Source organism: Triticum aestivum, chromosome 5B (assembly GCF_018294505.1).
Source record: "Triticum aestivum cultivar Chinese Spring chromosome 5B, IWGSC CS RefSeq v2.1, whole genome shotgun sequence".
Lineage (NCBI taxonomy): Eukaryota > Viridiplantae > Streptophyta > Magnoliopsida > Poales > Poaceae > Triticum > Triticum aestivum.
This window is the reverse complement of record NC_057807.1, coordinates 481,713,455-481,784,242: the sequence shown is the minus strand read 5'-3', so window position 1 is coordinate 481,784,242 and position 70,788 is coordinate 481,713,455. Positions and strand designations below refer to the sequence as shown.

The 70,788-nt window shown below is 45.0% G+C and overlaps 4 protein-coding genes and 1 long non-coding RNA gene across 8 annotated transcripts; 3 read left to right on the top strand and 2 right to left on the bottom strand.

Annotated features, from left to right (window-relative positions):
- The first annotated feature begins 26,677 nt into the window (after positions 1-26,677).
- On the top strand, positions 26,678-35,042 carry LOC123112643 (beta-glucosidase 31). Its single transcript, XM_044533688.1, has 13 exons — positions 26,678-26,955; positions 32,217-32,280; positions 32,378-32,436; positions 32,530-32,605; positions 32,720-32,791; positions 32,902-32,989; positions 33,095-33,353; positions 33,458-33,573; positions 33,661-33,881; positions 33,983-34,005; positions 34,121-34,235; positions 34,337-34,439; positions 34,543-35,042. The coding sequence occupies exons 1-13, from the start codon at positions 26,824-26,826 to the stop codon at positions 34,757-34,759; spliced, it is 1,545 nt and encodes a 514-aa protein (XP_044389623.1). The 5' UTR covers positions 26,678-26,823; the 3' UTR covers positions 34,760-35,042.
- Positions 35,043-35,828: 786 nt separating this feature from the next.
- Positions 35,829-41,783, top strand: LOC123112640 (beta-glucosidase 31). Its single transcript, XM_044533686.1, has 13 exons — positions 35,829-36,232; positions 39,136-39,199; positions 39,285-39,343; positions 39,429-39,504; positions 39,612-39,683; positions 39,793-39,880; positions 39,988-40,243; positions 40,340-40,455; positions 40,541-40,764; positions 40,874-40,899; positions 41,014-41,128; positions 41,230-41,332; positions 41,429-41,783. Exons 1-13 carry the CDS (start codon positions 36,089-36,091, stop codon positions 41,643-41,645), a joined length of 1,560 nt encoding a protein of 519 aa, XP_044389621.1. The 5' UTR covers positions 35,829-36,088; the 3' UTR covers positions 41,646-41,783.
- Positions 38,569-39,838, bottom strand: LOC123112642 (uncharacterized). Its single transcript, XR_006455620.1, has 3 exons — positions 39,587-39,838; positions 39,413-39,501; positions 38,569-39,317 (listed from the first exon to the last, which is right to left on the bottom strand). It is a non-coding gene; the product is annotated as an uncharacterized lncRNA (long non-coding RNA).
- Positions 41,784-44,213: 2,430 nt separating the features above from the next.
- On the top strand, positions 44,214-49,690 carry LOC123112639 (beta-glucosidase 31). Its single transcript, XM_044533685.1, has 13 exons — positions 44,214-44,868; positions 46,925-46,988; positions 47,081-47,139; positions 47,225-47,300; positions 47,408-47,479; positions 47,589-47,676; positions 47,783-48,038; positions 48,134-48,249; positions 48,335-48,558; positions 48,661-48,686; positions 48,800-48,914; positions 49,031-49,133; positions 49,227-49,690. The coding sequence occupies exons 1-13, from the start codon at positions 44,713-44,715 to the stop codon at positions 49,441-49,443; spliced, it is 1,572 nt and encodes a 523-aa protein (XP_044389620.1). The 5' UTR covers positions 44,214-44,712; the 3' UTR covers positions 49,444-49,690.
- Positions 46,315-53,708, bottom strand: LOC123112641 (uncharacterized). Of its 4 annotated transcripts, XR_006455617.1 has the most exons (7): positions 52,367-53,708; positions 48,163-51,728; positions 47,760-48,017; positions 47,387-47,692; positions 47,209-47,297; positions 46,897-47,113; positions 46,315-46,542 (listed from the first exon to the last, which is right to left on the bottom strand). XR_006455617.1 is itself a non-coding variant. In XM_044533687.1 (2 exons), exons 1-2 carry the CDS (start codon positions 53,631-53,633, stop codon positions 51,688-51,690), a joined length of 1,308 nt encoding a protein of 435 aa, XP_044389622.1. In that variant the 5' UTR covers positions 53,634-53,708; the 3' UTR covers positions 47,753-51,687. The 4 variants fall into 4 exon arrangements, 1 of the variants encoding a protein (XP_044389622.1); XR_006455619.1 differs by lacking the exons at positions 46,315-46,542; positions 46,897-47,113; positions 47,209-47,297; positions 47,387-47,692 and having other exon boundaries at positions 47,753-48,017; positions 48,163-48,218; positions 49,696-51,728; XR_006455618.1 differs by lacking the exons at positions 46,315-46,542; positions 46,897-47,113; positions 47,209-47,297; positions 47,387-47,692 and having other exon boundaries at positions 47,753-48,017; positions 48,163-50,265; positions 50,368-51,728.
- Between the last annotated feature and the right edge of the window lie 17,080 nt (positions 53,709-70,788).

Below are 70,788 nucleotides of genomic sequence, written 5' to 3'. Positions count from 1 at the left end.
TTATATTTGGTAGACCCTTCTTGAGTACTGTTAATGCTAAGATAAATTGCGAAAAGATTGTTGTTACTATTGGCTTGGATGATATGGTTCATGAGTTTAATTTCTCTAAATTTAGTAAACAAAATCGTGAGGAAGAATCGCCTAGTAAGGATGAAATTATTGGTCTTGCTTCTATTGCTGTACCTCCTAGTGACCCTTTAGAACAATATTTGCTACATCATGAAAATGATATGTTCATGAATGAAAGAAGGGAAATAGATGAAGTATTCTTTAAACAGGAACCAATTCTGCAACACAATTTTCCTATTGAAATTCTAGGGGATCCTCCTCCACCCAAGGGTGATCCCGTGTTTGAGCTTAAACCGTTGCCTGATAATCTTAAATATGCTTATCTTGATGAAAAGAAAATATATCCTGTTATTATTAGTGCTAACCTTTCAGAGCATGAAGAAGAAAGATTATTGAAAACCTTGAAGAAGCACCGTGCCGCTATTGGATATACTCTTGATGATCTTAAGGGCATTAGTCCCATGCTATGTCAACATAAAATAAATTTGGAAGCGGATGCCAAACCAGTTCGTGATCCTCAACGAGTCTGAATCCTAAAATGAAAGAAGTGGTAAGAAAAGAAATACTTAAGCTTATGGGGGTAGGTATAATTTATCCCGTTGCTGATAGTCAGTGGGTAAGTCCTCTCCATTGTGTCCCTAAGAAGGGAGGTATTACTGTTGTCCCTAATGATAAAGATGAATTGATCCCGCAAAGAATTATCACAGGCTATAGGATGGTAATCGATTTCCGAAAATTAAATAAAGCTACTAAGAAAGATCATTACCCCTTACCTTTTATTGATAAAATGCTAGAAAGATTATGCAAACATACACATTATTGCTTTCTAGATGGTTATTCTGGTTTCTCTCAAATACCTGTGTCAGCTAAAGATCAATCAAAGACTACTTTTACATTTCCTTTTGGTACTTTTGCTTATAGATGTATGCCTTTTGGTTTATGTAATGCACCTTCTACCTTTCAAAGATGCATGATGGCTATATTCTCTGACTTTTGTGAAAAAAATTGTGAGGTTTTCATGGACGATTTTTCCGTCTATGGCTCGTCTTTCGATGATTGCTTGAGCAATCTTGATCGAGTTTTGCAGAGATGTGAAGAAACTAATCTTGTCTTGAATTGGGAAAAGTGCCACTTTATGGTTAATGAAGGTATTATCTTGGGGCACAAAGTTTCTGAAAGAGGTATTGAAGTTGATAAAGCCAAGGTTGATGCTATTGAAAAGATGCCATGTCCCAAGGTCATCAAAGGTATAAGAAGTTTCCTTGGTCACGCTGGATTTTATAGGAGGTTCATTAAGGACTTCTCAAAAATTTCTCGGCCTCTGACTAATTTATTACAAAAAGATGTACCATTTGTCTTTGATGATGATTGTGTAGAAGCATTTGAAATACTTAAGAAAGCATTAGTCTCTGCACATGTTGTTCAGCCACCTGATTGGAATTTACCCTTTGAAATTATGTGTGATGCTAGTGATTATGCTGTAGGTGCTGTTCTAGGGCAAAGAGTTGATAAGAAATTAAATGTTATTCATTATGCTAGTAAGACTCTAGACAATGCTCAAAGAAATTATGCTACTATCAAAAAGGAACTTTTAGCAGTTGTATTTGCTTGTGATAAATTCAGACCTTATATTGTAGACTCTAAAGTAACTATTCACACTGACCATGCTGTTATTAAATATCTTATGGAAAAGAAAGATGCAAAACCTAGACTTATTATATGGGTTCTCTTGCTGCAAGAATTTGATTTGCATATTGTTGATAGAAAAGGAGCTGAGAACCCCGTTGCAGATAACTTATCTAGGTTAGAGAATGTTCTTGATGACCCACTACCTATTGATGATAGCTTCCCTGATGAGTAATTAAATGTCATAAGCACTTCCCGTAGCACTCCATGGTATGCTGACTATGCTAATTATATTGTCGCCAAATTTATACCACCTAGCTTCACATACCAACAAAAGAAAAAAATCTATGATTTGCAACATTACTTTTGGGATGACCCACATCTTTATAAGGAAGGAGTAGATGGTGTTATTAGACGTTGTGTACCTGAGCATGAACAGGAACAGATCCTACGCAAGTGTCACTCCGAAGCTTATGGAGGACACCATGCTGGAGATAGAACTGCACATAAGGTATTGCAATCCGAGTTTTATTGGCCTACTCTCTTCAAGGATGCTCGTAAGTTTGTTTTGTCTTGCGATGAATGTCAAAGAATTGGTAATATTAGTAGACGTCAAGAAATGCCTATGAATTATTCACTTGTTATTGAACCATTTGATGTTTGGGGCTTTGATTATATGGGACCTTTTCCTGCCTCTAATGGATATACACATATTTTAGTTGCTGTTGATTAGGTTACTAAGTGGGTAGAAGCTATTCCAACTAGTAGTGTTGATCATAACACTTCTATTAAAATGCTTAAGGAAGTTATTTTTCCGAGGTTCGGAGTACCTAGATATTTAATGACTGATGGAGGTTCACACTTTATTCATGGTGCTTTCCGTAAAATGCTTGCTAAATATGACGTTAATCATAGGATTGCATCTCCGTATCACCCGCAGTCTAGCGGTCAAGTAGAATTGAGAAATAGAGAGCTCAAATTGATTTTGCAAAAGACTGTTAATAGGTCTAGAAAGAATTGGTCCAAGAAACTTGATGATGCATTATGGGCCTATAGAACTGCATATAAAAATCCTATGGGTATGTCTCCATACAAAATGGTCTATGGAAAAGCATGTCACTTACCTCTCGAACTAGAACATAAGGCATATTGGGCCATTAAAGAGCTCCACTATGATTTCAAACTTGCCGGCGAGAAGAGGTTATTTGATATTAGCTCACTTGATGATGGAGAACCCAATCTTATGAAAATGCCAAGTTGTTTAAAGAAAAAGTTAAAAGATGGCATGACAAAAGAATACAAAAGCGCGAGTTTAATGTAGGTGATTATGTATTGCTATACAACTCTCGTTTAAGATTTTTTGCAGGAAAACTTCTCTCCAAATGGGAAGGTCCCTACGTTATCGAGGAGGTCTATCATTCCGGTGCCATAAAAATCAACAACTTTGAAGGCACAAACCCGAAGGTGGTAAATGGTCAAAGAATCAAACACTATATCTCAGGTAATCCCATAAATGTTGAAACAAATATTATTGAAACCGTAATCTCGGAGGAATACATAAGCGACACTTTCCAGACCTTTTCAGACCCCGAAAAAAATAGGTATGTGGTACGGTAAGTAAACCGACTCCAAAACAATATTTAAGGTAATATTTCTCTGTTTCGGAATATTTAGAAAAATAGAAAAATAAGTGGCAGTCCGGGAAGGACACGAGGCCTCCACGAGGGTGGAGGGCGCGCCCTACCCCCCTAGGCGCGCCCCCCTACCTCGTGAGCTCCTTGTGTGCCCTCCGGACTCTGTTTTCTTGTACGATACGTATTTTGGTCGGTAAAAATTCATTATATATTCTCCCGAAGGTTTTGACTCTTGTATCACGCAAATATCCTCTGTTTTCGTTTCAAGCTGTTGCTGCTGCAGATTTGAGCAAGATGTCTTCTCAGGAGTCAGTCGGGGAGAGCCGGATATCTAATCCGGCACCGGAACCAAGGGCAAACAGCGATGCTGACCACTTTGGTCCGGCAACGGAGGAAGAGATGGAGGCTGACCTGATGAGGGTAGATGCCATGGAAGATCAAGAAGTCACCTCTTGCCTCCGAACTGGGTTTACGATGGGGGAACTACAGAGTTCAGCTATTCCAAACTCGGTTATCCCTTCCAATGTTAGATTTCTTTCTGATGAAAATATGAGGAGGAGTGTCTCTTGTTCTCCCGCAGCTATGAAACACCCTTGGGTACAAGGAGCTTTAGCCGTCACAGGAAAGCTTCGCAAGGAAATAATGGACCTCAAGCAGCAAGTCAATAAACTCGAGGAGGAGAACCGTATCTTGAGGGGAATCATCGCCAAGAATATTAAACCAACAACAAAGAAGGAGACATAATTACATGGGTATGGGCACTCCCCTTGGCAACTGCCAAGCTTGGGGGAGGTGCCCTGGTATCGTATCATCATCACAACTCCTATCTTTACCGTTTTTCTTAGTTCGATCCTTTTAGTAGTATCTTGATTTAGTAGAATAAAGTCTTGGCATGATCTAGTTTTAAGTTTTTGCTTTACGATCCCTCTATGTAATCGAGTCCGTGAGCTATTTATATAATTAAGATTAGTATTGCGTTAAGGGCTTGATTATTTTGCCATGATCTTGGGTGAATGGAAAGAAGAAAAAGAATAAAAAGAAACAAATAGTTCATATTGATCTTATTGAGAGTAATGACTTCACATAGAAAAGAGTATGATGATTAAAAGTTGTTGGGAGTTGGAAAATATAGCTTTGGTCATTGTTGCAATTAATAGGAAGTAATAAGGAAAGAGAGGTTTCACATATAGATACATTATCATTGACATCTCTTATGATTGGGAGCACTCATTAAAATATGACATGCTAAAGAGTTGAGGTTGGACAAGGAAGACAACATAATGAGTTATGTTTTCTTACATCTGAGATAAAGTATGTTGTCATGGATCCTCTAACGTGTTGAGCTTGTCTTCCCCCCTCATGCTAGCCAAATTCTCAGCACCAAGTAGAAATACTACTTGTGCTTCCAAATACCCTTAAACCAGTTTTGCCATGAGAGTCCACCATATCTACCTATGGATTGAGTAAGATCCTTCAAGTAAGTTGTCATCGGTGCAAGCAATAAAAATTGTTCTCTAAATATGCATGACTTATTAGTGTAGAGAAAATAAGCTTTGTATGAACTTGATGTGGAAGTAATAAAAGCGACGGACTGCATAATAAAGGTCCACATGCAAGGGGCAATATAAAGTGACGTTCTATTGCATTAAGATTTTGTGCATCAACTCTAAACGCGCATGAAAACCTCTGCTTCCCTCTGCAAAGGGCCTATCTTTTATTATTATCCTCAACCTTATGCAAGAGTCACGGTGATCTTCACCTTTCCTTTTTCGTTTTATCCTTTGGCAAAGCTCAGCATGTTGGAAAGAACATATATATCTAATTGGATGTAGGAGAGCTTGAATTATTGTTGTTGACATTACCCTTGAGGTAAAAGGTTGTGGGGCAAAACTATAAGCCCCTATCTTTCTCTGTGTCCGATTAAAACTCCGTAACCATAAGTATTGCGCGAGTGTTAGCAATTATGAAGGATTAAGTGATAGTTGAGTATGTGGACTTGCTTTTAAGCTCTGACATAGACTCTTTCCGATGTTATGATAAATTGCAATTGCTTCAATGACTGAGATTATAATTTGTTGGTGCTCAATAAGGTTTCTGATTCATACTTTTGCTTTGTGAAAGATCATCACATGCACATAAGTAATCATATGACAAAATCTATATGTATTGCTGTTATGGAAATAATCAAGATGCCTTCATGTACGCATTTTATTTTTATCGACGCCTCTACCCCTAAACATGAGGACATATTTATTGTTATCGGCTTTTCGCTTGAGGACAAGCGAGGTCTAAGCTTGGGGGAGTTGATACGTCCATTTTGCATCATGCTTTTATATCAATATTTATTGCATTATGGACTGTTATTTCACGTTATGTCACAATACTTATGGCTATTCTCTCTTATTTTACAAGGTTTACATGAAGAAGGAGAATGCCGGTAGCTGGAATTCTGGGCTGGAAAAGGAGCAAATATTAGAGACCTATTCTGCGCAACTCCAAAAGTCCTGAAACTCCACGAAATATCTTAAAATAAATAAAGAAAAATCGTCGCCAAAGATGAAGGCCAGGGGGCCCACACCCTGCTCACGAGGGTGGGGGCACCCCCCTGGGGCGCGCCCCCCTACCTCGTGGGCCCCCTGGTGGCTCTCCGACGCCCATCTTCTCCTATATGAAGTCTTTCGATGAGAAAAAAACATCAAGCAACCTTTCGGGACGAGACTCCGCCGCCACGAGGCGAAACCTTGGCGGAACCAATCTAGGGCTCCGGCAGAGCTGTTTTGCCGGGGACACTTCCCCCGGGAGGGGGAAGTCATCACCAACGTCATCACCAACGATCCTCTCATCGGGAGAGGGCAATCTCCATTAACATCTTCACCAGCACCATCTCATCTCCAAACCCTAGTTCATCTCTTGTATCCAATTCTTGTCTCCAAGTCCGGGATTGGTGCTAGTAGGTTGCTAGTAGTGTTGATTACTCCTTGTAGTTGATGCTAGTTGGTTTATTTGGTGGAAGATCATATGTTCAGATCCTTTATGCATATTATTACCCCTCTGATTATGAACATGAATATTCTTTGTGAGTAGTTACGTTTGTTCCTGAGGACAAGGGAGAAGTCTTGCTATTAGTAGTCATGTGAATTTGGTATTCGTTCGATATTTTGATAAGATGTATGTTGTCTAGCCTCTAGTGGTGTTATGTGAACGTCGACTACATAACACTTCACCATTATTTGGGCCTATAGGAAGGCATTGGGAAGTAATAAGTAGATGATGGGTTTCTAGAGTGACAGAAGCTTAAACCCTAGTTTATGAGTTGCTTCGTAAGGGGCTGATTTGGATCCATATGTTTCATGCTATGGTTAGGTTTACCTTAATACTTTTGTTGTAGTTGCAGATGCTTGCAATAGAGGTTAATCATAAGTGGGATGCTTGTTCAAGTAAGAACACCACCCAAGCACCGGTCCGCCCACATATCAAATTATCAAAGTACCGAACGCGAATCATATGAGCGTGATGAAAACTAGCTTGACGATATTCCCATGTGTCCTCGGGAGCGCTTTTCCTATTATAAGAGTTTGTCCAGGCTTGTCCTTTGCTATAAAAAGGATTGGGCCACCTTGCTGCACTTTATTTACTTTTGTTACTTGTTGCTCATTATGATTTATCTTATCACAAAACTATCTGTTACCACTTATTTCAGTACTTGCAGAGAATACCTTGCTGAAACCCGCTTATCATTTCCTTCTGATCCTCGTTGGGTTTGACACTCTTACTTATCGAAAGGACTACGATAGATCCCCTATACTTGTGGGTCATCAATATTCCAGGCCACCTCGGAATCCTGCATGCAACCCACGTCCGAAAAGGCGGCGGTGGCCATGGAGCACCTGCTTCTTCATGAGGTCGCTGAGCGGGAGCTGGAGATGCGAGCATCGGGAGGAGGAGTTGCGCGTGGCCCAGGTCGAGGTAGAGAAGAGTCTATCCGTCGAGGAATGGTCGGTGGAGTACCAAAGAGAGCTCTAGCGCAACCACTACTACGAGTACTACAACCTTGAGGGCGGCGCCAAGGACGAGGACAAGGACGCAGTCGACTTCGGCAGGGGGACGCGGAGTCCACCAACGGCGGCATGTCGCCAGGACAAGTCATCGATGTCTCATCTCACACCAGCGATGCATAGGCCGGCGTGGCGGCGGATTTGTTAAAATTATGCGTACTTAGGCTTTGTTTTTAATGTTGGTCTTCTATTAGAGCAATGTTTAGGTCAACTGCCTCTGGTTAATTACTAAAATTGCTTGATTCAGTAAGTGTGGTTTGTGTTCTATACACTCTTTTGTGTGCCCAAATTAGTAAGCGATGTTAAATTATGCAATGACATACCCGGGGAAATTTTCATCAAAATTTGAATTATCAAACTCATCCCATGCGTGTAAAGGAGAAGAATCGTTTGCTATGCACACTATCGTTCAAAGTGAATGGTGTCCGGCGGCACCGCGCGCAAAGATTCCCTCCAGATTTCGAAATTTTTGGCCTACCGCCGAAATATCTACCCCCTTCTCCATCCCCTTTTCTCCCCGACCACAAGTCACATTTCCCCTGTTTCCTCCTTCCTTCGTTCCTTCCTAAGTTATAGCCACTTCCTCGCTTGCTTCCTCGCTCTCGCCGTCTCGCATACTACTGTCAGGGTCGCCATGGTCTTCTCCAAGGACCTCTCCCATGGTTCCTCCTCCTACAACGACTCCTTCACCACCCGGGTATGCATCTCTTCTCTCTCTCGGGCTATGACTTGGAATGAAGGATTTTTACTCGGCAGTTGATTTGAGTCATTTCTTCCTCTCGTAGTTCCCTAGGACCATCAGTTGCAACGAATGGAGCAAGGTGGCTGGAGATCTGTTTGCTCGTTCTCACCATCAATCTCCATGCGTGAAGCTAGTTGCGTTTGAATCTGTGGACAGTGGGAGGAAGATTCTGACATGTGCAGAGAACGTTAGACCCTCTTTCATTGTTACAAATCATTTGTTAGATGTGATTCATACACTGTCACAGTCCCAACCCATTCATACCACACCTTCAACCAAATGCATCCTAAGACAGTGTCACAGTCTGTACCTGGTATCTAAAAATGTTGCCATCTCATCAGCGGTGCCATTAGAAAATTATTTGGCACCACTTCAGCAGTTTGTGGAGCCAACTTGTCCACACATCCGAGCAGCCAAGTAGTAAAATATTAAACCTCTATGGCACGAAGGAACTGGGCATCAGAGCAACTAGGTGCTCCGGAGTTTGGGTCCCTGATTTTTTCTGCTGCATCGCTCACCAGTGCAGGGCACCGGTGCAAGATGTAGCAAGAGTTTTCTGTAGACCGGTTTCGGCATACATAGTGGACGACCTTAGTGCTATTAGTTCTATGTTACTAAATTTGTGCATGTACACACCTATTAGTATCAATTTACTGTCATCCAAACACTGTCGCTATGTTGTTGCAGTTATATTTACCTTCCTCTTAAAATGTTCAATTTGTTATTTATAGTACATGAGTAAGAACTTGTAGCATTGTTGTAGTTAATTATAGCTTCTGATGTTTCAGAATTTGGTTGTTGTCTCAGTAGCAATTAATTCATTTGCACATTGATCTTTTTGAGAAGATATGTCATAATTAACCTATTTCTTTAGTTTTTCAAAATAAGTATTGGTGATTTTGTATGTTGCTATAAACCCATTTTCCCTACAATTGTTATTGATCTAGTTTTAAATATTATAGGATGAACGGAAGTGTTTGATAACCACTAGTATAGGGGATCACAACAATTTTCGAGGGTAGGGTATTCAACCCAAATTTATTGATTCGACAAAAGGGGAGCCAAAGAATATTCTCAAGTATTAGCAGCTGAGTTGTCCATTCAACCACACCTGAAAGACTTGATATCTGCAGCAAAGTATTTAGTAGCAAAGTAGTATGGAAGTAACGGTAACAGTAGGAGTTTTGTAGCAATCGTAACAGTGGCAACGGAGAAGTAACTTAGCAAAGATCAATATGAAATGAGCTCGTAGGCAATAGATCAATGATGGATAATTATGTTGGATGGCATTCATCATGCAATAGTTATAACATAGGGTGACATAGAACTAGCTCCAGTTCATCAATATAATGTAGGCATGTATTTTGAATATAGTCATACGTGCTTATGGAAAAGAACTTGCATGAAATCTTTTGTCCTACCCTCCCGTGGCAGCGGGGTCCTAATGGAAACTAAGGGAATTAAGGCCTCATTTTAATAGATAACTGGACCAAAGCAATAACAATTAGTGAATACATGAACTCCACAAATTGCGGTCATCACCGGGAAGTGTCCCGACTATTGTCACTCCGGGGTTGCCGGATCATAACATGTAGTAGGTGACTATAATTGCAAGATAGGATCGAGAACACTCATATATTCATGAAAACATAATAGGTTTAGATCTGAAATCATGGCACTCGAGCCCTAGTGACAAGCATTAAGCATGGCAAAGTCATAGCAACATCAATCTTAAAACATAATGGATACTAGGGATCAAATCCTAACAAAACTAACTCGATTACATGGTAAATCTCATCCAAACCATCACCGTCCAGCAAGTCTACAATGGGATTACTCACGCACGGTAGTGAGCATCATGAAATTGGTAATGGAGGATGGTTGATGATGACGATGGCGATGGACTCCCCTCTCCGGAGCCCCGAACGGACTCCAGATCAGCCCTCATGAGGAAGAAAAGGGCTTGGCGGTGGCTCTGTATCGTAAAACGCGACGAATCCTTCTCTCTGATTTTTTCCTCCCTGAACCTAAATATATGGAGTTGGAGTTGAGGTCGGTGGAGGTCCAAGGGGCCCACGAGATAGGGGGCACGCCCAGGGGGTAGGGCGCGCCCCCCACCCTCGTGGCCAGGGTGTGGGCCCCCTTCGGCTGATTCTTTCACCAATATTTTTTATTTATTCCAAAAGTTATCTCCGTGAAGTTTCAGGTCATTCCGAGAACTTTTATTTCTGCACAAAAATAACACCATTGCAATTCTGCTGAAAACAACGTCAGTCCGGGTTGGTTCCATTCAATCATGCAAATTAGAGTCCGAAACAAGGGCAAAAGAGTTTGGAAAAGTAGATACGTTGGAGACGTATCAACTCCCCCAAGCTTAACCCATTGCTTGTCCTCAAGCAATTCAGTTGACAAACTGAAAGTGATAAAGAAAAACTTTTGCAAACTTTGTTTGATCTTGTTGTTGCAAATATGTAAAGCCATCATTCAAGTTTTCAGAAAAGATTATGAACTAACCATATTCACAATAACATTTAGGTCTCACGTTTACTCATATCAGTGGCATAATCAACTAGCGAGTAATAATAATAAATCTTGGATGACAACACGTTCTGAGAACAATCATGATATGATATAACAAGATGGTATCTCGCTAGCCTTTCTGAGACCGCAAAACATAAATGCAGAGCACCCCTGAAGATCAAGGACTGACTAGACATTATAATTCATGGCAAAAGAGATCTAGTCACAATCATAATCAATATCAATTAATAACAATGAATACAAATGACGGTGGTGCTCTCTAACTGGTGATTTTTATAAGAAGATGATGACTCAGCATAAACGTAAATAGATAGGCCCTTCGCAGAGGGAAGTATGGATTTGCATATGTGCTAGAGCTCGAGTTTCTGAAACAGAGATAAATAATATTTTGAGCGGCATACTTTCATTGTCAACATAACAACCAAGAGATCTCGATGTCTTCCATGCTACATACACTATAGGCGGTTCCCAAACAGAATGGTAAAGTTTATACTCCCCCGCCACCAACAAGCACATTCCACGGCTGGCCCGAAACAACGGGTACTATCCAACTAACAACAATTCTAGGGGAGTTTTGTTTGCAATTATTTTGATTTGATTTGAGCATGGGACTGGGCATCCCGGTTACCGGCCATTTTCTCGTGAATGATGAGAGGAGTCCACTCATCGTGAGAATAACTCACCTAGCATGGAAGATATAGATAGCTCTAGTTGCTACATAAGCGATTCGAGCATGCAAAACAGAATTTCATTTGAAGGTTTAGAGTTTGGACATGCAGATTTACTTGGAACGGCAGGTAAATACCGCATATAGGTAGGTATGGTGGACTCATATGGAACAACTTTGGGGTTTATGGAAGTGGATGCACAAGCAGTATTCCCGCTTAGTATAAGTGAAGGCTAGAAAGAGACTGGGAAGCGACCAACTAGAGAGCGACACAGTCATAAACATGCATTAGGATTAACCAACAATGAGTGCAAGCATGAGTAGGATATAAATCACCATGAACATAAATATCGTGGAGGCTATGTTGATTTTGTTTCAACTACATGCATGAACATGTGCCAAGTCAAGCCACTTGAATCATTCAAAGGAGCATACCATCCTATCATACTACATCACAACTATTTTAATAGCATGTTGGCACGCAAGGTAAACCATTATAAACTCCTAGATAATTAAGCATGGCATGAGTAACTATAATATCTAAGTCATTGCAAACATGTTTCATTCATAAGAGGCTGAATCGGGAACGATGAACTAATCATATTTACAAAAACAAGATAGGTCAAGTTCATACCAGCTTTTCCTCATCTCAATCATTTCATCGTATATCGTCATTATTGCCCTTCACTTGCATGACGGAATGGTGTGGATAATCATAATAGTGCACGTGCATTGGACTAAGCTGGAACCTACAAACATTTATTCAAAGGAGAAGACAAGGTAATATGGGCTCTTTGTTAGATCAACAATAATGCATATGAAAGCCACTCTCATCATTTTCATCGTGGTCTTCTCCTCTCGACCCCTAATGAAAAGAAAAGAATTTCAAAGAACGAGAAAAACTATTTACACGGGAAAGCTCCCAATAAGCAAAAGAAGAACGGGAAATCTTTTTGGGTTTTCTTTAATAGTACTACTGAGCAAGCATCGAAAGTAAACTACCTAGAAGCTAGAACTAATTTTTTTAGTTTTTCTCAAAGTTTTTCAGACACACAAGAAGAAAGCAGGAAAATAAATTAAACTAGAATGGATAATACAATGAAAAGTATGAACATCGACAACTAGAATGAGTGTGTGAACATGAATGCAATGTCGGTGAGAAATACGTACTCCCCCAAGCTTAGGCTTTTGGCCTAAGTTGGTCTAAGCCCATGGATCAAAGTAGCCCTCTTTGGTGTACCGAGGAGGATCCTCGGGGTTCCACTGGTTAGCGACCTCCTGTGGATCCCACTGGTAAATAGACTCCTGACATGGATCGGGTGATGGCTCTGGCTCCGGATCTGGGGATCGTGTCCCCCTCAAATATGCATGAATATCCACGGGCAAAACAAAATGCCTGCCAGAATGAAGATCGAACAAAGTAGGTGCAGGTAAGGTAACAATCTGAAATCTATCCTCGTCAAATATCATGTTATAAATAAGTCTCTTTTCTATGTCATAGCGAAGAAAATCATGTGCTACCATACTTTGATAATCTAAGTAAATAGTGGGCAGCAACTTTTCTTCTTTCTCATAAAGTCTAATGGGTATCTCAAAATATTTAGCAAGACGAGAAGCATAGATACCTCCAAAAATTGGGCCCTTCGTACGGTTTAAACTCAACTATTTGGCAACCATAGCGCCTAAACTGGAAGTTTTATCACGAAGTAAAGCATGTCGCAAAATGGCAAGGTCAGGAGCACTGAGGCCCCCACTGTTCCTGTGACCAATTAAACATCTACTAGCAAATATTGAATAGTAGCGCATGACAGGAAAATGTATACTAGTAGTTCTTGCATCCAACACTTTTCTCCTTTCCCCTACAGTAATTTCATTAACAAAACCTCCCACATCACTAGGATGTGGTTCCTCAATGCTGCCCTCAAAAGGTAATTTGCAAACCTCACAAAAATCATAGAGCGACATTTCCTTATACTCATCATATAAATAAAATTCTACCAAGGGTGGTGATCTCCTAGCATGAAAATGAAAATTTTGCACGAAAGTATTAGTAAGTAGGAGATACTGATCACACTTATCATGGACAAAGTCGGTGATGCCTGCATTCTCAGCCAAGTAATAGAAATCCTCATAAATTACGGTTGCCTTCAAGAATGCATCACATGGCCAGTCACACGATCGGACCTCCGTGGTGAGAAGAAGGTTGTACTTTGGCTTTTCATTATCTTCATTCTCCTTTTCCTTCGAACCCTGGCTCGAGGAGCCTGTCAACAATCTCCTCAACATTTTCTTCCTCTGAAAAAATTCTGAAATTTTTAGTGACTCAAAATAAAAGTGAACCAAACTCAACAAGATTGATGGCAACTACTCTCACAAGTGCCTAGAGACTATATCATGCATTAAAACTACTCTCACAAGATCTCCTAGTTTCTTTGGTATTCCACCCTTAAAAGTATAATTGGCAAGCATGGTGGAAATTTCAGCTTCCAGTATCTTTCTTTTATTTGTAACAATATCTTTCATATACTTAGCATAAGGAGGCATTTTAAGCATATTAGTCAAACGCATACGCAAAAAGATAGGTCTAATCATTTCAGCAAAGCGCTCAAAATCATCATCATCCTTTTTCTTGGATGGCTTAGGAGGAAAAGGCATGGGTTTCTGAACCCATGGTTCTCTTTCTTTACCGTGCTTCCTAACAACAAAGTCTCTCTTATCATAACTTTGATTCTTTGATTGTGGGTTATCAAGATCAACAGCAGGTTCAATCTCTACATCATTATCATTACTAGGTTGAGCATCATCATGAACATCATCATTAACATTATCACTAGGTTCATGTTCATCACCAGATCGTGTCTCGGCATTGGAAATAGAAATATCATTGGGACTCTCAGGTGTGTCAATAACAGGTTCACTAGAAGCATGCAAAGTCCTATCATTATTCTTTTTCTTTTTATTAGAAGGACTAGCTGTATCAGTATTAATTCTCTGAGAGTCTTGCTCAACTCTCTTAGGATGGCCCTCAGGATACAAAGGTTCCTGGGTCATTTTGCCACCTCTAGTCATAACTCCAACATCATTATCATTGTTCTTATTATTCAACTCACTGAGCAAATCATCTTGTGCCTTAAGTACTTGTTCTACTTGAGTCATAACCATGAGCGCATGTTTACTAATAAACTTAAGATCACTTTTAACTCTAGACATATAATCACTCAAGTGTTCAACCATATAAGCATTATGTTCCAATTGTCTACCAACATAAGCATTGAAGTTTTCTTGTTTAACAATAAAGTTATCAAACTCATCCAAACATTGACTAGCAGACTTATTATGAGGAATATCACCTTCATCAAATCTATAGAAATAATTTACCTTTACTACCTGTGTCGGGATATCAAGACCATGTATCTCTTCAATAGGCAGTAAATTCTTAACATCTTCAGCTTTAATACCTTTTTCTTTCATAGATTTCTTTGCCTCTTGCATATCTTCAGGATTGAGAAATAGAATACCCTTTTCTTCGGAGTTGGCTTAGGAGTTGGTTCAGGAAGTGTCCAATCATTATCATTACTCAATATATTATTCAATAGCAATTCAGCTTTCTTAACAGTTCTTTCCCCGAAAACACAACCAACACAACTATCCAGGTGGTCTCTAGAAGCATCGGTTAGTCCATTATAAAAGATATCAAGTATTTCGTTTTTCTTGAGAGGATGATCAGGCAAAGCATTAAGTAATTGGAGAAGCCTCCTCCAAGCTTGTGGGAGACTCTCTTCTTCAATTTGCACAAAATTAAATATTTCCCTTAAAGCAGCTTGTTTCTTATGAGCAGGACAACGCACACAGCCAGGAGTAAGAGAATTAAACCATATCTTAGCATCACCCTTTAATGAGAAAGGAAACAATTTAAGAATATAGTAATAGTGAATTTTTCCTCATGAGTAAATAGGGTGGCTATATCATTCAGTTTAGTAAGATGTGCCACAACGGTTTCAGATTCATAGCCATGGAAAGGATCAGATTCAACAAAGTAATTAACCCAGGATCGACAGAGAATTCATAATCCTTATCAGTAACACAAATAGGTGAAGTAGCAAATGCAGGATCATATTGCATTCTAGCATTCAAAGACTTCTCTTTCAACTTAGCTAACAGTTTCTTAAGATCATATCTATCATTGCAAGCAAAGAAGTCTCTAGCAGTTTCTTCATCCATAATATAACCCTCAGGTACAACAGGCAATTCATATCTAGGTGGAGAATCTTCATCATCACTTTCATTAATATCATTAGTTTCAGTAATTTCATTCTCTCTAACCCTAGCAAGTTGTTCATAAAGAAATTCACTTAGTGGCACAATATAATCAAGCAGAGAAGTAGTATCATCATAAGCATCATGCATAGCAGAAGTGGCATCATCAATAACATGTGACATATCGGAATCAATAGCAGGTGTAGGTGTCGCAAGTTTACTCAAAACAGAAGGTGAATCAAGTGCAGAGCTAGATGGCAGTTCCTTACCTCCCCTCGTAGTAGAGGGATATATCTTGGTTTTGTTGTCTTCAAGATTCCTCATAGTGACCAACAGATATAAATCCCAAGTGACTCGGAGAATAGAGTATTCGACACAAGGGGAGCCAAAGAATATTCTCAAGTATTAGCAGCTGAGTTGTCAATTCAACCACACCTGAAAGACTTAATATCTGCAGCAAAGTATTTAGTAGCAAAGTAGTATGGAAGTAACGATAACAGTGAAAAAAGTAACAGTAGCAGTTTTGTAGCAATCGTAACAGTGGCAACGAAGAAGTAACTTAGCAAAGATCAATATGAAACAAGCTTGTAGGCAATGGATCAATGATGGATAATTATGTCGGATGGCATTCATCATGCAACAGTTATAGCATAGGGTCACACAGAACTAGCTCCAGTTCATCGATATAATGTAGGCATGTATTCCAAATATAGTCATACGTGCTTATGGAAAAGAACTTGCATGACATCCTTTGTCCTACCCTCCCGTGGCAGCGGGGTCCTAATGGAAACTAAGGGATATTAAGGCCTCCTTTTAATAGAGAACCGGACCAAAGCATTAACACTTAGTGAATACATGAACTCCTCAAACTACGAGCATCACCGGGAAGTGTCCCGACTATTGTCACTCCGGGGTTGCCGGATCATAACACGTAGTAGGTGACTATAACTTGCAAGATAGGATCAAGAACACTCATATATTCATGAAAACATAATAGGTTCAGATCTGAAATCTGGCACTCGGGCCCTAGTGATAAGCATTAAGCATGGCAAAGTCATAGCAACATCAATCTTAGAACATAATGGATAATAGGGATCAAACCCTGACAAAACTAACCCGGTTACATGGTAAATCTCATCCAACCCATCACCGTCCAGCAAGCCTACGATGGGATTACGCATGCATGGCGGTGAACATCATGAAATTGGTGATGGAGGATGGTTGATGATGACGATGGCGACGGATTCCCCTCTCTGGTGCCCCGAACGGACTCCAGATCAACCCTCTCAAGGAAGAACAGGGCTTGGCGGCAGCTCTGTATCGTAAAACATGATGAATCCTTCTCTCTGATTTTTTTTCTCCCTGGACGTGAATATATGGAGTTGGATTTGAGGTCGATGGAGGTCCACGGGGCCCACGAGCTAGGGGCGCACTCCCCACCCTCGTGGCCAGGGTGTGGGGCCCCTTCGATTCTTTTGCCAATATTTTTTATTTATTCCAAAAGGTATCTCCGTGAAGTTTCAGGTCATTCCGAGAACTTTTATTTTTGCACAAAAATAACACCATGGCAATTCTGCTGAAAACAGCATCAGTCCGGGTTAGTTCCATGCAAATTAGAGTTCAAGACAAGGGCAAACAAGTTTGGAAAAGTAGATACGTTGGAGAAGTATCAATGTTCTTACTTGGAGTGGGTTGATCAAGAGTCGCAACGGTCTTTGAAGATGTGCCTAGGAAAGCTCTGGAGCATGTATGAGGAAGAGAATGGAGGTAGGCTTAGAGAAAGTGTTGTCAACGTTGAAGAATATTTGAAGATGCGGGATAAAAATAGGAAGGTGGAGAATGAGCTGAGATTTTTCAAATCGGACTTTGCTAAGATGGTGTTGGCGAAGGAGGAGGCACTTTCCAAGTTGGCCAGTGCAAAATTGGTTCTTACTGAACTAAAAGCAGAGATGCATAAGACGAGCCTGGATGATCTCGATTAGGGAAATGAATATATTGTTCTAATATTGTTCTTATGAAGTTTAACTAGTTATATGTTGTATTGTGTTGTTTTCAAGTAGCTATTGTACTGTGATGTTAAAATATATCTATGTGCCTGATATGAAATTGGCAAGCGGCTGTTCGATATGAAACGTGAATTTGTGTAATACTGGAATTATTAATTATAAACTAATAAACCTGCTAAATGGGTCATGGAACTTTGCAAACAGTTCTAGCAGTAAAAGCGCTTGTGATGGATAGTCCAATGCCACACGGTTTCCTTCATCAAATCATGTATGATGTAGTTGACAAAAGCAAACAGTTAACCAAGGCAGAGCATGTGTGATAGTTACACCTATCACACACGAGCCTATACATAAACCTGTGTGGGATGTACTTACGAACGGAAACGTTTTCCCTGGATTGACTGTGTGGGATGTACATACGAACGGAAACGTTTTCCCTGGATTGACTGTGTGGGATGTACATACGAACGGAAACGTTTTCCCTGGATTGACTATGTGGGATGTACATATGAACGGAAATGTTTTCCCTGGATTGATTGTGTGGGGTGTACATAAGAACGGAAACATATTCCTTGGATTGATTGTGTGTGATATACATACGAACGGAAATGTTTTTCTGGGATTCACCATGTGGGATGTACATACGAAGGGAAACGATTGGGTTTCGATGCCTCGCCCAACCGCACACGAGCTCATTTTTCCCTAGCTTGTGTGCTAGGAGGGCCTATCCCCGACGGTTTCTGGGTCGTGTGGGAAGGACCCCCCCTATCGCCCACACTCACTTGGCAACGGTTCCAAATGCCATTGTAGAAAGGGGTTAAAAACCATTTGTATAGCACCGACGCATACCAGTGATTCTATAACCTGTAACAATTCTTTGTGGAATTAATTCATTCTTATCATTAGGAACAACAGTAATACCTCCCTTCTTAGGGACACAATGAAAGGGACTTACCCACTGACTATCGGCAATAGGATAATTATACCTGCCTCCAGAAGCTTTAGTATTTCATTTCTTACCACTTCTTTCATCTTAGGATTTAACCGTCGTTGATGATCAACAATTGGTTTAGCACCAGGCTCCAACTTAGTTTTGTGCTGACATAGAGTGGGACTAATGCCCTTAAGATCATCAAGAGTATATCCAATAGCGGCACGGTGCTTCTTCAGAGTTTTTAATAACTTCTTTTCTTCATGCTTTGAAAGGTTAGCACTAATAATAACAGGATATATCTTCTTTTCATCAAGATAAGCATATTTCGAAGTATCAGGTAATTGTTTAATCTCAAACACAGGATCACCCTTGGGTGGAGGAGGATCCCCAAGGATTTCAATAGGCAAGTTGTGTTTCAAAATAGGTCCTTGATTAAAGAATATTTCATCTATTTCCCTTCTTTCATTCATAAACATATCATTTTTATGGTCTAGCAAATATTGTTCTAAAGGATCAGTAGGGGGCACGACAATAGAAGCAAGACCAATAATTTTATCCTTATTAGGCAATTCTTTATCATGGGGATGTCTGCGAAATTTAGAGAAATTAAAATTATGAGACATATCCCCTAAACCGAAAGTAACAATATCTTTCTCGCGGTCTATCTTATCATTATCAGTGTTCAAGAAAGGTCTACCAAATATAATGGGACAAAATTCATCTTGTGGGGAAGCAAGAACAAGAAAATTAGTAGGGTATTTTATTTTCCCACATAAGACTTCACCATATCTAACTATCCCAATTGGTGATATAGTATCTCTATTGGCAAGCTTAATAGTAACATCAATATCTTCTATCTCAGCAGGTGCAATATTATTCATAATTTCTTGGTATAAGGTATAAGGTATTGCACTCACACTAGCACCCACATCACATAATCCATAATAACAATGATCTCCTATTTTAACTGAAACAACAGGCATGCCAACAACGGGTCTATGTTTATCTTTAGTATCGGGTTTAGCAATTCTAGCAGCTTCATCACAGAAATAAATAACATGCCCATCAATATTATCAACCAAGAGATCTTTAACCATAGTGATACTAGTTTGAACTTTAATTTGCTCAGGGGTGTAGGTGTTCTAGTATAACTCTTACAAACCATAGTTGAAGCTTTAGGATGATCCTTTATTCTAACAGGAAAAAGTGGTTTCTCAATATAAGCAGTAGGAACAGTAGGATCAACATTATAAGTAATAGTTTCTTCTTCAACTTTAATAGGTTCTACTACTTTAACTTCTATGGGAGGATGATATTTAAACCACTTCTCCTTAGGTAGATCAACATGAGTAGCAAATGATTCATAGAAAGAAGCTACTACCTCATAGTCAAGTCCATATTTAGTGCTAAAATCACGAAAAACATCGCTATCCATAGAAGATTTAACACAATCAAACTTAAGGTTTATACCTGACTCCTTACCTTCGTCGAGTTCCCAATCTTCAGAGTTGCGTTTAATTATTTACAATAAATTCCAGTTGAATTCAATAGTCTTCATCATAAAAGAACCAGTACAAGAAGTATCGAGCATGGATCGATCATTATGAGAAAGCCAAGCATAAATTTTTTTGAATAATAATTTCTCTTGGGAGTTCATGATTGGGACATGAATATAACATTGACGTAAGCCTACCCCAAGCTTGAGTGATGCTTTCTCCTTCACGAGGCCAAACATTATATATATAATTCCGATCACGATGAACCAGATGCATAGGATAAAACTTCTGATGAAATTCCAATTTCAATCGGTTGTAGTTCCATGATCCAATATCATCACACAGCCTATACCATGTCAATGCCTTTACCTACAAATATAAAGGGAAGACCTTCTTCTTGACAACATCCTCGGGCATACCTGCAAGCTTAAATAATCCACAAACTTCATCTACATAGATTAGGTGCATATCAGGATGTAATGTTCCATCTCCCGCATAAGGATTAGCTAGCAATTTCTCTATCATACCCGAAGGAATTTCATAATAAATATTTTTAGTAGGTGCATTAGGTTGAGGAGCAACTCTTTTCTCTTCCGGTCGAGGTGAAGATACCATGAACAAGCCCGTCAAAGGATTATTTTCCATAGTAACAAGTGACAGTAAATTTCAGTACATTATATAAATGTTACCTTACCAAATTCCACTTACCAAAGGTGCTTCACTCCCTGGCAACGGCGCCAGAAAAGAGTCTTGATGACCCACAAGTATAGGGGATCTATCGTAGTCCTTTCGACAAGTAAGAGTGTCGAACCCAACGAGGAGTAGAAGGAAATGACAAGCGGTTTTCAACAAGGTTTTCTCTGCAAGCACTGAAATTATTGGTAACAGATAGTTGTGTGATAGGATAATTCGTAACGGGTAACAAGTAACAAAAGTAAACAAGGTGCAACAAGGTGGCCCAATCCTTTTTGTAGCAAAGGACAAGCCTAGACGAACTCTTATATAAAGCAAAGCGCTCCCAAGGACACATGGGAATTACTATCAAGTTAGTTTTCATCATGCTCATATGATTCGCGTTCGTTACTTCGGTAATTTGACATGTGGGTGGACCGGTACTTGGGTGCTGCCCTTACTTGGACAAGCCTCCCACTTATGTCTAACCCCTCTCGCAAGCATCCACAACTACGAAAGAAGAATTAAGGTAAACCTAACCATAGTATGAAACATATGGATCCAAATCAGCCCCTTACGAAGCAACGCATAAACTAGGGTTTAAGCTTCTGTCACTCTAGCAACCCATCATCTACTTATTACTTCCCAATGCCTTCCCCTAGGCCCAAATCATGGTGAAGTGTCATGTAGTCAACGTTCACATAACACCACTAGAGGAAAGACAACATACATCTCATCAAAATATTGAACGAATACCAAATTCACATGATTACTTATACCAAGACTTCTCCCATGTCCTCAGGAACAAACGTAACTACTCATAAAGCATATTCACGTTCATAATTAGAGGAGTATTCATTATCATTAAGGATCTGAACATATGATCTTCCACCGAATAAACCAACTAGCATCAACTACAAGGAGTAATCAATACTACTAGCAACCCACAGGTACCAATCTAAGGTTTTGAGACAGAGATCGGATATAAGAGATGAACTAGGGTTTGAGAGGAGATGGTGCTGGTGAAGATGTTCATGGAGATTGACCCCCTCTCGATGAGAGGATCGATGGTGATGACGATGGCGATGATTTCCCCCTCCTGGAGGGATGTTTCCACGGTGGAACAGCTCCACTAAAGCCCTAGATTGGTTCTGCCCAGGTTCTGCCTCGAGACGGTGGCGCTTCGTCCCGAAAGCTTCCTTCTTGTTTTTTCCAGGTCAGAACACACCATATAGCAGAAGATGGGCATCGGGAGCCTGCTAGGGGGCCCACAAGGACGGGAGGCGTGCCTAGGGGGTAGGGTGCGCCCTCCACCCTTATGGCTGGCTAGTGGCCCCCCTCTGGTACTTTCTTCGCCCAATATTTTTTACTTATTTCAAAATGATTCTCCGTGAAGTTTCACGACTTTTGGAGTTGTGCAGAATAGGTCTCTAATATTTGCTCCTTTTCCAGTCCAGAATTCCAGCTGCCGGCTCTTCATGTAAACCTTATAAAATAAGAGAGAAAAGGCATAAGTATTGTGATATAATGTGTAATAACAGCCCATAATGCAATAGATATCAATATAAAAGCATGATGCAAAATGGATGTATCATGCTATCTATGGTGTCCTCACTGATTTGTTTGAGTCCTTGTGTGATTTTATTCTGCATGTATCGATTTTTGCTTGGTTTTGCCCTACTAGTGCCAACAGAAGAAAAAAAGAGCGTTCGGGCCCTAGGGTTGAGCACAAGGTGCCTGCGACGGATCCATGTCACACGGGATGTCGTTTGTGTGTGACAGAAATGGCCCGCTCTCACACGTGGGCCGGTTAAATTAAGATGGAGGTGATTAATCAACACAAGTTAATTTTTGGGACAAATGAATACTGGACTTTTTAGTCCATATATATGACCGTAATTGGCAGCCCGTAAGAGCATATCCACTCGTTCGGCCCCTAGGGGCAAGAAATAGCACCGCCCTGGGGGCACGCCGGTGAAAACCTCCGCTTGGGGGCGATCTGGTTCCCAGCCACCCCCTAGGTCGCCCCTGACGCCGATTTGGGCCCACTTTCGGTGCAAAGTGGCCCACTTTCCAGCCCAGTTTCGGCGCAAATTGGCCCACTATAGACGCAAATTGACCAATTTTAGCCTGTATTCGGCGTGCTTCGACACAAATTCAACATGAAATCTATTTTTTTATCACATAGTTCATCACAGAAAATCAATAGAAATCAAATAGTTCAATACAAATTATATAGTTCAACAAAAAACTCATATTTCATCACGCGTGGAGCTAGGCGTTGCCCTTGAGCCTCCATAGGTGCTCCACCAGATCTTGTTGCGGTTCTTCATGCACCTGTGGGTCTCGGATCTCCTGGCGCATGTTGAGGAACACAGTCCAGGTTACCGGTAGTTGGTGATCAACTTGCGCAAGAGGGCCCTGTCTGTAATATGGTTCAGCGTCAAACACTGGCTCTTCCTGCTCGCTCTCAATGTTCATGTTTTGCAAGATGACACAGCAAGTCATGATCTCCCACATTTAATCTTTCGACCAAGTCTGAGCGGGGTACCGGACAACAGCAAACCAAGATTGGAGCACACCAAATGCCCGCTCGACATCCTTCCCGCAAGCCTCCTGAACCTTCACAAAGTGGGAGTTCTTGCCTCCTGGCACAAGGTTTGAGATAGTCCTCACAAATGTGGACCATCTCGGATAGATGCCATCTGCTAGGTAGTATCCCTTTTTGTAGTGCCGCCCATTGACCTCAAAGTTCACCGGAGGAGCATGACCTTCAACAAACTTGGCAAAGACAGGGGAGCACTACAGTACGTTGATGTCATTTTGAGTTCCTGGCATACCAAAGAATGAGTGCCAAATCCAGAGGTCGTGTGTGGCCACTGCCTCAAGTACCACATTGCAACCGCCTTTGGCACCTTTGTACATCCCCTGCCAGGCAAATGGACAGCTTTTCCATTTCCAATGCATGTAGTCGATGCTTCCAAGCATCCATGGACATTCTCTTGTTGCATTATGTGCTAGGATCCAAGCTAGTACATTATGCAAAGTAGTCGGAGTAGGGCAAGCAATACCTTCTACTCGATATCGGTTCTTTGCCTTCATCCGGCCCGGCACCGAGCCACCTCGCCAAGGCTTTGCATTGCTCGCAAGCAAGCCGGCCAGGGCAGCGAGGACCATGAGATGCTCTTCGTCCCGGGCGTCGGCTTTGGCTTCCTCCTCCAATGCGTCGCGAGTGCCTTCTCGTCGTCCGAGTCCATCGCCAGTAGACAAATCGCTGAACACCTGGCAGACGTGGTAGGCGTGAAGCCGCCGGTATCGCGCCCTGTGCGGCCGGAGCGCCGGAAAGCTCGCCTAGGGATGGGGGTGGAGGATGCCGCCATCGCCTCTCTCTTTTTACGGCGGGCGAATGGCCTATCTAGCAACGATGGGGCGGAGGGGGGCGGCGGCGCCGGGATCGGCAAGGCGCACGAGAGGGTGCGCGAAGGCGGGGGGATTTAGGCATGGAAGGTGCGTTTTCGCCTGACAGGGGTGGCCCAGAAGCGTTTTCCCTTCCGCCGGAGCCCCCGGTGCACTGGGTTCGGCCTGGGATCGCCAGGCCCAAAAAGGGCCGAGCCGGTGGATTTCGCCGTTCTGGTGGCGCGACTAGGGATTTTTTCGGCGCCGGCGCTAAAAAAGTCTCCCTGGGGCCTGTTGGGGACGCAAGTGGAGATGCTCTACGTCTAGCATGTTTGTGTGCACGCACATTCATGTATCACGTCACCTGCACCAGGTCCTCTTTTTTTTGCATGGAACTCTGACTTTATTTAACGAATAATCATGCGGTTACAGTCTGCCCGTAGGCTAGTGACAAGGAAGTCTGGACTCGCATCGAGCCAGCAGTCCGTACCCTCCGTTGCACAGGCACGCTGTGCACACAAGTGGGCCGGGAAATTAAGTTCCCTACTGGTATGCTGAACCGAGAAAGAAACAAAATTAAGTACTAAAGCTTCAAGTTCCTGAAAGATAGGCGCTCCAATAGATCTTGAGTTGCCGCGCGAACTCCATTGGGTGACCAGCTCCATGCAGTCGACCTGCATTATCACATGTGACATTCCGCGTAGATGAGTGAAGATCACACCCTCCCGAAACGCTAGAAGCTCAGCAATAAAAGGATCAGAGACCCCCTCCAACGGCTTGCACCAAGCCCCCACAAAGGAAATCTGAGATCGGGCAACGCCGCCTGCTCCTCCTTTCAATGCATCTGGGAATACTGAACCATCAACGTTGATGGTAATCCACCCCACATCGGGGGGGTTCCAGCTCCATCCCATCTGCACCCCTGGGCGACGGTCAGGTAGATCGAGTATGGCCAGGGCTTCATGGATCCACTTGAGCGCTTGCACTGGGGAGAAACCCTCCTGATCGTGGGTCCATTTGTTCCTCGAGGTCCATATTGCATGCATGATCGTGATAATCTGACAACGAGCCTCGTCAGAAAACATCTCATCGAGCACAATATCCCGTGCCCATGTTAGCGGATGCAGCCTCGGTAGATGGAGATCAAACCGATCCTTCGCCGCAACCCAAAATTGCTTGGCATGTGAGCATGAGACAAGTGCATGCATTAAGTCTTCATTCATGGCCTTGCAAAGATCGCAGCGGCCAAGTGGCTTAATGTGACGGCGCTGTAGAGTCATCTAATCTAGCAGGATGCCACGCAAAACCCTCCACCAGAAAACCCTAACCTTCGGCGCCACCCGCAACTTCCAAAGTGCGGTCCGTAACTGTTTTTTTTGCTGATGAAGTGTCCGCCGTCGTCCCTTCCTCTAGAGAACTAAGCTCGTTCCGAGTCGTGAGAGAGCGATACGCTGATTTTACAGTATAGTTGCCCGACTTTTCCAGGTCCTCGGGGAATTTTTGAAGTACTACTAGCATAGTATACTGTATATTCCAATAAATTCTCGCAGGAAGCCGTAGCCCGTAGATTGCTTTTAGAATTACTCTGTATATGTGTGTACGTGAAGAAGACTCTTACGAGTTTGAGTTGGTAAATGCTTGAACTGAAACTGAAACCGCACCTGTTGTCGACCAGCTGTCGCCACAAGGCCGGGCTCTCCCAGGGAAAAGAGTTAAAAAAGGAGATAGGCGGGCCCCACGTTCGTTCTAGAAGCGGACCAACCATGAGAAGATCCCCGTGGAGAAGAGAGCGTATGGACGGCACACTACAGTTACGTTCACCAATTTGATTTGAGTTGGTCCGGCCCTGTACTACGTCCTGTCTCGTTGCTTCGATGCCCATCTGGGTGTGTCTGGGACCGTCTTGAAGACACGCCGCCGCCACCCCGGCGGACGACAAAGACAGAACGAAACGCAAGCCACGTCGATCCTAGCTAACTCTGTGGACTGTGGGGGCTCCATCGCTGGCTAGAGTTGCACCGTACGTGGAGCGAGTTCGTAGGCTGACTAACATTGACATTCAGAAGATTTGACTTGTTTGGATCAACTGGTTTTTATAAATTTAATTAACACAATAGAGTGCACGGCGTCGCAGTCGGAGGCAACAGCGCGGGGCCGATCGGTGAGGTCCGACGTGGGCGGAAACGGTGGTGGTCGGTCGTGTCGACGCCGTGGTGGACGTCGTACCAGGGGAAGCTCTGCTCTGCTAACATCATCGGGCCGGAAAGGAAAGAAGCGGCCGTGTTTTTCCTACCTCTGGCCGACCATGCCGGGAGACGGACGTATGCCACACGTGCACACCGCTCGCGGCCATGCATGCCAAAGCTACGGTCGCATCCGCATCGCGCGCACGAGAGCGTCGTCGGCGCCCGCCAGATGGCGCCACGTGCCGCGCCCGGAGGGCCAAGTGTGTGCGTGAGTCCAGCTTCGCCTCCGCCTGGCTGGTTGCGCCCGCGGCGGGTGTGCGTCACGGACGACGTGGCCGCGGGGTTCGGACGTAAGCATAGGCCCGAGTGAGCACAGCGCAGCGCATGACCGAGATACTAGAAAGAAACCGGCTTATAAAACCTCGCGCGCCCGGCCGGGGCCTGCAGCCAGACCAGAGCCAACAAGAAGAGAGACGCCAGCATCACCAGCACAGCAGGAGCGAGACCGTGGACGGAGCTAGCACTAGCAGGCGGGGCAACCGATGATGGCGGCGCTCTCCTCCGTACTCCTCCTCCTGTTTGTCGCCGTTGCGACTCCGAAGGCGGCGGCGACGATCACCAGGCGCGACTTCCCCCCGGGGTTCATCTTCGGCACCGGCTCCTCCGCTTACCAGGTACTACTCGGCCCGCCTACCTATTGACTGTCACCGACTCGGCCCCTCCGCTGACGCCGGCCGGCCGGCGCGGCTACCCGCCATGCCGTCGCCGGTGGTTCGTGCCGTGCGTGCCTGCCTGGGGATTTCTCCTCCCCCTCGGTCAAAGCGGTTGAATAGGATCGCAGCTGGCAGCCAGACCAGCGCCAGTACCTTCTCCAGCCAACGTGTTCGTCACTATCCTAGCAACAGCTCTGCTCCCATCATCGATCAAACTGCACCACTCGGCCACACCATCCAATCATACACCGTCTTTCACTGAATCTCTGTCAGAAAAAACATGTTGAATGATCCTCTCACGAGTACGTTGCTTCAGAGATTCAGAGCAATACTGTAGTACTATCTTCGTTATCACTGCTCGTGCTCCAGTAGTCGCCGATCAATGTGCACCACTTACTCGACCACACGTTCATAGACGGAACGGAAATGTTTCCTCTTGCCTTCCATGGAAAGTTATTGTCCTGGCCTTCCGTTTTCGTTCGTCTACCTCACACGAGTCAACCCACGAGACACCCTCGAAAAAAAAACTCCCACGAGACGTCCTTTTTATGCAAGCGAAATTGCTCTGCATACGATACTTTTTCGTCGGACAACTGTACGACCAGACAGTAAAACTTGATGCATGTTGTGGCGCACAAACTGAATTGTCTTGGGCTGTCTCTAATTAAAACTTGATGCATGTTATGGCCCACAAACTGAATTGTCTTGGGCTGTCTCTAATCGTATGAGTGTGGGATGAGAATTCATCGTACGTATAGCATAGCAGGGTTGGGTTATGCAAGTGATGAATGGACTGAGCCATCCGACGGATGGGCCATGGCGCACGACAGTGCCGTTTCAAGAGCAATTTTTATTACGTACTGTACTCTACGATGCAACAGTTTATTACTCCCTACCTATGAAGCTCAAACCAGTATATTAGTAGCTTTTTGTTTCTGATGCCACCGGATCCATGCTGCTGCAAATTCCCAAGTTGAAATAACCACCACCACTTGCAGCCGTGCTCTCCTCCCTCCCACAAGACTATGACCAGGAGCAACGCGTCCATTGGCTGGTCGCTGCGCTTATGCTTTTGTTTTTGACCAAGGCATGCTGCCCGGTTCCATATTATTTAGTCTTTACTACTTCTTTCTTCAGTTGGATGCCACCCATTGGGTCACTCCTGTGGTTGTTCTTTTCCCCCTTTCTCCATCAGGAAACACACAACACACACATAGTCGTACATAAGTAAAAAAAATTGAAAAGGGATCTCCCCGGTCTTTGCATTGGAATGATGCATACGGCCACATTTATAAATAAAATAGGTTTAACATGGTCTTAAAGTCGTGAAACAAAATAAAGGCTACCTCACATAGAGTCTCAACGCCAAAAATAAGAAGGCCATATAGCCACAACCAGCTGGCATAATAAAGATAGGAAAACTAATCACCTATCCTATTACATGACCGCCATCCAAACCGGTTGAAGATATCCCGCTACCATCTCTCACGGACAGATCCAGTAACCAAACACTCCCTGGCCTCCGTCTGAGTGAGTGAGGACCACATATGGATCAGCGTCGTAGCTCGGAATAAAACCTGTGAAAAATGAATAGTTGTTGTTCTGTTAAAAGCCAAATCATTTCTGCAATTTCAAATTACTCATAACAACGCACATACTCCTACACGAATGTGTCTAGCTGTATCAGACTCTATCCCATCAAGCCACGTTCCAAATAACGTACCGATCGAACTCGGAGGAGTAATGTTAAAGGCAATTTGCACGGTGCGCCACAAAATTCTCGCCAACGGGCACTCAAAGAAGAGGTGCTTAATGGTCTCGTCCCGATCACAGAAACTACACCTAGTAGATCCTGTCCAATTGCGCTTAACCAAGTTGTCCTTTATTAAAATGACTTGTTTATGTACAAACCACATAAACACTTTAATTTTCAAAGGAATTTTTACGTTTCAATCATGTTTGGAACTAGGAATGACACTCGAGTTAATAACATCGATGTACATCGACTTAACCGTGAATTGTCCAGACCTAGTAAGAGTCCAACACAACTGACCGGGCTGATGAGCTAGCTGAACCTCCATCAGTCTACTCATCAAATGAAGCCAAGCTTCCCATCTCTCACCAACAAGCATCCTCCGAAACTGAATATTAAGAGGAATGGACTGCATAATCGTTGCAACTAGTGCATCACGTCGCTGAACAATACGATACAGGGACGGATATTGGAGCGCCAATGGTGTATCACCAAGCCAAGTATCCTACCAGAAACGGGTATTGTTGCCATCACCGACTAAAAACTTTGTTCTATTAAAGAAGGCTGCCTTAACTCTCATAAGCCCCTTCCAGAACGGCGAATCAGTCGGTCTCACTGTCACCTGTGACAAAGTCTTGGACTGCAGATACTTGTTACGGAGAATCTGCGCCCATGTTGCGTCAGCCTCAACTGATAGCTTATATAGTGACTTACTGAGCAGGCATCTATTCTTGACCTCAAGATTCTCAATACCCAAACCCACTTGGTCCTTTGGTCTACAAATGATATCCCACTTGGCGAGACGATATTTTTTCTTTAGTTCATCACTCTGCCAAAAAAAATTGATCGAAAGAAGTCTAGCCTTTTCCTAACCCCAAGTGAAACTTCAAAGAAAGATAGTAGTAACATCGGCATACTCGTGAGCACCAAATTAATAAGAATCAACCGGTCTCCATAAGACATAAGTTTGCCCTTCCAGCAACTAAGTTTCTTCTCGAACCGATCTTCGATGCATTTCCACTCTCTGTTTGTTAGTTTACGATGATGAATGGGTATACCTAGGTAAGTAAAAGGTAAAGCCCCTAATTCACATCAAAATAATTGCCTATAAGCCTCTTGTTCCTCCTTGGCTCTACCAAAGCAAAACAACTCGCTTTTATGAAAGTTAATTTTTAATCCGGTCAATTGTTCAAATAAGCATAACACTAGCTTCGTATTTCTTGCTTTTGCCAAGTCATGCTCCATAAAGATGATTGTATCATCAGCGTACTGTAGAATGGACACACCTCATCAACTAGGTGGGGCACTAAACCACCCACCTAACCGGCCTCCTTTGCCCTACCTATGAGAATTGCCAACATGTCAACCACAATGTTGAACAAAATAGGGGACATTGGATCACCTTGCCTCAGGCCTTTGTGTGTCTGAAAATCATGACCTATATCGTCATTCACTTTAATTCCAACACTTCCTTTTTGCGTAAAGGATTCTACCTGGGGTCGCCAAGCTTCATCAAAACCCTTCATGCGTAAGGCCTGTTGAAGGAAGGGCCATTTGACTTTGTCGTACGCTTTCTCAAAATCCACTTTGAAAACAACCCCATCCAGCTTTTTCGTGTGGATTTCATGAAGCGTTTCATGAAGGACTGCAACCCCTTCAAGGATGTTCCTGTCCGGCATGAAAGCAGTTTAGGTAGGCTGCACCACAGCTTGTGCGATCTATGTGAGCCTATTAGTCCCGACCTTGGTGAAAATTTTGAAACTAACATTAAGAAGACAGATGGACCTGAATTGTTCAATTCTCACAGCCTCTGTTTTCTTAGGAAGAAGGGTTACCGTTCCAGAATTCAGCTGAAAAAGCTGAAGCTGCCCAGAGAAGAGATCATTGAACAAAGGCAACAGATCCCTTTTAATGATATGCCGGCATTTTTTATAAAACTCCGCTGGAAATCTATCGGGGCCCGACGCCTTGTTATTTTTATTTGTGAAATGGCCTCAGACACCTCTTTCTCAAAGAAAGGAGCCGCAAGAATATCATTCTCCACCGCTATGAGTTGAGGAACATCCTCAATCCTGGAATCATCCAGAGACACACAATTCTCTTCTGGAGGGCCAAACAACTGCTTGTAATACTCTGTAATGTACAGTTTTAGGTTTTCCTATCCTAAAATTGTTCCTTCATCTTGCTCAAGCTGAAAGATCCTCTTCTTTCTATGTTTATCATTAGCGATCATGTGAAAGAATTGAGTGTTTGCATCCCCTGGACTACTCGTCAGACCTTGGTCCGCAACGCCCACTTCAATTCCTCTTCTCGAAGAAGTTCTTTCAGCCTCATCTCCGCGTCAAGCTTGGCATGAAGCTCCGTGGTCGGCAGCACCGTGGTTTCTGCTTTTACATCTAGGGACTGAATAAGGGAAAGGAGCCTTTCCTTTTCGACCTTATAAATCCCGCTAAGATGCTTAGCCCAACCACGCAGGAAACTCCTCAAATGCCTAATCTTATTCTGCCAGCGCTGAAGCGCAGTCTTTCCTCCTGAATCCTTAGCCCACTCTCTGGCAACGAGATCAATGACTAGTCTTGAGACTAAAGAGAGGCTAGAACTAGTCTTGAGACTAAAAATTTTTAGTCAGGGGAACCCTACTAAAATGTGGATTAGTCCTCTCTCCTCATTTAACTCCTCTCCTTTAACACATGCGAGTTCTGGATTGAAGGGTTTGGAGGATAATAAATGCTCATTAACTCCATTTTAGTCTATTTAGTATTTGTATCCAAGCATGGGTGAGGCTAGCAAGTTTTAGTCCCATTATTTTTAGTCATAGGACTAAAATGTATCCAAGCACCCTCTAAATAACCTTAAACACCTGCTTAAAATCAGGGTCCATCACTGACTTTGACATGCTTTTATTCCTACTGGTATAAACCCGTACGTACCAGTAACCACTTGCAAGCAAAGCAGGGCAGGGCGTTACAGCTCGCGCCCATTGCTTGGTCACCGATGCCTTCAGAAAACAACCTACCGTGCCACCGGGGTGTCGCCTTCTCGCCACTTCCTCTCGTCGATTTCACGTCACGTCACTGGGGGCGTTAATTTCTCCTCCTCCCTCTGACCGCTTCTTCTGCTTTGGCTGGAGCGGAAAAAAAAGTACTGTGCCTTTGATCGGCGAAAGCTGCAGATAGGTAGTGATGCTCCGCAGAATTGGAACCACTAAAACTCCTTTCGCGAAAAATAAAATAAATAGCCTGAAGCTCTTTAGGATATATGCTCACGCTTAGCCAGGAGTGCGCTGTCCGGGCTTGGGACCTGACAGTTCAGACAATGGTAAAAAACAAAGAAAAAGGATTGACAATGGTCAAAGTTACCTGCGTTCGCTAGCTCTTCACATTATGTTGTTGTTTAAATCTTCACGTTATTCGTTGTATTGTATGGAATTAATACTTTGCTGACCTGAACATTCGGCTGATTTTTCCAGATCGAAGGTGCGGTCGCAGAGGACGGGAGAAAACCCAGCATCTGGGACACGTTCACACACTCAGGTTAGTTCTACTTTCCCCATGACCTGTGCGTCTGAATCTGCCATGCATTCTCCTATTGTTAATTATAAATATAACATGGAGTTTCTAACATTCGCAGGCCATTCCGTCGATGGATCAAATGCTGATGTGACTGCAGATCAGTACCATAAGTACAAGGTCAGTTTGTGAGACCAACTGATGTTAAATGGGTGACTTTTCCGACCAAGAACTCGGTGCTAATCTCGCAGCTGATTTTGTGTGTGACAACAGGAAGATGTTAAGCTTTTGAGCGACATGGGCGTCGACGCCTACAGATTTTCCATTGCCTGGCCTCGCCTTATTCCCGGTAAGGCCATACCGACAGTGGTAGTACAACCATTTCTCCTATACACCTGCTGAATAATCTGTTCCAGAAAAGTTGGCTAGTCACTTCACTGACTATTGTTTGCAATCCATGAAGATGGCCGTGGAGCTGTCAATCCAAAGGGACTGGAGTACTACAACAATCTTATCGATGAACTCCTGGCTCATGGTATTTAATCCTTGGCAGACTGAATCCTTCCTCCAAGAATAAAAATTCAAGGATTTTCAGATATCCAGTTGCACATGAGTAACACATGCATCTTTCTCTGCTTCGTGTAGGAATCCAGCCTCACGTCACGATATATCATTTCGACTTCCCTCAGGCTCTTCAAGACGAATACAACGGGATGCTTAGCCCCAAATTCATGTACTTTATTTTTACCCCACTAATCAACACCGCTACTACAAGTGCAACTCCATAAGAGAAGAAGAAGTAATTATTTATTTTTTGCTTTCTGTCACATGGTTGCAGAGATGATTACACGGCGTATGCAGAAGTGTGCTTCAAGAACTTTGGCGACAGGGTGAAGTACTGGAGCACTGTCAATGAGCCAAATATTGAGCCGATTGGCGGATATGACCAGGGTATCCTCCCACCGCGACGATGCTCATTCCCCTTCGGTGCCCTCAGTTGCGATAATGGCAACTCTACCACAGAGCCATACATAGTAGCACACCATCTTCTCCTTGCACATGCCTCAGCAGCGTCCCTGTATAAAGAGAAGTACCAGGTTAGGAACGATACCACCTTTTAGTCTTTCACAGAACCAACCTGTTCATTCAGGATTAGTCATTTTCACATGTGTAATATCCCCTTCTATTTCTTTATAATCAGGCCAAGCAGGGAGGAAATATTGGACTCACATTGCTCGGTTGGTGGTACGAGCCTGCAACACAAACACCTGAGGATATAGCAGCAGCTGAAAGGATGAACGACTTTCACATCGGATGGTCTGTTCTTCTCTAGGACTCAAGTTTCATAGAAGCAGCTATAATTTGTGTGTAACTACAACTAAAGATCATCTGAACATGGCACAGGTATATGCATCCGTTGGTGCATGGAGATTACCCCCCGGTGATGAAGAAGAATGTTGGGTCCAGGCTACCATCTTTCACCGACGAAGAACTGAAGAGGGTGCTCGGATCTTTCGATTTTGTCGGATTTAACCACTACATTGCGGTATATGTTAAGGCTGATCTTAGCAAGCTGGATGATGAGCTGAGAGATTACATGGGTGATGCAGCCGTGAAATATGACAGTAAGCAATCTAATAACCTAAGGTCATCATGTGTTATATGCGACACTGTGCAATGAGAGAAATGGGATTAACCTAACTTTTCTGCAAATTTATTCTTGCAGTGCCATTTTTGAAGAAGAACCAGGTATTTGACGATACAATGCATTTCATCCCTAATCAATTCAGTTGGGAAATGAACTTTGTTCCCAACATAACTAAATCATATATATTTCTGTGTGGCTAAAATTAAACTGTAACAGCTCCTGTTTGGGTTGAAAAGCGATTTCATGACATCGACACCGTGGGCTCTGAAGAAAATGCTGGAGCATCTCCAGCTCAAATACAAGAACCCTATAGTCATGATCCATGAGAACGGTAAATTCTACTAAAACAGAACTTTCAGCTACCCTAAAACATCATGATCCCAAGGAATCATCAACCTGAAATATCATGTCTTCAATGTTCATATTCACCAGGAGCTGCTAGCATTGCGGATCCTTCTGCCGGAAACGCCCCCGACGACGAGTTCAGGTCGCAGTACCTGCAGGATTACATCGAGGCGACCCTCGAATCCAGCAGGTACCAACACATTCATCTTAGTACAAGAGTGACATGACACCTGAAACATATTGACACAGCTATCTGAGTATCTGACCATTCTCCTCTGTTGCTGGGTGATCAGGAACGGGTCGAACGTGCAGGGCTACTTCGTGTGGTCGTTTCTGGACGTGTTCGAGTATCTGTTTGGCTACCGCATGGGCTTCGGCCTCTATGGCGTCGACTTCAACTCCGAGGAGAGGACGAGGTACCAGAGGCACTCCGCCAAGTGGTTCGCCGGCTTCCTCCGTGGCGGTGAGCTCAGGCCGGTGGCTCTGCCCGGCCAGGCTTATTCGCAGTGATTTGGCACGCCTGAAGATTCTGTAGCCCACGGAGAGGAGGATGGACGATGAATAAGCCTGGGAAGATGGTTGGGTGTTGTTTTTGGATGGTAATTGAATTTTGCTTGGGCAGTAGGGTTTATATACAGGTCTCTGCTTCTTTGGATTCGATTGTTCCTAAATGTATATGTCTATGTTGATGTATATGCGAAAATATTAATATGCCAATATGCATGGGCTGTGAAGATGAACAAGGCACACACATGCTGTGCTGACCAAACAAAGAGCCTCCTGATGTTGTCAATATGCTGTGTTGACCAAACAAACAATGTAGCGCCCCTCTCCTCTACTGCAAGCCAAACTTGGCAGGTCTGTTGTCACCATCATCTTGCCAGAAAGGGAAATGAGTTCGGTGCGGAAGAGAATGGAGCCCAACATTGGGACTCTCTGGGGCCGACCTGTAGGCCAGAGCCCAACATTGGGAGTGATTTACAGCAGAAAGTGGATGTGGTTGAACTATACGAGAGGGCCAGATTCGTCGAACAAAAAAAAACTCGTTCCGGCGGTGTTGCTGAGTGGCGCTCCTCTTACAAATTAACACCGGTGCTCGCGCGGCGGTGGCCGAGGTGAGGGGGTGATGGCCGGCCTGGAGCTCAGGCAGGTTGTCGTTCGTGTGCAGGGCCAGGGCGAACGCACTCAAGGTGCTCGGGGAAATGCTGCTGCTGTATATATGTGGGTTTGAATGGAATGTCTCCGGTTTTGGAACCATGATGATGGGCTGCATCTCGACAAAAGAAAAAGATGGGGACCTGATGTCGGCTTCCTGTGAATTCGAGGGGCAAAAATATAATTTTTCCTTAATTAATCCAAGGTAGCCGGACTTTTTCTGTCGAGTAAACAGCTGCACCGCTAGGCTTGGGAAGTCGCAGGAACAGTGGGTACGTAGATGGTTGTCGACGTGGGCGGGAACGGGAACGGTGCAGCCGACGTGGTGGGACAAAGAGAAGGGACAAAGCGGTCTCTCGCCTCCCGCTTGCGTTGCGTGTGCTTCCGTGATTCCGTCCACTGCGCCTGGCGTTACACGCAGCCGGTCCGGCGAGGTCAGGATCGGAAGCCAGATTCCTTTTCCCCGGCGGCCGACCATGACGCTGACGCGAGTCCTATGCCACACATACACACGCGCACTCGCAGCCACGCCATTCCCAAGCTTCACAGCGGCCGCAGGGCACCCGGAACGGCATATAAAAAGAGACCATCAGTTCATCACCCACCCCACCACCACCGCCGAGGAAACAGCGCGCAGTGGCCGGCGAATCGACAGAGCTTGCAACAGCTGCCTATATATAGGCGATGAGGACGGCGGGCCGGACGCCGGCGACGAGGGCGCTCTCCTGCGTCCTTTTCCTCCAACTCGCCGTCGCCTCTCAGGGGGCGATCACCAAGGGCGACTTCCCCCCGGGGTTCGTCTTCGGCATCGGCTCCTCCGCTTACCAGGTACGCACGGCACTGGCTCAGCTCACGCCGGCCAGTCCCGGCTACCCGCCTCGCCCTCGCCCTCGCCCTTGCTTGCATGGTACAGTAGTATATCAGTATATCGCCGGTGGTTCGTGCGTACGGATTATTTCTCCTGTCACAGCTGACTGCCACACCAGCATCTCCCTAATTAATTAAAACATACAGAGATATCATATACGAAGTGACCTAAAATGTTCTCGATCAGGAAACAAACGTACGTACAGAAAGCCACATCCTCTGTTGCTTTTGTTATACTCCCTCCGTTCGAAAATACTTGTCATCAAAACGGACAAAAAGAGTTATATCTAGAATTAAAATACATCTAGATACATTTCCTTTTATTCATTTTGATGACAAATATTTCCGGGCGGAGGGAGTACCAGTATCAAAGAGCAGTACCACTACTAGTATACTATTGTTATCTTTGTGCTGGGCATGAAATTGCTGCCACGTATATACGCCAACTTGTTGGTCGATACGTCTCCACGTTCATATATAGATAGTAGAAACAATATAAAAGATCTCCTTTTTACCTTCAAAGGAAATAGCACCAGAGAGATGGCATTTGCATACCGTGCGCTACGCTAATGTTGTTTTCCTCCTCCTGGCCTTCCCTTTTCCTTCACGAGCTCCTTCGCCTTTTTCTCGACGACATTTTTGGTCACACGTGACGCGTCCTATCAACAAAGTGAACCCCCTCACCCCCCGCCAACTGCAATGAAAAGCTGTGCCGACAGCATTTTCGTCAAAAAAAAAAAACAATAAAGTGAACTGAGCCATCGATCAAACGGGTGGAACAGGGCGTGCGAGAAAGTAAGGGACATGGAATTTCCACGGCGAAAGAGCAGTTTTTCTTTTCTTTCCACGTGTTCTGGCCATGTTTTCCTAATCTAATCTTAAGCGAAGGAATAATGTGGCGATGCTGGATAGTTAGTGGCATGTATAATTGTGGCATATGGATACATATGCTTCATGACAAAAAGTAATTTGAAGCACCTACATTAATTTTTCCTCTCCAATGCAAGCTATCACTAGTGGACCTCATTAAGAAATAAAAAATAAAGACTCTAGTACACATGCATCTCTACTTTTCACTTCAATCTTTTCAGCTTTTGTCATCGGACCACGCCTTTTCTCTTTAAGCACCCGCCTCCTGGAGAGGATCCTACTTCCTTATCCAAACCTACTTTACGTCATACCTACTTTACATCATATCCGGATATGACGTAAAGTAGGTTCGGATAGGGAAGCGGGATCCTCTCCAGGAGGCGGGTGCTTGGATATGACGTAAAGTACGTTCGGATAGGAAAGCGGGATCCTCTCCAGTAGGCGGGTGCTTGAAGAGAAAAAGTATGGTCCGATGACAAAAGCTGAAAAGGTGGAGTGGAAAGTAGAGATGCATGTGTACTAGAGTCTTTATTTTTTATTTTTTAATGAGGCCCACTAATGATAGCTTGCATTGTGAAGAAAAAACAAATGTAGATGCCTCAAATTACTTTTTGTCATGGGACATATGTATCCATATGCCACCATTATACATGCCCTAATGTTCCATTCCTGAGTACGTAGTATACTTGTACGTACTTGTGCTGAACTGCTGATGGCAACAGTGGACTGGTTCGACGTCCAAAAAGAGGCAAAACTGTGGACTAGTTCGAAACACGCAGCTTCTTAAATACAGGGTCCATCTCCGACCAGCACAAACGTTCTTTCTAATGTTATTATATCCATATAAAACTCGATTCAAGTTAAGCAACCAATCACTGACAGCCTGTGCCTACGCTTCGTTTTACTGAGGATGACGTTTTCGTCCCATATAGTCTTCGTCTTCACAACAGAACCCAGATGCCGTTTTTTTATGAAAGATCCAGCATTGCTGGCATTTATTGATAATAGCAGGAAGCAACGGAAAACAATAAGATGGGGAAGGTCCTAGGACCAAAGGATCCGAAGATCAAAAAACAAAAAGAAAAACAACAGCCTTAGTAGCTACAGTACAACACTCCTTACAAACCACACTAGGCAGCGCAGCTCCGACTCCGGCGGTGAAACTACCAAGGAAATTGGGCGGAGGTGGCGTCACGGAGGATCACCGAACGAACCACCTGTCACGTGTCATCGTATACCACCGGTTCCCCACCGTGGCTTCGACTTCACAGTAAACAGACAGTCGAGGCACTCCCACGGACACGCCGGAGAAGAAGAGCCGAGTACCACGGCCAGGGCCACGCCTCCGGCATTGTACACCGCCATCATCGTTGCCACAGAAGCCACCATACCCAGATGCCGTTTTAAAACCAGTTTCTTTCGTCCTTCATTTCGATGTCACCAGGTCAATTCCTCTTTTGGCCACTTCTTTCTGTTTTTGGCTGGAGCTAAACGGAGTATCTTAATCAGTGAAAACGGCAAATTGGCGGTGGTGTGATGCAGTAATGGTGATGGTAGGATTGGAACCGTAAATAGCCTGAAACTCTGAAGAATGCAGGGGAATAAATGGTGATCCATTTATGTTGTTAGGGATTAGGACCCGAGAGTCCAAAAAGGGGTCAAAACTAAGAAAATGGGTCCAAACTATAACTCGGCGTTTGCTCTTGAGACTGCCGGTTTTAGAGAGAATGCTCAAAATTTGGACCTCAAGGAGTATTATTGATAGAGAGAATGGTCGAAATTAACTGCCTTTGCCCTTAGGACTCTGCTGTTTGAATCATCAGAATTCGGACGACAGGTAAAACAAAAATCAGGGTTTGTATAAAATACTCCCTCCGTCCCATAATATAAGAGCGTTTTTGACACAATTGTAGTGTAAAAAACACTCTTATATTATGGGACAGAGGGAGTAGTTTGTTGTACGTACCGGCCTGAACATTCGGCTGATTTTCCAGATTGAAGGCGCAGTTGCAGAGGACGGAAGAAAACCCAGCATCTGGGACACGTTCACACACTCAGGTTAATTTCATCCACACACTGTCAGCCTGAATCTGCCACACATTATCGCATTGTGAATTATAACATGGAGTTTTAACATGCACAGGCTACTCTGCTGATGGAGCCACTGCTGATGTGACTGCAGATCAGTATCATAAGTACAAGGTTAGTTTGTGAGACTAACTGATGTTATACAGAAGAATTTTCAGACCAAGGATTCGGTGCTAAACTTACTATGATAAACCACCAGGAAGACGTAAAGCTTTTGAGCGAGATGGGCGTCGATGCGTACAGATTTTCCATTGCCTGGCCTAGGCTTATTCCTGGTAAGGCCATACCGACAGTACTAGTAAAAGCACAAAATTTATTGAATAATGTGTTTCAGAGAAGTTAAGAATAGCACTGAACTGACTTCTGTTTGCAATCCATGAAGATGGCCGAGGAGCTGTCAATCCAAAGGGACTGGAGTACTACAACAACCTTATCAATGAACTCCTTAGTCATGGTATTTGATCCTTGGCATACTGAATCCTTCATTTACGAAAGAAATTACAAGATCTCCAAATGTCCAGCTGTGCAGAGATAAATCGTGCATCTTCCTGTGTTTCATGTAGGAATTCAGCCTCACGTAACAATATATCATTTCGACTTCCCTCAGGCTCTTCAAGATGAATACCGTGGGATGCTTAGTCGTAAATTCATGTACTTATCTTCTTGCCCTACTATTCAATGTCATCAGTGCAAGTGCAATTTCACAAGGGAAGGAAAAATAATGGTTCTTTTTACCTTTTTTTGTCACATGGTTGCAGAGATGACTACACAGCATATGCAGATGTGTGCTTCAAGAACTTTGGCGACAGGGTGAAATACTGGAGCACCGTGAACGAGCCAAACATTGAGCCCATTGGCGGATACGATGTAGGATTCTTTCCACCACGGCGATGCTCCTCCCCCTTCGGTATCAGTTGCGACGATGGCAACTCTACCACTGAGCCCTACATAGTAGCTCACCATCTTCTGCTTGCACATGCCTCAGCAGCGTCCCTGTATGAAGGGAAGTACCAGGTTAGGAACAATGCCACCTTTTACAGAACCAACATGTTCATTTGAGATTAGCCATTCTCGCATGTGCAACATTCCTTCTTATTTCTTGTTAATCAGGCCAAGCAAGGAGGAAAAATTGGACTCACATTGCTCGGCTGGTGGTACGAGCCTGCGACACAAACACCTGAGGATATAGCAGCAGCTGCAAGGATGAATGACTTCCACATTGGATGGCATGTTCTTCTACATTTCAAGATTAACAAGGAAAGCTAGAATGTGTATGTAACTACAGCTAAAGATCTTGTGATCATGACACAGGTATATGCATCCATTGGTGCATGGAGACTACCCCCCATTGATGAGGAAGAATGTTGGGTCCAGGCTACCATCTTTCACCGCCGAAGAGCTAAAGAGAGTTCGTGGGTCTTTTGATTTTGTCGGATTTAACCACTACGGTGCCGCTTATGTGAAGGCTGATCTTAGCAAGCTGGATCAGAAGCTGAGAGATTACATGGGTGATGCAGCCGTGAAATATGACACCAGTAAGAATATTATTAATAAGACTGAAGTCCTGTCATGTGTTATACTATGTGCCACAATGCAATGAGAGAAATGGATTAACCTAACTCTTCTGCAAATGTATTCTTGCAGCGCCATTTTTGAACTCGAACAACCAGGTATTTGATGATACAACTCATTTAATCTCTAATCAATTTAGTTGGGAAATGAACTTTGTTCCCAATAAACTAAATCATTTTTATGTCTGTGTGGCTAAAATTAAACTGTAACAGCTCCTGTTTGGGTTGAAAAGCGGTTTCATGTCATCGACACCGTGGGCTCTGAAGAAAATGCTGGGGCATCTGCAGCTCAAATACAAGAACCCTGTAGTCATGATCCATGAGAACGGTAAATTCTATTAAAACAGAACTTTCAGCTACCGTAAAACATCATGATCCCAAGGAATCATCAACCTGCAATATCATGTCTTCAATGTTCATATTTACCAGGAGCTGCTAGCATTGCGGAGCCTTCTGCTGGGAACGCCCCCGACGACAAGTTCAGGTCGCAGTACCTGCAGGATTACATCGAGGCGACCCTCGAATCCAGCAGGTACCAACACATTCATCTCAGTCAAGAGTGACATGACACCTGAAACAAATTGACACAGTTATCTCACCATTCTCCTCTCTTCTGATGGATTATCAGGAACGGGTCGAACGTGCAGGGCTACTTCGTGTGGTCATTTTTGGACGTGTTCGAGTATCTGTTCGGCTATCGCATGGGCTTTGGCCTCTATGGCGTCGACTTCAACTCCGAGGAGAGGACGAGGTACCAGAGGCACTCCGCCAAGTGGTTCGCCGGCTTCCTCCGTGGAGGCGAACTCCGGCCGGTGGCTCTGCCTGGGAAGGCCTATTCCCAGTGATCTTGACATACTACTTCACGCTTCCCACGAAGAGGACGGACGACGAATAAGCCTGGGAGGATGGTTGGGTGTTGTTTTTGGATGGAAATTGAATTTTGCTTGGGCAGTAGGGTTTATATGTAGGCCAAGTGGCTATATATATATATATATATATATATATATATATATATATATATATATATATATGCGGAAAATATTAATATGTATTTAGACATTTAGTCAATAGTTCAAGATCGAAATCACGTACCTGCATTTAAATAGCACCTGCAAATGCTGCAGAATCTCAAATTCCATTTCAATAGTATATACATGCATGGGCTGTGAAGATGAACACACACACACATGTTGTGCTGACAAAAAAAAAGAGCCTGATATTGTCATTATGCTCTACTGCAAGCAAAACTTGGCAAGCCTGATGATGTTGGCCGTGGTGCAGCTAACACCTGCGGCCAGTGGGTGCTGGCCGTCGTTGATGTGCAGGGCGAGCGCACTCAAGCAGTGTCGAGAAAATGCTGCTGCTGTATTAGAGGGGAGGAGGGGAGAAAGAAAACATGTGACACGTCGGTGGTTTCCCCTTGTTTTTTTGGTTTTGGACGAAATGTCTCTAGTTTCGAAACATGATTGGACTAAAAGCCAACAAAAGAAAAAGATGAGAAGCAGGTGTCAGACTTCTGGTAAATTAAAGGTTAATCACAAATTCATAAACCGAATCAATATCATTAGGTGCATCATGGAACTAATTTTTTTTCATATAGTATATCATTGTTATTGTAGTTGTTTATATTTTTTTTCATATAACTGTCAGACTTCATGAAATTTGACTTGGGACAAATCTAAGAAGCAGATGGGGCACCTTTTCTTAGGCATGATTATCCCGTAATATAAATGGGTTGCCCTAATTTGAAATGTAATTAGTAGGTCACCTCCTAATTTGCATGATCCTAATTTCCCAGGCAAAAACTAGTGTACAAGGTGGGACTCGAACTCTCAACCTTAGCAAGGTTAGACCTCTAAACTAACCACGCTAACCAACCAGCCAAGCAATTAGTTGTGTATATTGCATTTATTTTTTATGATATAATATTTATAGTTTGCTTTGAATCTTTCTTGCATGTTATAGTTTGAGACACCCTCTGTAGTTATCATGTCAGTTTGAGATACCCTTTGTAGTTATCATGTCGTTCATGTATAGTTATCATGTTTTCTCTTTGTTAAAATTATCATGTGAAAAAGGCATTCAAATACACCCCAGTAAATTTTGTGTAAATAGCATGGTAAGATACATACTATGGACCTGATAACTTAGCTATAAACACGTGGTAACTTTGACCCATAAGGATAAAAGTTGTTGAAAACTTATCCCCGATAACTTCTATGTCAATAGCATGGTAATGTTTCACACCACATACCTGATAACTCACGCACAAACACCCGTGATTATGTTTTTTACCCGATGGAATTTTTTTTAAACATACCTTGTAACTTATGCGTCAATGGCATTGATACCGAAGGGTCGGAAGGTAGAACTGTCCATAACTTTTTGCGTGAATAGCATGATAATATAGGATTCCGGACCTGATAACTTAGATATAAACACCACAATAACTTTGACCCGTGGAAAAAAGTTGTTGAAAACATATCACCGATAACTTTTTGTGTAAAAGCATGATAAGATACGCTCTTAGACCGGATAACTTAGGTACAAATACCACGATAACTTTTGACCTATGGAAAAGTATTATTGAAAACATACTCTGTAAATAAAATACAGGCTCTCGGGCCTGATAACTTATGTACAAACACCATGATAACTTTACCCATGAAAAAAGTTGTTGAAAATATACTTCGATAAGAATGTGTGTAAATTACATGGTAATATACACACAATAGAGCTGATACCTTACTTAGCTCAGGCATGATAACTTTTGACCCAGAAGAAAAAGTCATCGGAACATGCCAACATGGGATCTTGTTTCGAAGGTCTCGCCATGGTGGATTTTTTTGTGAAAATGGATTTTGAACCGAACAGACCGTTTGAGTTACAAAACATTTTGGAATTTCAAAATAAAGTGAATCTATGATGACATTAGTTTTTCTGCACTTTAAGTGCATTTGCATGTGGGGAGAAATTTGAAAGAAATCATTTTTATGCGTGGAATTTTTATATGTAACATCGTGGTAACTTATGTACCATAGACGTGATAACTTGCATACCCGAGATGTGATAACTTTTTACTCGGAAAAAAAGTCGTCGGAACATATCAACATGGAATCTTGTTTCGAAGATCTCGTCGAGACGGTTCTTTTATGCCCCGCAAAAAAAAAAGAGATGGTTCTTTTATGTAAAAACATTTTTTCAATCGGACCGACGGTTTGGGCTACAAAACATTTTGCATTTTGAATTTATTTAGAATCTTTGTTGATGTCATCATTTCTGTTTTATATGCATGCATGCACGCAGACTTGAAAATGAATTAGGAATTGGTTCGTACACCACGCTCGCTCCTATTACTTTTTGAAATCGTGCGGATGTGTTGCAATCCTCCGGACGTATGAAAGTTAGTCAAGTCCTTGCAAATATAGTAGCCTGGATCCGGGATTACCTTCTTCTTTTTCCATCGAAAAGTACAGCTGCACCATAAGGCGTCGCAGTGGCAGCAAAAGTGGGTCCATGGTTGTCGACGTGGGCGGGAGCGGGGAACAGTGCAGCTGACGTGGTGGGGCCCGCCCTGACTTTTCCAGTCCTCGAGAAGGGACAAAGCAGTTCCGTCCACTCTGCCTGGCATAGTGTACACGCAGCCAGAGCAGTCCGATGACGGCGAGGTCAGGAAGCCAGATTCCATTTTTTTTCTCCGACGGCCGATCACGACGCTGACGCGAGTCCTATACCACACATAAACACACGCACTCGCAGCCATGCCATTCCCAAGCTTCAGCGGCCGCAGGGCACCGGGAACGGCATATAAAGATAACATCAGTTCATCACCCACCACCACCGTCGAGACCGCGCGCGGTGGCCGGCGAATCGACAGAGCTAGCATTAGCTGTCTATATATAGGCGAAGGCGATGAGGACGGCGGGCCGGATGCCGGCGACGAGGACGCTCTCCTGCGTCCTTTTCCTACTTATCGCCGCCGCCTCTCGGGCGTCCGCGGCGGCGGCGATCACCAAGGGCGACTTCCCCCCGGGGTTCGTCTTCGGCACCGGCTCCTCCGCTTATCAGGTACGCACTGCTATGCCACTCGGCTCACACCGGCCAGCCAGGCGCAGGCGGGTGCCTCGCCCTCAGTTGCATCCATGGTAGTACGTATATCAGTGTATCGCCGGTGGTTCGTGCGTCGGGATTTCTCCTGTTGCACGTACCAGCATCTACGTACGTACTAATAATTAAAACAGACAGAGATACCATGTTACTCCCTAAATACAAGTCTTTTTAAAGATTTTAATATGGACTATATACGAAGCAAAATGAATGAATCTACACTCTAAAAACGTTTATATACATCCATACGTACTCCCACCGTAAACTAATATAAGAGCGTTTAGAACACTGCTTTAGTGATCTGAACACTTTTATATGAGTTTTCAGAGGGAATAGTTCACATTGATATCTCTAAAAAGATACTCCCTCTGTCCAGAAATACTTGTCATCAAAATGGATAAAAGATGATGTATCTTAAACTAAAATACGTCTACATACATCCTCTTTTATACATTTAGATGACAAGTATTTCCGGACGGAGGGAGTATATATTTAGGAACAGTGGGAGTATATACGTACTATGTGACCTAAACATTTCTCCATCGGGAAGCAAACGTACAGAGAGCCACATCCTCCGTGTTTGTTCTATTCTAAGTATCAACGAACACTACTGCTAGTAGTATACTGGAATATATATTATCTTTGTGCAGGACATGAAATTGCTGCCAAGTACTCCCTCCGGAATGTTATCTACTGGATACGTCCGTTTGAGCGTCGAGTAATTCCGGAGGGAGAAAGTACTCCATGCCAACTTGTTGTTCCATATCCTCCATCTAGCACCACCACACTTCATACATTGCAAATAATGTGCCCGGTTCTAAAACAATACATGCAAATAATGAAAGATCTCCTCTTTACCTTCAAAAACGGAAACACTAGAGAGGTTGCATTTGCATACCGTGTGCGTTTTCCCCTTTCCTGGTGCTGTTTTCCTCCTGGCCTTCCCTTTTCCTTCACCTGCTCCTTCGCCTTTTTCTTGACGACATTTTCGGTCACAAGTGACGCGGCTTATCAAAGTGAACTGAGCCATCAATCGGACAGGTGGAACAGGGCGTGCAAGAAAGTAATGGACATGGAATTTCTGGGGCCAAAGAGCTTTTCTTTCTTCTTCTTTTTTCCCTTGTGTTCTGGCCATGTTTTTCTTATCTGATCTGAAGTGAATGAACAATGTGGGCATGTGGCGATGCTGGATAACTGTACTTGTACTTGTGTTGATGCAACAGTAGAGTGGTTCAATGTCTAAAAAAGTCAAAATTGTGAAGTAGTAGTTCGAAACATGCAGTTGCTTAAATTCAGGGTCCAACTCTGACCAACACAAAGCTTTCTTTCTAATGTCATCCCTAAACTCGATCCAAGTTAAGCAACCAGTTTCTTTTGGTAGTTTGTAAAAAGACATGGTGATTTCAGTTAAATGAAATTGGGAGGATGCTCCCTTTATTATAAAATAATAATAAAAAGTTAAGCAACCAGTCACCGGCAGCCTATACTTACACTCTGTTCCCGCCAACGACGTTTTCGTCCCATATAGTCTTCAGAAAACAACCCAAATGCCGTTTCCTCACCAGTTTCTTTCGTCGACTTCATTTCGATGTCACCAGGCTAATTTCTCTTTCGGCTACTTCTTTCTGTTTTTGGCTGGAGCGAAACAGAGCATCTTAATCAGTGAAAGCTGCAAATAGGCGGTCGTGTTGGCAGGATTGGAACCATAAATAAACCAAAGCTCTCAATAGTGGAGGGAAGAAAATAATAGTGATCCACTTATGTTGCTAGGGATTAGGACCCGAGAGTCCAGAAAAAGGTCAAAACAAAGGAAAACAGGGTCCAAATTATCATTGTTTTTTAGATAGAATGGTCAAATTTAACTGCCTTTGCTCTTAAGCCTCTGCCGTCTGAATCACCAGAATTGGGACTACAAGTAGTAAAAAAGCTTTCACATTGTATAAGATACTTCGCTGAATTGTACAGTATAATATACTTTGTTGTGCGTACCGGTCTGAACATTCCGCTGATTTCCCAGATTGAAGGCGCGGTTGCAGAGGACGGAAGAAAACCCAGCATCTGGGATACATTCACACACTCAGGTTTATTCACCGGCTTCCCCACACCCTGTGGGCCTGAATCTACCACGCATTATCGCATTGCGAATTGTAACATGGAGTTTTAACATCCACAGGCTACTCTGCCGATGGAGCCACTGCTGATGTGACTGCAGATCAGTATCATAAGTACAAGGTTAGTTTGTGAGACCAAGTGATGTTAAACAGATGAATTTTCAGAACAAGAATTGGGTGCTAAACTCACTCTGATAAACAACCAGGAAGATGTAAAGCTTTTGAGCCAGATGGGCGTGGACGCGTATAGATTTTCCATTGCCTGGCCTCGGCTTATTCCTGGTAAGGCCATACCGACAGTATTAGTAAAAGCACTACATATATTGAATAATGTGTTTCAGAGAAGTTAAGAATAGCACTGAACTGACTTCTGTTTGCAATCCATGAAGATGGCCGAGGAGCTGTCAATCCAAAAGGACTGGAGTACTACAACAACCTTATCAATGAACTCCTTAGTCATGGTATTTGATCCTTGGCATACTGAATCCTTCATTTACGAAAGAAATGACAAGATTTCCAAATGTCCAGCTGTGCAGAGATAAATCGTGCGTCTTCCTCTGTTTCATGTAGGAATTCAGCCTCACGTAACGATATATCATTTTGACTTCCCTCAGGCTCTTCAAGATGAATACCATGGGATGCTTAGTCGTAAATTCATGTAAATTCTTCTTTCCCTATTATTCAATGTCATTAGTGCAAGTGCAATTTCATAAAGGAAGAAAAAATAATGGTTCCTTTTACCCTTTTTTGTCACATGGTTGCAGAGATGACTACACGACGTATGCAGATGTGTGCTTCAAGAACTTTGGCGACAGGGTGAAATACTGGAGCACTGTGAATGAGCCAAACATTGAGCCCATTGGCGGATACGATGTAGGATTCTTTCCACCACAGCGATGCTCCTCCCCCTTCGGCATCAGTTGCAACAATGGCAACTCTACCACTGAGCCCTACATAGTAGCTCACCATCTTCTGCTTGCACATGCCTCAGCAGCGTCCCTGTATAAAGAGAAGTATCAGGTTAGAAACGATGCCATCTTTTACAGAACAACCTGTTCATTTGGGATTGGTCATTCTCACAGGTCTAATATTCCTTTCTATTTATTGATAATCAGGCCAAGCAAGGAGGAAAACTTGGACTCACATTGCTCTGCTGGTGGTTCGAGCCTGCAACACAAACACCTGAGGATATAGCAGCAGCTGCAAGGATGAATGACTTCCACATTGGATGGTACGTTCTTCTACATTTCAAGTTCAACAAGGACAGCTAGAATGTGTGCGTAACTAGAGCTAAAGATGTTGTAATCATGACACAGGTATATGCATCCATTGGTGCATAGAGACTACCCACCAGTGATGAGGAAGAATGTTGGGTCCAGGCTACCATCTTTCACCGCTGAAGAGCTAAAGAGAGTGCGTGGGTCTTTTGATTTTGTCGGATTTAACCATTACGGTGCCGCTTATGTGAAGGCTGATCTTAGCAAGCTGGATCAGAAGCTGAGAGATTACATGGGTGATGCAGCCGTGAAATATGACACCGGTAAGAATATTAATAACCTGAAGTCCTGTCATGTGTTATACTATGTGCCACAATGCAATGAGAGAAATGAAACTTAACTCTTCTGCAAATGTATTCTTGCAGTGCCATTTTTGAACTCAAAGAACCAGGTATTTGATGATACAAGTCATTCCGTCACTAATCAATTTAGTTCGAAAATGAACTTTGTTCCCAATAAACTAAATCATTTGTGTGTGTGTGTGGCTAAAATTAAATGCAACAGCTCTTGTTTGGGTTGAAAATGGGTTTCATGTCATCAACAGCGTGGTCTATGAGGAAAATGCTGGAGCATCTGCAGGTCAAATACAAGAACCCTGTGGTCATGATCCACGAGAATGGTAAATTCTACTGACCGAACTTTCAGCTACCTTAAAATGCATGATTCTGTAAGGTCATCAACTTTTGATCACTCATCAACCTGAAATACCATTTCGTCAATGATCATGTCCATCAGGAGCTGCCAGCATTGCTGATCCCTCTGGTGGGAACGCCCCCGACGACGAGTTCAGGTCGCAGTACCTGCAGGATTACATCGAGGCGACCCTCCAATCCAGCAGGTACCAACACCATCCATTCATCTCAGTAGAGGACACCTGAAAGAAACTGATGCAGTTTGCTCACCAATTTCCTCTCTGTTGCTGGGTGATCAGGAACGGCTCGAATGTGCAGGGCTATTTCGTATGGTCATTCCTGGACGTGTTCGAGTACCTCTTCGGCTACCGCATGGGCTATGGCCTCTACGGTGTGGACTTCAGCTCCAAGGAGAGGACGAGGTACCAGAAGCACTCCGCCAAGTGGTTCGCCGGTTTCCTCCATGGTGGTGAGCTCAGGCCGGTGGCTCTGCCCGGCAAGGCCTATTCCCAATGATCTTGACACTTCTTCAGGCCTTCGTAGCCAGCAAAGAGAAGGATGCACGAATAATCCCGGATAGTTGGGTGTTATTTTTGGATGGAAGTTGAATTTAGCTTGGGCAGTAGGTTTTACAGGTCTCTGCTTCTTTGGATTCGATTGTTCCTAATCCTATGTATATGTTTGTGTTGATGTATATGCTGAAAATATTAATACATTGCTACACGAATTGTCGGGTTTAGTCATTAGTCTGTGAGTGAAATCACATACCTGAATTTAGACAGTATCTGCGAAGTCTCAATTTTGGTTTCAGTGGCATATACATGGGCTGTAAAGATGAAGAAGCCACATACATGTGCCTGATATTGTTGGAGTGTCCAGATGACCAAACAAAGGCAGTGCCCCCCTGCTACAAGCATAATCCAAGAGAAACAGCAGCAGCACTCATTCAGCATTCTCTCATGATAACTGATTCAGTATTCTGGTACAGTGGTCAGAACTATTCATGCAGCAGCCAATAACTATTAAGCCAGTAAAATCATGATTTGTTCAGACTAGCACACAGGAGGACTTCTAAATGGCATTGGCGCCAGCGCCAGCGCTTGACAGAATATGACAACAATCTGACACTGAAGATGATCTCCAAATGTAAGTGCTTGTATGGCCAACCAACAGCAAATCAAGCACAGCGCTTGACAGAATTGATGCTACCAGTCATCGGGATTACTTGTTCTCCCCTATTTATTCTGCTGTCAAATAAATATCTTCTCTCAGCATGTGATTGGTTCTGATATATGTGGGATCGGTTCACACAAGAGGCTTCTAAGCAGCTCCGATTAACTACGAAGGAAACAACAATATCAGTTTCATTACTCACCCAGACGAAGATTAAGCTGTAAATTCTCAGTTAGTCCCAAACGTAAAATCTGGCAACACAATTACCGAGTTTATTGGTTGTGCGCACCAAACAATGCAGATGCTGGGGGCATCGCTTCCTTTTTATACAGAGGAGTTATGGAGACAATGCTCGAACCTTCCCAGGTAAATCAGTTTAGCAAAAATATCAGATGGGAACCAACAAACAGAGAGAGGTAACACGAGGCACAAAATGGGAACAGGCGTCTGTAGATTTGTACTGATAGTCTGATACCATACTGTTTACATAGTCTTCAGTTTCCATCAGATGACAACAGCTTGGTAAATACCTCCAGATAGACGGCCAGGATGACTTGGCTCACTGGGGAAGAGGATTATATAGGGACCAGGAGGTGATGCAAACAGGTAGTAGGTTGAAACTTCTTACATGATGAAAACATCAACAAGGGAAATCTAATCTACGTAACAAACAGAACATCCAGTCTCTGACAAACTTCCTAACTGACAAGAATCAGAAGAAGAAAAATAAGATCACGGTGATCCTATCGTCTTAAATGCAACACCCTCCACCAGAATCAAACATCAAGCCCCCGAATTATCGAGCTGCAGTTTCCTATCATGGCATATGAGGACATAAAATGTTCAAGTACATAGCTAATATGACTAAGTCGAGGATATGCAAATACAAGATTATTGGTCTAAATGTCCACAATGAAATAGAGACTGAAAATTATATATTCTTCTAATATGACCAAGTGTTGTTTATATCACTCTGTTGCTCCAACAGGTGCCCTAAAATAGGGCACCCACAAGAAGACAACCATGATGTATTTTGCAACAGCCAACACCTGTTTTAGGGCACCTATTAGAGTGGGAGGTTTTTGGTGTTGTAAAAAAGCACTTTTAGGTGTTGCAAATTTTGCTCCAACCACAGTTTAGGGCCTTATTATAGGGCACCTATTGGAGATGCTCTAAGAAGTAGGGCCAGGAGATAGGAGCTAGATAGCTGTTGCCCTCAAAATATGATGTACCGTAGGTGGTGACATCTGTGGAACATATGTGAATGAGAGATCTATAGGATTCTCTCTGGGACTTTGGTCCTAGAAAAAAGAATACAAAACGGGCAAGAAGAAACACAAGTGGTCACATCCAATAAAATACTACATAATACGCAGCTTGTTTACAACTGAAACAAATTTGATCCCAATCTACTAGATAGGTCGCGAACAGCTTAATATTCAGAGGATACACAGTTTGCAGGATTATATCAAAATGTCGACAAGGTAATAAATAAATAAACATGTATCAGAAGCAAAATGCACATCACGGGTTCAATTAACACATTATGGTAGCTTATCTGATAGGGCAATTAGGTGATGTACTGCTTCACATTTCAGTTCCATCATCTCTACCACCAGCAGCCCAGTCTACAAGCAAAAGAAAACAAATAAAGTAACCAAAAAATCTATAAAAAAATGACACAGAAAGAGAGGGTGAAGGTGCAACAGTTACGACTTGCATCAATTTACCATTACATATTCATGTAACCTGAGAAGATCACTAGCTTTTGACTCAAGGTTAGGAATAGGTAAATAAAGCCATACATAGTACCTATGAGAGCACACTTCCTCTAAACAAAACGAATCACTCCAAACAGTAATGATCATCTACCTACTAATAAAGCCATTTTCAGACTGTTGAGCCAATCAATGGAAATGAGTTTTCCAGAACGACCTCTGCAGTGAACTTATTCCATGCTAAGTCAGATGCACCAATGGTAATATTCTTGAACGAACACATTCTGGTTGAGAAAAATAACCCGACTGCTTAAATTTGAATACCTTATAGTAAGTAAATCAAAGAATAATGAACTATAGACAAGAGACAGTAATAAAAATAATTTTGCTTTCACATGGCCCAGTGAAATATATACAAACATCACCATGAGTTCAGAAACTGAGTAAGCAAGCATATAACTTATGCATGAATTGCTAGGCAACCTTTAACCACACACAAAAAGATAATTAGTTTTTGTTACTATTGCAATGCAAGGGTCGGCTATTACCAGCAGCATAAAAGCTTGTGTAGGGAAAATGGGTGAAGATGGACTTGAATTGGAATCGGTTATTGAACTGCATTGAGTCGAGTTGAATCATGAAAGAACCACTAGATGTCCCCAGAAATATCACATTGTGATCCTCCTCGTACCCATGTATCCTGGTCCAGAAGACCTGGACGGACTGTCTTGGCCAAAGGTGCTTTGTCAACTCAATGGTTTTCTGAAGGACCCATGTAGCAACATCATCAGAACTGACCTTCCGCTCCCATAACTGCATGGTCAGTTCTGTCAAAATGATGAGTCCGAGACTACTTTCCTCTGTCCGCATGATCTGATAGTTGGAACAACCGCCGTCTACTGGCTTCTCAATTGTAACAAGCTTCTGCATTTTAAAATCAAACTCAAGAATGCAACCTTCAATCTGGCAACACCACCAGTAAAGTGCATTCCCAATCAGGACGCTGGACTTTCTCCAATAAAACAATGTGTACCAGTCTTTAGTCGTTGAGATAACATTTCCCCATAGGCCAGACTTGGATTTGTAGAGGCACACAAATAGACTTGCATGGTCTTGGCCACCTCGCACCAAAGCCAATTTAAAAGAGCTCAAGCCACAATCACCGTGCACATGGCCAGGGTCGTCATCACCGGCAGCGCAGAGCACCGCCGCGCATAGGATCTCCCTCTCTCTAGCGTCGCCGAACTCTGGTGGAAAAGCTACTCGGTGCTGGTGACCGGAGATGGGGTTCCACACGACGGCCTCGGGTTGTTTCTTATTGAGGAAAAGGGCGAGGCCGTGATGGCATTCCACGAAGTCCAACCCTCCCTCGTCGCGGCAGCGCTGCGGCAGGGAGAAACGCGCGGCGGGGATGCGGTCGGGCGGGTCCAGCGTGGGAGTGAAGACGTAACCGATATCTTGGTCGTAGGAGAAGCAGCCGAGGAGTGGGGGCCTACGGTGGTGCGCGCGGAAGCGGCGGAGGAATCTCGGATCGGAGACGAGGCGGCGCCAGCGCTTGCAGACCACGGAGGCGCGGAGGAGGGAGGATGGCTGCGGAGGAAGGAGGAGTAGGATCTCACGGAGGAGGTCGTCGTTGTCCAGCGGCGGCGCAGGCGCCGGGAGCGGCATGATGGGGGACGCGAGACGGCGGCGGCGGCGGCGGCGGACCATGGAAACCTCGCCAATTTCCCGTTTGGGGGCGACTTGAGATTTGCCCCTTTGCAAATCTGTACTAGTACATTTTTTCTTTTTCTTTTGGGATCCTTTTGCTATCATTGTAAATTTTGCAATTTTTTAAGTAAGTTTTTATACAGTACAGTATTTTTAGGACAATCTTTAGAACAACTCTAAGAGCATCTCCAGCCATTGAGCCCCCCAGGAGGCATTATTTTCACCTCCTGGGGGGGCTGCCGGCGAGAACTTTGGCATGGGGGCGGGAATTTTCCCACTCGTTGCGCCCCTAGGAGGCGAGAAGCTGGGGCCGACGAGGACGAGCTGTTGCTAGTGATCAGCGGACGAGGGAGGAGAAGGACCGGGCTCCTCGCCGGCGTGCACCTCCCCTGCCTGGCCGTCGCGCGCGCCCCGCCCTGGCCGCTGTGCCCCTGGCCGCCGCGCGCGCCCCGCCCCGCCGCGCTCGCCTCGCCTGACCGCTGTAAGCGCCGTCGCCCAGGCCGCGCCCTCCCGCGCCCAGGCCTCGCCGGCCGCGCGTCCGCGCCCGGCCTCCCGAGGACTCGGCGTCGCCGTGCAGGAGGACTCGGTGCCCCGTCACGGCCTTGCCTCCATGGATGACGGCGGTTGCGGCGGCGGAGGAGAACATGGAGACGACGGAGAGGGGCGGCACGCTGCAGGTCGGGAGGCGGGGCTGTGTGCGGTAGGTGTGAAAGGAAAGGGAGAGGAGAGAGGAGAGAGAAAAGAGAGAAAGGAGAGGAGAGAGGAGAGAGAGGGGAGGGAGAGGGGCTGACAGTGGGCCTGTGCATGCAAAAGACAACTGTCGGCGTCCCCGGCTGGCCCCTGGGATCCTGGGTTTGGGGTGAGAGCGCCGGCCACAGTTTTGCCCAAATCCGGCGATAATTGAGATCGTGGGGGCGCGAGTGGGTATTTTTTTGGCCGCCGGCGATGAAAAAGTGCTCTTGGGGGCCTACCTGGTGGCGCTAGTGGAGATGCTCTAAGGCCTTGTACAATGGCAGGTGCTTACCCAGATGCCATAGAAAAAAAATCATTTTTTTTTCATAGATTAGATTGCATGGATGCTTAATTAAGAAGGGAGGTAGAAGCAAAGTTTTGCTTCGGTGCCTGGTGGAAACAAGTGCCCCCTTCTAGTCATGGGTACTTCACCTTGATGCTTCCATTGGCAAATAGAAAAGGACAAAGCCAGTCTATGCATGTGAGCAGCAGAGCGCCTCTGCGTTGGAGATAATGGGTGCCAGTGTAGATGCTACGTGAATGTCAAAGCTGCTTAGGCACCACATATGAAGCACTCTGCATTGGGGAGCAAAGAATTTTTTTAGACGCAACGCACATAGCACCCTGTCGAGGCATCCCGCGTTGTACAAGGCCTAACAGATGGCAAAGGAAGAGGCGATCTCGCCAGGCGCCAACGTCGCCAACGAGTTTCTCTGCCGCCGTCCTCCGGCGGCCCCCTCCGCCGGCGACCTCGGTCATCGGTGGCGAGGGGAGGGGGGGGGGGGGCGCCAGATCCACGTGGGTGGATAGTTTTAGCCCAAATTAGCTTAGTTTTTAGGCGGTTCATCGTCTTGACTTTCGGCGGCGGTGATGGCGATGCTGAATAAAGTTTCTTCAGATCCTACTTCGATGAGGCGATTGGTCCTATGGTTGGGGATGGATTTGGAATTCAGTTTGTTGAAGCAAGGATGGTGTGGCAGCGGCGGCATCCTCGTGGTGGACCTGTGTCCTCAGGCTCTGCCGTTGCGACGACGTTTGCTCCAGCGCCCACGCGGAGCTTGGGAGGTAATCCAAGAGTGGATGCAGATTGTGGTCTGCTTCGACGGCATCTCGAAGATGGTGGATCGTGTGCTGGGTTCATGATACGTGGATTGTAGGTACGGTTTCCTCCTTTGACGTCTTAGTCATGTGGGGCTGCCAGATCTGGAGTTTGATGGCATGTCCGGAGTGTTGCCCCGGCCTGATTCGTTCAACGTAAATGGTTTCGCCTTTAAAGAGCCACCTTGAAGGTCCGCAAAGCTGCATGTCAGTGATGGAACCACGTTAAGCTCAGGTGTGAAGGTGATCCGTCATTTTTTTCCTTTGATGGCTGCTGTTGTGGTGCCAGAGGCATGTGACGGACGTCGGTGTCAAGCTCAGATGTTTCTTTAGTCTTGTCTGTAATTTTACTTCTTGGTTGTTGTTCATTTGTGCAAAGGCTAGCGTTCTGCTATTTGTTCTGATTTGCCAGGCCAGTATATACGTGACTTGTACTATGATTCTTATGATATAAATGAGACACGTATTACTTTGCAAAAGAAAGATGTCGTATATTCTCGTCACAAGTTTACGGCTGCCTCTAAAACAGACTTGCAGTACCGCAATTTTTTTACGGTATGGGTTTGCGGCATGTGTTCCGGCCCACCGCAAGTGGTACCACAAATTCGTTTTAGTTGAGGCAAAAATCATTATTTTGAACAATATAATTTAAATACAACGGCAATATAAATCAAATTTATTAATATGTTATAACATAATACAATACAATAATCCTCTCAATTACAACAAATGTTCAAAACTGAATAATTGAAACAATAACAACATCGTCCTGAATTGAAGAATTGTTCAAATCATAGATGAATACAAATAAGATCAAACAAAAGGGAGTCTATCTCTAATACAGTTGCCACTGGTGCTCAATAAGATCATTGCCTTGGTGTGTGCATTGTCTTCAATCTGCCGGTAGGTCTCAACAAATGCAGTGATCTCATATTGGTCCCTAGTAGGCTTGACATGGCTACCAATATTGTCACAGAAAAACTCTAAATTTAAATCCCTTTCACCCCCCGATGATCATGTTGTGTAGAATTACACATGCAATCATGATATTTGAGAGGAAATTCTTATCCCGGAAAAGAGTTGGACCTCGAACAATGGCAAATTAAGCTTGCAACACACCAAATGCCCTCTCAATATCTTTTCGGCCTGCTTCTTGTGCTTGGGCGAAAATAGTTTAATTTCCGCCTTCTGGCTTACAAATTATCTTCACGAATGTTGCCCACGAAGGATAAATATCATCGGCAAGATAATACCCCCCATGTTATAATCATGTCCATTAACGGTGTAGTTGCAAGCCGGAGTATTTCCACTAGTTAGCTGCGCAAAAACATGTGATCTATGCAATACATTGAGAGACCTCGACAATCCAAAGAAACAATGCCCAATCCACAATGTTGATGTATAAATGTATTGCCTAGTCTCTTTCATCAGATTGGTTTTTTAATTGCATTGGCTAGAGCATGCACTTCTACACGGTATCTGATCCAAGAGGTTTCAAGTTCCAGTCCCGGCTAGCGCAATTAAATTGTAGCCCACTTTCGGTCCACGTTTAGACCTGAGAGAGCCACATGTGAGGGGGAGTGTTGACGTATAAATGCATTGTCTAGTCTCTCCCTCACATCGGTCTTTTGGTTGCATTGGCTAGAGCATGCACTTCTACACACAAGGCATGCAATGCCATGGCTTCAAGCACAATAGTGGGTTTATGTTGATGGCTCGTGTACTGTCCGACCCAAAGCCTTCAGGCAGTTCTTCCACCTCCAATTGCAATCCACACTCCCAAGCATGCCCGGCAGTCCTCTTGTTTCATTCATCGCCATCAACTTTTTTGTATCCTCCTCATTGGGAGCTTGGAGGTTCGGGACCAAATACCTAGACCAATGTCTTGGCAAATACCCACACACATTTGAGCGTGGCATCTTTTCCCATGCGAAGATACTCATCGGTGTAATCGGACATAATGTCATATGCTATCACTCTCATTGCCGCCGATATTTTTCGGGATGCACCGAATCCAAGCAAACTGGTCGCATTCCTCCAGCGTGTGAAGAAGCGACATTTTTGCTCCCAAGTTTCAATAATGCGAACAAAAGGAGATCTACGCATTCAGTAACGCCTACGAAAGAGGTGAGTGAGATAGGTTGGTATCTCGGCAAAGTAGTCTGTCATGAACATTTTATGGTCAAGAGTTCGGTTGGGCGGAATGCAAAGATGGCCAACCGTCGATCCGCGGCGCTTCTTTTTCTTGTCGGCTTAAAATTCTTGGACGAGATGCAACAAGAGGAGGTGCTCGGCATTTTCATCAACATCTCCTCTATGTCGGAATCATCCGACTTCGACGACGAGGATGACCACATGTGGGACCAAACACTAATAAACAAATACACTTCTATTCAAGTGAGACCAACGCTTATAGAAGACACAAATAACAAACGCATAAACGTGACTCCAACTCAGTATAATGCTTTTGTCTTTTTCCTTCCCAACCAAGTTATTTCAGTTTTATATCACAGAAAAAGAGTGAACAAATTGTACTTCCAAAACGAAGATAGACCTTGTTGTCCTACCTGATCCACGATATTGTGCAATCAATTTACCAATGTCTATTCTCATATGTTTCAATATTCGAAATATTGTGTCTGTAAAGGACTATGGTCACTAAAGATTCTCCAATGAATGATGCATGATCTTTTGTTGTATTTTTGTTATTTTTAATACTGAACCACAAGCAAAAGTCGCACGAGGGCAACTTATTTTGACGATTTCCTAAGCCACTAAGCTAACTCCTCGTATTTTATAGTTTCACAGCAAAGGACGGGCATTGTGTTAGTATCAATAAAAGGGATAGTTACAAAGATAATGCTAATCCTCATAGATGAATCAGTATAGCAAATATCAAACAGAACCAACAAACACAGAGAGGCAACACAAGGCACATAAGTGGAAGAGGAGTTTGTAGATTTGTACTGATAGTCTGGTACATAACCTGAAATTTCTCTCAATGCCACATAGCCTGAACTTTGTTGTTTACAGTCTTCAGTTTCTGACAGGTGACGACAGCTTGGTAAATACCGCCCGCAAGATGGCGGGGAGAAGATTAGACGACCAGGAGGATGAAGGAAACAGGTAGTAGGTTCAAACTTCCCACATGATCAAACATCAACAAGGGGACTCTAACTGATACCTGCATATATACTTCAGAGACAAACTTCCCAACTAAGAAGATTCAGAGAAAAGAAACAAGATCACAGTGATCCTATCCTATATTCCTATTAAATGTGGCCATCTACTTCTATTGTGCGAATTACTTGCTCACATGACGGCCTCCACTAGAATAAAAAACCCCGAGCCCCAAATGATCGAGTTGCACTTACCTACTATGGGCATATGATATGAGGACATAGTTGTTCAAATATATATAGTTAAAAATATGACTAACTTGAGGATATGCGAACACAATAATGGCGAAACTTTCCACAAAATAATGGTCAAACTTTCCACAAAATAATAGATAAGGAAGATTGTACATTCGTCCAATACTCAAAGCAATGTTCTAATTCTATTATCATGGACGAAAGGGAAAAGCAGATAAAAAAGTGTTCTAGTCCCTTACTGACAGTTTACCTGGTTGTTGCACAAGGAAATTAAGTCGATGGTGAACTCTGTTGAGAGACAGAGAACCAAGATCAAAGAAATGTAGAGCTGTTAACAAAGAGATACTGAACTTGTGCCATGTTAAGTGAAATGTACTAATACAATATTTCTTGAACTTTAACACATTTTGGTGGAAAAAATAACCTGATTATTTTATTTTTGCAATCAAGGAGCTTTGCTTATTAGTCAACCAACTTACAAGGGTGGTGTGTACATTCTTGGAGAAAGGAGGGGACAAAATTTATCCAGAGGCATCTTCTCCTAGTGCTACTAGCTTGCTTGGCACATCTATGTGCAGCTTCATTTGCTTCACGTGGAACATGAAAGAGCGCAAATCTAGCAAAAACACCACTGAGCTCTCTAATCTTTCAGCATACAGCAGCAATATCCGCCTTGTCATACGACGAGGAGTTGAAAATATTAACAACCTCCAAAGCATCACTTTCCATGGCAATATGTATGGGATCACATCATGGCGCCTGCCTGGCCTTGGTCGTCATGGCTCACGTCAGCTGAGCCTTGTGAGGTAGCTTGTATAGAACTCTCCGCCCCTCAGGAGACAGTCCTGAGGAGGCCGGTCCCCTCGGGGGTCTTGGCGTCGCCCTCCTCACGAGGCTTGGCTCCTCGCGAGGGTCTTGTGTTGTTGATGTTGAAGCTGGGTCGTACCAGGCCGTCGATGAAGCCACATGATGGGCCGCAGGAAGGCAGGGCTAGATACCCCCGAATACAGGATGCCGACAGTAGCCCCCGGGCCCAAGGCGCGCTCGGACTTGGCTTCCAGGCGAAGCCAAAGGGCAAGTGCGGAGCGCCGCGAGCCCTAATTGCCTGCGGCCTTGATGACGTGTGGAGATCGACGGGACGTGGGCGACTCCGCTTCCTCACGCTGCCTCGGCAATTGCTCGACTTGACAACTGCATGCTGCATGCAGAGAGAATGATCATTGCTGGAGATCGTGGGAGGCCGATGATTTACCTTCTCCCGGCTATAAATGTGCGGGCGGTCGGAGTCCCCCCGCCCATCTCTCCTTCGTCTTGCTCCCGCCTCCTTTTCTCCTCTCCGTCTTGCTCCATGGCACCGATCAGAAGGTATTCCGTGACTGAGAAGGGGAAGGCCCCCCGGGAGGGGCCCGATCCTCTCCCGCCGAAGAAACGGCTCCACCTTCCTCATGATGTCGGCGCGGGGCGAGAGGTGACCAGGCCTTGGCAATCGAGGCCTCCTCCTGGCTTCCCTCTTCCCATATATGCTCGCGCTCAGGACGAAGGAGTGCACCGACGAGAGACGCCTGACGAAGGCGGCAGGGCCGCCATTGCCCTACCGTCCGCACCACCGACCCATGCGGAGGGTAGCTCGCGTGAGTTTGTGGTGTGGGCGGCGATGCCCCCTGACACCTGGATCCGACTCCCGCGGTTCTTCGCCAACGAGCTGCCGTCGAGGGGGCCAGTTGAGCTGTGGCTGCAGCACGCTGGGTGTCGCAGCTCGGCAACCGGAGCCGAAGTCGAGGTGGTGCCGCCCAAAAACGTCTTCATGACTCGGGGATGGGGTGAGATTGCCCGGGCTTGCTGCGCAGAGGGAGCCCTGGCAATCCACTTCGAGTACGATGGCGCGGCCACCCTGTTCTTCAAGGTCTTCAACGAGGAGGGCGAATGGCTGGAGTGCTGCCCCGAAGGAAGCAGCTCGAGGGATGCCGCAGCGGGTGCTGGACCTGCTGCTGTCCCCTTCGGTGCTTCGTCCAGCAGCAGCGGCGACTCCTGGGAATCCAACGACTCTCCTGAGACCAGTGATTCTCCGGAGTCGAGCGACGACGGCTACGTGCCGCCGAGCTCTCGCCGAGGCCGCAACGCAGCAGCTGCTGCCGCTCGGCGTCGCCGGCGATACCGTAGGGCCTTGTAATTGCTTTTTCCTACGCAAGATGAAGATCAGCCCTCGTGGGGTTTGTAAGGATCGGAATGCACTTAATATCGATGCTGTCTCTTTTGATCTCGCGATGGATATGCGTATTCCAATTCGGCTAGGTTCCTCCCTTTTCTTTTCCCTAGACAACGTGGCGCTCTACGCCGACAGGACCCAGTTCCCAGGCAGCCTTCAGTCGTCGCTAGTATGCCAGGTCGCAATGCCGTGGTCAAGGCTAGGAGGTGAGCGGCCCAGGGTCCGGTAAGAGCTCGTGAGACGCGATGCTCACAAGGTCCCCTTTGGCGTGCAAGCAACTGTACAGAAAATCGAAAAGGGGAGTAGAACTACCCAAGTGGAATGCAAAGCAGGGCGTACGAGGAGCGAAACAGGTGCTGCAGCGAACCGAGACTTATCTTTTTGATGTCTAGGTCCATTAGGGAGATGACGCTTGCCCTTGCGCCTGCAATATTGTTGGGCGCAGCTTGCCTTGGCCACCTTCTTGCCTCGCTCGCCTAGGTGATCTACGTCCTCGGGACCCGGCCCTCGAGCGAGCTCAGCCGCCACTGGTATGCTAGGTCATGATGCCGTGGTCAAGGCCAGGGGGTGAGGGCTGGAGAGCCATTAGGAGCTCCCGAGACACGATGCTTGGGGGGGGGGCCTTTAACGCGCAAGTGACTCATGAGGCCAGACGGTGGTTGTACAAGCCGACCCGTGGCCCTAACCGCCAGATGAACCTGCAGGTTAGATGACAGGAAAGACCGAGACCCCTGCGGAGCGGGTCCGGAGTAAGGGCGTGAGGCAAAGGCACCGAGGGCCTGGCGAGGTGGTGTACGCGGAGCAGGCCATGGACCAGAGCTCGATCCCCGGGTTTATCAGCATTGCAGGGACGGATCCGAGCACAAGTGCCGTGCCGATGTGAGTGTCGTGCAGCGATGCGGGGATGGTATTAGTCAGCACACATGAAGGGCCGTGAGGCGGTGGTCATGGAGTGACAATCATAGATAAACTCATAGAAATGATCAAATAGTCCTGGTGAATGCAAAACGATACATGTTGTAGGGACGGACCCACACGGCCTGGGGATGATGCAGCCCGAGGGGCGCCCCCAAACTGAACGAACTAGAGAGATGTCACCTGGTACCATTGCTGAAGAGGTGTTGAAATAGCCAAAAACATGCGCCACTGGAGCCGTTCCTCACAAGCCGCTCGGGTGCCGAGCCTCAGGAGACTCGAAGGGACCGAGAGGCTCCTGAAGGTGCTCCTCCATCTCCACCAGGACCGCATGGTGCCTGGCCTCGTAGGTCGTCTGAGCGTCCCTCATGCAGCACTAACGCCTCAGCCGTGCCTGCTAGGCCGAATGGCATGCAGACATAGCTGTGAGGCGGACCCTCGCATCGGCCGACACGAGACGGCCGCATGAGCTGCCGAGACGCGGCCCTGTTGAGCCCGAAGATGTCGATGCAGACCGGAACTCCTTACCCTCGCCAGAGCAGTGAGCTGCACCACGCGACAGGCGACGATCGCCTTGCAGAACCCTTCCTTCTTGAATCTCCTTGATTGCCTTGTTGATGAACTCCTGAACGCCTGGTGCCTCACGCCTACTTCCTTCTCCTGGGAAGCGTGCTCTGAAGAGCGCCTCCGCATGGTGCCCGAGCGCCTCCCTCGCGACATCGGCTAGATATGAGGCCCTCTAAAGGAGATCCCCCGAGCCCAGCCTGAGAGGAGCATCGGGCACACCTTCCTATGCGATGGGTGAAGGTGTCGCGTCCGGAGACGCGAGGCTCAGTGCTGCATCCTAGAGTGAAGCTTCCTCACGAGACCCTTGTCCCAGCCACAGCTTCTTCATCTTGGGGGCGACCTCAGGAGGGGAGGCGCCGTCCTCGTCTTCAGGGTTCTCAACTGTCGCAGCCTGGAAGGCGCGCTCGAGGGAGCACACCGCATCCTTCTCTTGACAGGCGATCGTGATGACGCCGCCGCTTCCTGGCATCTTGAGGACGTTGTAGCCATGGTGCGTGGCCGCCATGAACTTGGCCAGTGCTGGGTACCCTAGGATGGCGTTGTAGGGCAGGTGGATGTTGGTGACGTCGAAGTCAATGAGCTTAGTGTGGTAGTTGTTGCGCTCGCCGAAGGTGACAAGGAGGCGAACTTGCCCGATTGGGTGTGTCAAACCGTCGATCACTCCTGAGAATGGCTTGGTGGGGTGAAGCTAGTAGTATGGCACCTGGAGCCTGTCAAACGTCTGAACAGATAGACCATTGAGCCCCGCTCCGCCATTGATGCGAGTTTTTATGACGACCACGTTGCTGATGATGGGGGAGCAGAGCATGGGAAGCGCGCCAGAGGTGGCCGCACACTTGAGCCGGTCTGAGGAGTCGAAGGTGATGGCGCACTTGGACCACTTGAGAGGGCGAGTTGCTTCAGGCTTGGGGAGCGTTGCATTCACCTCGTGCGCGAACTGCTTGAAGACGCGGTGGGAAGCCGGGGCCTATGAGCCGCCCAAGATGCAGGCAATGGCCCGAGGCTCCTGGAAGCCCCCTAGCCCCCTCGTCCTGGTGGTGATCTTTATTCCTTCTTGGCGGTGGAGGCAGAGGAGGCAAAGCTGCGTTGCCCTGAGGGCGATCCTCACGAGGCTGCTCCCTCCAGTTGCCCTCGCAAGGCTGGCCCTGCTAGTGGTCCTCACGAGGCTGGTTGTGCCACTCCTGACGATGGTTGCATCCGTCCCAGTGTCCTCCACCTCGGCCGCCTCCATGACCCTAGCCTCAATCGTTGCGCTCGGGGCGTCGACCGAGGCGCCCGTCACGGAGGGCCCTGAGTTCTTGGCAGTCGTTGGTGTTGTGGCTGTGGACATTGTGGAACACGCAGAACGGCCGGTTGCTCTTGGATGACTCGGGGTGGTCGTGGCCGCGCTTCGTCTCTGGCTCGGCCACAAGCACGGCTGGACCCTTGCACTTCACGTCCTTGGTTTTGGTCTTCTTGTCTTCTGGATCAGCATCAGGGAGCTCGAGGAGGGAGAGGCGTCTTTCCTCAGCCCTTGCACACTTGTTCGCCATGTTGAACATCTCCAGAGCGGTGCAGAGATCCTCGTGGATGGCGAGCTCCTCCTTCATCTTGACATCACGGACGCCATCGGTGAACACGGAGATGATGGCCTCGTCCGACACCTTGGGAATCTTAAGGCGAACGTTGTTGAAGCACTGGATATACTTCTGCAGGGTCTCTCCAGGCTGCTGCTTGATGCGGTGCAGGTCACCCGCGACCGGCGGACGGTCGCGAGTGCCCTGGAAGTTGGCGATGAAGCGGCTGCGCATTTCCTCCCAGGAAGAAACCGACCCCTCGATTAGGTTCAGGAGCCAAGAACGCGTGCCATCCTTCCATCGGGAACTAGTTTGCCATGATGTTCTTGTCGCCGCTGGCCGCCTCGATGCTCAGCTCATAGAGCTGCAGGAACTCGGCGGGGTCGGCGGTGCCGTCGTAGCGCGGAGGCAGGTCAGGCTTGAACTTGCTTGGCCAGACGACGTTGCGGAGCTCCGGAGTGAATGCGCGACATCCTGCCGTGGCCACCGGAGGTCTTCGAGGGGTGGAAACTGATCCTGGTGCACGCTCACCGCCACCTCCTGCGGCGGTACGCGGGCCTGGTGCTGGGGCGCTGGAAGCACGCGCGCTTCCCCCTGTGGCCATGACAACCCACAAGTGTGTTGGAAATATGCCCTAGAGGCAATAATAAAATGATTATTATTATATTTCCCTATTCATGATAATTGTCTGTTATTCATGCTATAATTGTGGTATCCGGAAATCGTAATACATGTGTGAATAAATAGACCACAACATGTCCCTAGTAAGCCTCTAGTTGACTAGCTCGTTGATCAACAGATAGTCATGGTTTCCTGACTATGGAAATTGGATGTCATTGATAACGGGATCACATCATTAGGAGAATGATGTGATGGACAAGACCCAATCCTAAGCATAGCACAAGATCGTATAGTTCGTTTGCTAGAGCTTTTTCAATGTCAAGTATCTTTTCCTTAGACCATGAGATCGTGTAACTCCCGGATACCGTAGGAGTGCTTTGGGTGTACCAAACGTCGCAACGTAACTGGGTGACTATAAAGGTATTACTACGGGTATCCCCGAAAGTATCTGTTGGGTTGACACGGATCGAGACTGGGATTTGTCACTCCGTATGATGGAGAGGTATCTCTGGGCCCACTCGGTAATGCATCATCATAATGAGCTCAATGTGACCAAGTGTTTGGTCACGGGATCATGCATTACGGTACGAGTAAAGTGACTTGCCGGTAACGAGATTGAACGAGGTATTGGGATACCGACGATCGAATCTCGGGCAAGTAACGTACCGATTGACAAAGGGAATTGTATATGGGGTTACTCGAATCCTCGACATCGTGGTTCATCCAATGAGATCATCGTGGAACATGTGGGAGCCAACATGGGTATCCAGATCCTGCTGTTGGTTATTGACTGGAGAGTTGTCTCGGTCATGTCTGCGTGTCTCCCGAACTCGTAGGGTCTACACACTTAAGGTTCGGTGACACTACGGTTGTAGAGATATTAGTATGCAGTAACCCGAAAGTTGTTCGGAGTCTCGGATGAGATCCCGAACGTCACGAGGAGTTCCAGAATGGTCCGTAGGTGAAGAATTATATATAGGAAGTCAGGTTTCGGCCATCTGGAAAGTTTTAGGGTCACCGGTATTGTACCGGGACCACCGGAAGGGTCCCGAGGGTCCACTGGGTGGGGCCACCTATCCCGGAGGGCCCCATGGTCTGAAGTGGGAAGGGGTACCAGCTCCTGGTGGGCTGGTGCGCCCCCTTTGCCCCCCCTGCGCCTAGGGTTGGAAACCCTAGGGGTGGGGGCGCCTCCACTTGGCTTGGGGAGCAAGCCACCCCCTTGGCCGCCGTCCCCCCTTGGAGATTGGATCTCCTAGGGCCTGCCCCCCCTAGGGGCCCTATATAAAGAGGGGGGAGGGAGGGCTGCACACCCATGCTCCTGGCGCCTCCCTCTCCCTCTGCTACACCTCTCCCTCTCGTAGAGCTTGGCGAAGCCCTGCTGAGATCGCTGCTGCATCCACCACCACGCCGTCATGCTGCTGGATCTCCATCAACCTCTCCTTCCCCCTTGCTGGATCAAGAAGGAGGAGACGTCTTCCCAACCGTACGTATGTTGAACGCGGAGGTGCTGTCCATTCAGCACTAGGATCATCGGTGATTTGGATCATGACGAGTACGACTCCCTCAACCCCGTTCTCTTGAACGCTTCCGCTCGCGATCTACAAGGGTATGTAGATGCACTCCTCTCTCTCGTTGCTAGATGAACTCCATAGATTGATCTTGGTGAAGCGTAGAAATTTTTTATTTTCTGCAACGTTCCCCAGCAGTGGCATCATGAGCTAGGTCTATGCGTTGTTTCTTTGCACGAGTAGAACACAAATTTGTTGTGGGCGTAGATGTTGTCAATCTTCTTGCCACTACTAGTCTTATCTTGTTTCGGCGGCATCGTTTGATGAAGTAGCCCGGACCGCTACATGAGATAGGTTCCACCGACTGACATGCACTAGTTGCATAAGGTGGCTAGCGGGTGTCTATCTCTCCCACTTTAGTTGGAGCGGATTCGATGAAAAGGGTCCTTATGAAGGGTAAATAGAAATTGGCATATCATGTTGTGGCTTTTACGTAGGTAAGAAACGTTCTTTGCTAGAACCCTATTGCAGCCACGTAAAACATGCAACAACAATTAGAGGACGTCTAACTTGTTTTTGCAGCATATGCCTTGTGATGTGATATGGCCAAAAGTTGTGATGAATGATATATATATGTGATGTATGAGATCATGTTCTTGTAATAGGAATCATGACTTGCATGTCGATGAGTATGACAACCGCCAGGAGCCATAGGAGTTGTCTTAATTATTTTATGACATGTGTGTCAATGATTAAACGCCATGTAATTACTTTACTTTATTGCTAAACCGTTATCCATAGTAGTAGAAGTAATAGTTGGCGAGCAAATTCATGGAGACACGATGATGGAGATCATGATGATGGAGATCATGGTGTCATGCCGGTGACGAAGATGATCATGGCGCCCCGAAGATGGAGATCAAAGGAGCTATATGATATTGGCCATATCATGTCATTATTTGATTGCATGTTATGTTTATCATGTTTTTGCATCTTGTTTACTTAGAACGACGGTAGTAAATAAGATGATCCCTCATAATAATTTCAAGAAAGTGTTCCCCCTAACTGTGCGCCGTTGCGAAAGTTCATTGTTTCAAAGCACCACGTGATGATCGGGTGTGATAGATTCTAACGTTCACATACAACGGGTGTAAGACAGATTTACACATGCATAAACACTTAGGTTAACTTGACGAGCCTAGCATGTACATACATAGCCTCGGAACACGAGAGACCGAAAGGTCGAACATGAGTCGTATGGAAGATACGATCAACATGGAGATGTTCACCGATGATGACTAGTCTATCTCACGTGATGATCGGACACGACCTAGTTGAATCGGATCATGTATCACTTAGATGGCTAGAGGGATGTCTAATCCGAGTGGGAGTTCATTAAATAATTTGATTAGATGAACTTAATTATCATGAACTTAGTCTAAAAACCTTTGCAAAAATGACTTGTAGATCAAATGGCCAACGCTCATGTCAACCTCAACTTCAACGCGTTCCTAGAGAAAACCAAGCTGAAAGATGATGGCAGCAACTATACGAACTGGGTCCGGAACTTGAGGATCATCCTCATAGCTGTCAAGAAAGCATATGTCCTAGAAGGACCGCTAGGTGAAGCACCCATCCCAGAGAACCAAGACGTTATGAAAGCTTTGTAGTCACGTGCTGATGATTACTCCCTCGTTCAGTGCGGCATGCTTTACAGCTTAGAACCGGGGCTCCAAAAGCGTTTTGAGCAACACGGAGCATATGAGATGTTCGAGGAGCTGAAAATGGTTTTCCAAGCTCATGCCCGGGTCGAGAGATATGAAGTCTCCGACAAGTTCTATAGTTGTAAGATGGAGGAAAATAGTTCTGTCAGTGAGCACATACTCAAAACGTTTGGGTTGCACAACTGCTTGTCCCAGCTGGACATTAACCTCCCGGACGAGGCGGTCATTGACAGAATCCTTCAGTCGCTCCCACCTAGCTACAAGAGCTTTGTGATGAACTACAATATGCAGGGGATGGTGAAAACTATTCATGAAGTATTTTCAATGCTGAAATCAGCGGAGGTGGAAATCAAAAAGGAACATCAAGTGTTGATGGTCAATAAAACCACTAAGTTCAAGAAGGGCAAGGGTAAGAAGAACTTCAAGAAGGACGGCAAGGAAGTTGCCGCGCCCGGTAAACCAGTTGCTGGGAAGAAGCCAAAGAATGGACCCAAGCCTGAGACTGAGTGCTTTTATTGCAAATGGAAGGGTCACTGGAAGCGGAACTGCCCCAAATACTTAGCGGACAAGAAGGCCGGCAACACTAAAGGTATATGTGATATACATGTAATTGATGTGTACCTTACCAGTGCTCGTAGTAGCTCCTGGGTATTTGGTACCGGTGCGGTTGCTCATATTTGCAACTCAAAGCAGGAGCTGCGGAATGAGCGGAGACTAGCGAAGGACGAGGTGACGATGCGTGTAGGGAATGGTTCAAGGTCGATGTGATCGCCGTCGGCACGCTACCTCTACATTTACCTACGGGATTAGTTTTAAACCTCAATAATTGTTATTTAGTGCCAGCTTTGAGCATGAACATTGTATCTAGATCTCGTTTAATACGAGATGGCTACTCATTTAAATCCGAGAATAATGGTTGTTCTATTTATATGAGAGATATGATTTGTGGTCATGCCCCACTGGTCAATGGTTTACTCTTGATGAATCTCGAACATGATGTTACACATATTCATAGTGTGAATACCAAAAGATGTAAGGTTGATAACGATAGTCCCACATACTTGTGGCACTGCCGCCTTGGTCACATTGGTGTCAAGCGCATGAAGAAGCTCAATGCTGATGGACTTTTAGAGTCTCTCGATTATGAATCATTTGACACATGCGAACCATGCCTCATGGGCAAAATGACCAAAACTCCGTTCTACGGAACAATGGAGCGAGCAACCAACTTATTAGAAATCATACATACTGATGTGTGCGGTCCAATGAGCATTGAGGCTCGCGGAGGCTATCGTTATGTTCTCACTCTCACTGATGACTTAAGTAGATATGGGTATGCCTACTTGATGAAACACAAGTTTGAGACCTTTGAAAAGTTCATGGAATTTCAGAGTGAGGTAGAGAATCAACGTGACCGAAAAAATAAAGTTCTTACGATCAGATCATGGAGGAGAATATTTAAGTCATGAATTTGGTACACACTTAAGGAAATGTGGAATCGTTTCACAACTCATGCAGCCTGGAACACCTCAGCGTAATGGTGTGTCCGAACATCGTAATCGCACTTTATTGGATATGGTGCGGTCTATGATGTCTCTTACCGATTTACCGCTATCATTTTGGGGATACGCTCTAGAGACAGCTACATTCACTTTAAATAGGGCATCGTCTAAATCCGTTGAGACGAAACGTATGAATTATGGTTTGGGAAGAAACCTAAGCTGTCTTTTCTAAAAGTTTGGGGATGCGATGCTTATGTCAAGAAACTTCAACCTGAAAAGCTCGAACCCAAGTCGGAAAAATGCGTCTTCATAGGATACCCTAAGGAAACCATTGGGTATAACTTCTACCTTAGATCCGAAGGCAAGATCTTTGTTGCCAAGAACGGGTCCTTTCTGGAGGAAGAGTTTCTCTCAAAAGAAGTAAGTGGGAGGAAAGTAGAACTCAATGAAGTACTGCCTCTTGAACCGGAAAGTAGTGCAGCTCAGGAAGATGTTCCTGTGATGCCTACACCGACTGGAGAGGAAATCAATGATAATGATCAAGGTACTTCGGATCAAGTTGCTACTGAACTTCGTAGGTCCACAAGGACACGTTCCACACCAGAGTGGTACGGCAACCCTGTCCTGGAAATCATGTTGTTGGACAACGGTGAACCTTCAAACTGTGAAGAAGCGATGGCGGGCCCAGATTCCAACAAATGGCTTGAAGCCATGCAATCCGAGATAGGATCCATGTATGAAAACAAAGTATGGACTTTGACAGACTTGCCCGATGATCTGCGAGCGATAGAAAACAAATGGATCTTTAAGAAGAAGACGGACGCGGATGGTAATGTTACCATCTATAAAGCTCGACTTGTCGCTAAGGGTTATCGGCAAGTTCAAGGGGTTGACTACGATGAGACTTTCTCTCCCGTAGTGAAGCTGAAGTCCGTCCGAATCATGTTAGCAATTGCCGCATACTATGATTATGAGATATGGCAAATGGACGTCAAAATTCCTTAACGGCAATCTTAAGGAAGTACTGTATATGATGCAGCCAGAAGGTTTTGTCGATCCTAAGAATGCTAACAAGGTATGCAAGCTCCAGCGATCCATTTATGGGCTGGTGCAAGCATCTCGGAGTTGGAACATTCGCTTTGATGAGATGATCAAAGTGTTTGGGTTTATGCAGACTTATGGAGAAGCCTGCGTTTACAAGAAAGTGAGTGGGAGCTCTGTAGCATTTCTCATATTATATGTAGATGACATACTTTTGATGGGAAATGATATAGAACTTTTGGACAACATTAAGGCCTACTTGAATAAGTGTTTTTGAATGAAGGACCTTGGAGAAGCTGCTTACCTATTAGGCATCAAGATCTATAGGGATAGATCGAGACGCCTCATAGGTCTTTCACAAAGCACATACTTTGACAAGATATTGAAGAAGTTCAATATGGATCAGTCCAAGAAAG

Bases quoted from the DNA above. Each gene is read 5' to 3' on its own strand.
- LOC123112643 (XM_044533688.1), top strand. From the start codon at position 26,824: ATGATGGCGGCGCTCTCCTCCGTACTCCTCCTCCTGTTTGTCGCCGTT. The intron at 32,990-33,094 runs GTACTTTATTTT...ACATGGTTGCAG, and splicing joins ATGCTTAGCCCCAAATTCAT to AGATGATTACACGGCGTATG. The intron at 33,574-33,660 runs GTCTGTTCTTCT...AACATGGCACAG, and splicing joins AACGACTTTCACATCGGATG to GTATATGCATCCGTTGGTGC.
- LOC123112639 (XM_044533685.1), top strand. From the start codon at position 44,713: ATGAGGACGGCGGGCCGGATGCCGGCGACGAGGACGCTCTCCTGCGTC. The intron at 48,915-49,030 runs GTAAATTCTACT...CATGTCCATCAG, and splicing joins GGTCATGATCCACGAGAATG to GAGCTGCCAGCATTGCTGAT. The intron at 49,134-49,226 runs GTACCAACACCA...CTGGGTGATCAG, and splicing joins GCGACCCTCCAATCCAGCAG to GAACGGCTCGAATGTGCAGG.
- LOC123112641 (XM_044533687.1), bottom strand. From the start codon at position 53,633: ATGATAGCAAAAGGATCCCAAAAGAAAAAGAAAAAATGTACTAGTACA. The intron at 51,729-52,366 runs GTAATAGCCGAC...TTTTGCTTGTAG, and splicing joins CACAAGCTTTTATGCTGCTG to ACTGGGCTGCTGGTGGTAGA.
- LOC123112640 (XM_044533686.1), top strand. From the start codon at position 36,089: ATGAGGACGGCGGGCCGGACGCCGGCGACGAGGGCGCTCTCCTGCGTC. The intron at 39,505-39,611 runs GTAAGGCCATAC...CAATCCATGAAG, and splicing joins CTGGCCTAGGCTTATTCCTG to ATGGCCGAGGAGCTGTCAAT. The intron at 41,333-41,428 runs GTACCAACACAT...ATGGATTATCAG, and splicing joins GCGACCCTCGAATCCAGCAG to GAACGGGTCGAACGTGCAGG.